Source organism: Dendronephthya gigantea, unplaced genomic scaffold (genome assembly GCF_004324835.1).
Source record: "Dendronephthya gigantea isolate DGI-Jeju-01 unplaced genomic scaffold, DenGig_1.0 000001F, whole genome shotgun sequence".
Taxonomy (NCBI): Eukaryota; Metazoa; Cnidaria; class Anthozoa; order Malacalcyonacea; family Nephtheidae; genus Dendronephthya; species Dendronephthya gigantea.
The window spans coordinates 261,296-313,789 of record NW_021163011.1 but is presented as its reverse complement, the minus strand read 5'-3'; the positions used below and the strand labels follow the sequence as shown (position 1 = coordinate 313,789).

General features: G+C 36.1%; 5 protein-coding genes across 5 annotated transcripts; 3 read left to right on the top strand and 2 right to left on the bottom strand.

Moving 5' to 3' along the window:
* The first annotated feature begins 5,521 nt into the window (after positions 1-5,521).
* Positions 5,522-7,876, top strand: LOC114527123. Its single transcript, XM_028548746.1, has 4 exons — positions 5,522-6,062; positions 6,594-6,686; positions 7,007-7,214; positions 7,529-7,876. The coding sequence occupies exons 2-4, from the start codon at positions 6,605-6,607 to the stop codon at positions 7,710-7,712; spliced, it is 474 nt and encodes a 157-aa protein (XP_028404547.1). The 5' UTR covers positions 5,522-6,062; positions 6,594-6,604; the 3' UTR covers positions 7,713-7,876.
* Positions 7,877-16,687: 8,811 nt separating this feature from the next.
* On the top strand, positions 16,688-19,158 carry LOC114527920. The gene is made up of 4 exons (XM_028549632.1): positions 16,688-17,328; positions 17,872-17,964; positions 18,284-18,491; positions 18,807-19,158. Exons 2-4 carry the CDS (start codon positions 17,883-17,885, stop codon positions 18,988-18,990), a joined length of 474 nt encoding a protein of 157 aa, XP_028405433.1. The 5' UTR covers positions 16,688-17,328; positions 17,872-17,882; the 3' UTR covers positions 18,991-19,158.
* Positions 19,159-19,673: 515 nt separating this feature from the next.
* On the bottom strand, positions 19,674-30,510 carry LOC114529353 (zinc finger protein 2-like). Its single transcript, XM_028551133.1, has 2 exons — positions 30,414-30,510; positions 19,674-22,896 (listed from the first exon to the last, which is right to left on the bottom strand). Exon 2 carries the CDS (start codon positions 22,826-22,828, stop codon positions 21,146-21,148), a length of 1,683 nt encoding a protein of 560 aa, XP_028406934.1. The 5' UTR covers positions 22,829-22,896; positions 30,414-30,510; the 3' UTR covers positions 19,674-21,145.
* Positions 30,511-33,484: 2,974 nt separating this feature from the next.
* Positions 33,485-34,966, top strand: LOC114527607 (histamine N-methyltransferase-like). The gene is made up of 2 exons (XM_028549308.1): positions 33,485-33,499; positions 33,836-34,966. The coding sequence occupies exon 2, from the start codon at positions 33,892-33,894 to the stop codon at positions 34,750-34,752; it is 861 nt and encodes a 286-aa protein (XP_028405109.1). The 5' UTR covers positions 33,485-33,499; positions 33,836-33,891; the 3' UTR covers positions 34,753-34,966.
* A 3,116-nt stretch (positions 34,967-38,082) lies between these two features.
* Positions 38,083-48,370, bottom strand: LOC114530400 (fibroblast growth factor receptor 1-like). The gene is made up of 14 exons (XM_028552025.1): positions 48,367-48,370; positions 47,593-47,904; positions 46,412-46,714; positions 44,894-45,205; positions 44,432-44,701; positions 43,999-44,199; positions 43,565-43,672; positions 42,474-42,670; positions 41,953-42,075; positions 41,159-41,229; positions 40,551-40,591; positions 40,298-40,394; positions 38,943-39,057; positions 38,083-38,298 (listed from the first exon to the last, which is right to left on the bottom strand). Exons 1-14 carry the CDS (start codon positions 48,368-48,370, stop codon positions 38,275-38,277), a joined length of 2,178 nt encoding a protein of 725 aa, XP_028407826.1. The 3' UTR covers positions 38,083-38,274.
* Positions 48,371-52,494: the final 4,124 nt, after the last annotated feature.

Genomic DNA, 52,494 nt, shown 5'->3' with positions numbered 1-52,494 from the left:
ATCCTCCCGTGTTGTTGAACTTAATCAACTTAATCAAATTATTAATTCAGTTATTGGACCTGTTTCAGGGACTATCATATCACATGCATAGTATATATCAAGGGAAGATACGATTAGTAGTTACTCGCAAGTGAAGTGGTGCAAATTAATGCAAATTAATGCAATCTTCTGCTTTCTTTATCCCAGCCTAAACAAAAATACTCCTTTAGCTCGAGGTACGCACTTAGCAAGCATCTTGTTATCAGTAGGGATATCAAGTATTTTACTGGAAGATGAGTCTCCGGAAATAAGCCCCTTTACAACTTTACCATGCATATACATGCCGCTTATTGCCTTATTACTATTTCTAATGTGTTGAGGATTCTTATTATAGCTAACATCCCCTGGCATGAAATTTCCTGTGCTAAACTCTCGTTTACCACCAAAATTTAACATATGGACCAGCAAGGGTCTTGGCATGGTTTTTTTTTCGTCTAAAGAACTGAATTGTAAATCATTATTATTACTAACAGGCACGCGCATGCATCGGAGATGGTATAACGCCTGTGTTACGCAAAGCTTTATTGTGTTTAGAGATATGCATATAAAAATAGCTGCAAAAATAGGAATATCAAGAGCATGACAGGGATTAGTGAATGATTTTTGCCACAAGACGCCTGAGTAAATATAATTTTCGGCCATTAGCAAACATTAATCGCTTTTCCCTTTCATGTATGACATATCGTGGGATTAAATGAGTAATAAGAGGAAAATATTTGTAATCCTCTCAGAACTGATACCTGGATAAACAGTCTTAAGTCGTCACTTATCTTAATGGTTGCATTCTTTAAAAAAGTGTGCGTGCTGTAGGCCATTCAAGTTCTTATGTCAATCAATTGTGTTAAAAATGTTGCTCGGTCAAGCATGTAATAGATTACGTCATCAAAAGTTCAGTTCGATAAAATAAGAGTGAAAATAGTTTAAGTTGAAAGATATTGTTCACAGACGTATTATTTGTAAATTTTACTAGTTGTTGATGATAAACATTTTAAGTTGTGAACATTTTTAAGTATTGATCGATTGAGCAGAAGACCAACTCGATTAGTGCGACAACGCCTTAAACAAACAAGATATGAGAGCTGGAACGAGCTTCTAAGACCAACCCACATTTCTAACTTACAACGCTGATTGGTTGGATAAGGATCAGCCCACTCTGGTTGATGACGTCTGCAAGTTTCCCTCAACCGTTACTATAAAAGGGCGTGCACAACACCCCAACCTTCAGTGGACTAGCGGAGTAAAGATTAAGTTATGAAACGCTAGAAAACTCAACGACAGAACTGACGAAGAAGACAAGAACAATTTAAACGACGATCAAGATCAAAATTTGAAGAAGAGAACATTAGCGAACTTTAGTTAAAACTATTGTAAAGATCTCGTACCTCGCGTATCAAATAAAGAATCTTATAACAACTTGGTGGAGGAACGGCTCTAAAAAAAACCTCGCCTATGTACTATAGTAACAACGGGTGAATACTAGCCTTGCTGAAACGACCTGATGACTGGTTCGAAGGAAACGCACGTTCTGTATTCATCAATACTTCTACTTATGGCAATGCTAGACTTTGTTTCATTTTTTGGTTATATGTTCAAGACAACTGTCCACAACCTATACACTTTCCTCGAACTACAATTGAAACTACAGTCGTTTTGCCCTCAGTCTGCAATCCAAGACGAGTTTGATGACATGTACTCCCTCTATCTGAACGTGTTGGCTATGCCAGAAATCCAGCTAAAGACGCATCAGTGGAAGCCTCCGTGGTCGTTGAAATATGATTATTGAGACGTACGAAAGTCTCAGAGTTTTCCGGATCCTTCCTGATGGTCAGATCGCTTGTATTATGGACATGAAACTGGACGCATTTTAAGATTTGTATAATATAAGTTTTTGTCATTCTCATGTTACACGTATATGTTTATCATTTGTTTGTTTATGTGCGATAATATTAAACACGAGAGTATTAGCTGTTCAACTAAAATTCCTTAGGTACACTCAGCATGCTGATTACATGTTGCCGTAGGATAGCGCATGCATGTTTTAATTGGGTCAGTATATAAATTTAATTCTGACGCTTTTTTGCGTCATTCGTTGATAATATATTTTCTCTTCCCCCGGGACAGTCAAGGGTCTCCCAAACTTGTTGTAATGGATTACAATTCTTTTTCAAGCCAAAAGCTTAAATATTAGGCACATTCTTGTTTTCTCTATGTAGACTCGGTATTTATTTTGTCGATGAAAACCTACATTTTGGAGTTTGGTTTGCCGTGCATGACGTTTAAAAAAAATGAGTTTCAGTTATATTAAGAAGTATACGTATAAAATTTGTTTGCATAAGTTGAAATATTTTGAAGAATTATTAAGACGTATATATAGGTTTAGGTTATTATTATGGAGAGATGTTTTGTCGGAAGAGCTTTATAATAATTTCCTGTTATGTGAGTTGATCAACCAAGAATCTGAATACAATTTTCGCTGTTGCAATGATAAGATATTTTATGAAATTTGAATAATTTTTGGTACACTTTCTGACTGCATCTACAAAATTTATAATTTCGCTTAAGTCCCTGGTACATACATTCAGGAAAACAGGAAATTTTTACCCCTTGTTTTCACACTAATTTTGGTTTAATATTGCTATATTCTGACGTGTTTAATATAATTATATGACATTATTATAGTTAGATTACCCCTGAGGTGCATGTAGGCATAAGTCAATTATATTTAGATCAGTTGTATCTCGTATAATCAATTATGTAGTGTTGCCGTAGAATAACAACACGTACTATATGTATGGTCTCAGTTATTAGGCATTTGGTAATATGCCCGTGATAGCCACGCCGAGCTCAAAAAATAGTGCGAATTTGTAGACATATATAAGTTCATTATAGCTCACTCGAAGCTGGGGACAGCTTATTCTAGGTGAGGAGGATTGTTACGCAAAGCTTTATTGTGTTTAGAGATATGCATATAAAAATAGCTGCAAAAATAGGAATATCAAGAGCATGACAGGGATTAGTGAATGATTTTTGCCACAAGACGCCTGAGTAAATATAATTTTCGGCCATTAGCAAACATTAATCGCTTTTCCCTTTCATGTATGACATATCGTGGGATTAAATGAGTAATAAGAGGAAAATATTTGTAATCCTCTCAGAACTGATACCTGGATAAACAGTCTTAAGTCGTCACTTATCTTAATGGTTGCATTCTTTAAAAAAGTGTGCGTGCTGTAGGCCATTCAAGTTCTTATGTCAATCAATTGTGTTAAAAATGTTGCTCGGTCAAGCATGTAATAGATTACGTCATCAAAAGTTCAGTTCGATAAAATAAAGGAAAATAGTTTAAGTTGAAAGATATTGTTCACAGACGTATTATTTGTAAATTTTACTAGTTGTTGATGATAAACATTTTAAGTTGTGAACATTTTTAAGTATTGATCGATTGAGCAGAAGACCAACTCGATTAGTGCGACAACGCCTTAAACAAACAAGATATGAGAGCTGGAACGAGCTTCTAAGACCAACCCACATTTCTAACTTACAACGCTGATTGGTTGGATAAGGATCAGCCCACTCTGGTTGATGACGTCTGCAAGTTTCCCTCAACCGTTACTATAAAAGGGCGTGCACAACACCCCAACCTTCAGTGGACTAGCGGAGTAAAGATTAAGTTATGAAACGCTAGAAAACTCAACGACAGAACTGACGAAGAGAAAAAGAATTTAAACGACGATCAAGATCAAAATTTGAAGAAGAGAACATTAGCGAACTTTAGTTAAAACTATTGTAAAGATCTCGTACCTCGCATATCAAATAAAGAATCTTATAACACCTGTATTCTAGAAGCGTCCACTGGGTCTCTCACTCAAACTTATAAGTGGAGAGTTAGTTATTTCCACTCTACTATAAGTCTATATATAGAAGCGTGATTTTCACAGTGTTTTACATTAAATATTTTAATTGATTAAACAATAACTTTCACATTAATCAATAATAATAGAATTTCTAAGCAACATGCTCATTCTCTAAGAGTATATGAATGCGAGTAAGCTTTTAAAATTTGAACACAGCGTAATTCGCCGGATATCGATAATTTACAACCCTGGTGACAGTTGGGTGACGTTTCGCTCTGTAATCTATTTCAGATTACTAACATATATTCGTGCAATTGAGCACACCTTGTGGTGGTGTCAAACACACCTTGGTGTGTAATTCTACACACCTGTTTTTTGTGTGTGGGTGGCAAAAAAAAGTCAATCTGTTTGATTGAGTATAACTTCAAAACTAAGACGTCTGTTACACTGAAATAACTTTCTTTAGATTCGTGAATGTCTAACTTAAAAATTGGCATGCACCATGTGTATTTGCATACAGTATTCCCCGAGATACCGGCGTTTTTTGAAGTATGTATTTTTGAAGAGTATATACAAAAATTAGTCAAAAATGGTACAACAAATAAGAAAAAATATTAATGAGCGTTTTCAACGTTTTTCATCATATGATTTCTTGAGCATTGTTAACCTTAGCTGGCATATTCTGTGCAAACCCGAACGCGCTGTGGTATCGTTAAGCGAGACATATTAAGAAAAGAACAAGCAGAATTCATGCGAAATTGTTTGTTACATTTGCGCGCTTCCGAACCAATTTTATCACCAATGGGACATGAAATATTTGGAACAAAGTCAAAACCAAAATAGCCAATTTTTCTTTTATTAACGCTTTTCAACATGTCATAACACAGACATTATCCATCTGTCAAATGTCTCTATTTAAACTTCATTGAAACAGACGAGTACGTGCGATAAAATACTAGGATTTGTCAACTCACAAGTTTAATATGCCATTTTTAGCTAACTTTTTACACTTTTGAATTTTGGAAAATGCATACTTAAATTGAACCGTGATATCTCAGTCAAAACTGCATGAAAAACCTCACGCTATATATCAAAATTTAATTTAAACATCAGAGAATATAAAAAACATAATATAATGTAATAACTCTTTTAAGTTATATACTCAATCAAACAGGTTAATGTTTTTAAACTTTCCCTCATATGACTCATTATATTCATATTAAATTAAAATTTGGGAAAAACATGCATGTTTGTGAGAGATTATAAAGCACAAAAGAATATTGTTAGTTAAGGCCTTGTTTTACATCGTATACTATTTAATATCTATTTCTATTGCATCATTTGCATGTTAGAGTCTCTTTAAATGATAATCGAATCGATCGCCCCGGAACAAACACAATATTTCGCACATAATATATATAATTAAGCTAAAAGCACAAGCAAAGACACTCCTTTAGCTCGAATAAACGCTTAGCAAGCGTCTTGTTTATGATGGCATTCGTTTACGCAATTCATACCCATCGACTCGTGGGATGCTGTTGGGATCCACAAGAACAGTTCCTCCTTGGCAAAACTGTTCCTGTTTGGGTTTTTTATTTCATTTGCGTTGATTTGTGGGACATGCGTATAGAATTAAGCTCGTACTTGCTCGTTATTTCCCCTGTTTACAAGAGCTATGTTTAATGATACTTGTAATGGTAGCGGATTATACATGCGGTTACGCATTTATTATATCCCACTTGCGATTTATTATATCCGGTTGGGATTTATAGCGTAGCCATTATGTCGGAAATGTTAGCTATAAATAACAATTTTCTTTCGGAACCATACAAGACTTATATATAGGTCTAAATAACGCCAGAACAAACACAATCAATGGTAAGTAACAATATATTTTACAAACGGCGCCCCGAAGACCATAACATAGATTCACTTGAAGAAACCGGACGCACTTGGAAATTATACTCTGGCTTACTTATGCCTGGATTTGTTTCTATAACTACGAATAAATACGAATATATTGCGAACTAACAAGAACATCCTCCCGTCTAAGATCCTCTTCTGGCTAATTTCCCCCCTTGGAATAAAAGCGCTGGTTCTTCAGCAATTCACTCAATTCACATTTGGTTTGTTCTAAGCTTGGAGGATCTCGCCTTTGAAAACTTGCAGGTACGTTTATGCGTTGTTTGTAGCATGCGCGCGCAGCTAAGAACTGTCTCTGGTTCAGAAGGGAACGAGTTAGGACTAAATTATTTTAAATCATTTTAAATTTATCCCCTAAATGATTGCCCAAAACTGCATGACTTACTATTTCTATGAAGTGCGTGTCATCACCTAAAGACCTATTTAGAATACACGATAAGTTGTATGCAATTATATATCATTCTGACGAATGCAAAAGAGGGCCTATGCCACATCTTCATTCAATTTGGCTCAGGGATTAAAGTGTCGTTTGTACGTTTGTACGTGTGTTCACACGTTCACATACGCCAGGGTACGAATCGCGTACTACAAATCGCATTGTGTAAACGGGCCTTAACTTTATACTAAAATAGGCCCATATTGTCACTGTTTGCTTCCACCAGGAACAAATTGTACAGCTCTTTGCTGTAAATATATATGTGAAAGTTTGTGTCAAAACCAAAAACAGTATAGTGCTCACTCTTCCGTGCATCAAATCCTGTTATTATAATTGTTAAGTGACCAGAACCATGAAAGGATACCTGACCATTTTTACCGTTTTGCTTGCTGTGGCCTCGTTATTGTTGGTCGATGCCGCACCTCAAGCTGAAGGTTAGTAAAAATATGTTCATGGCCACATTGGCGTGCTCTAAACAGTTAATTTCTCTGTTCACTCCAGACAATGACAATAGAGCTTCCATTCCAAGCATTTGCTATTTGCGAACGAAATTGATGAAATGATGATGTATCTATATATCTTTACTATTATTTACGTAATTAAATCTTATTCCCTCAATGCTTACGATTTTGCCCTGCATGCGCATGAAATGTACTTCAGACCAGTTTTGTGCTGCAGTGCCAGTGGGTTTAGACTCAACCTAACAGGAGCTCCCTAATTAATACATGACTAAAATTTTTCTCATTTTTTTAAGTACACTCGAGAGCGAAACGCGGTTTCAAATCGTATTTTGAGAATTACCTGGATGAAATGGCGACAAGCGCTTGTGTTGCGATGGGAAACTCTGGAAGTCTGTACTTCGCAGTTCGTCGAACTTGTAGTTCATCTAACACACAAAATTGTCATAGTCTGTGTACTTCGCATCAAGTCAGAAAGGAAGCCCAAATCTGGAATCCTAACAAGTAAGAAACGCCGAGAACCAATTAATACAAACAAAGGGCAGGGGCTAGTGGCCTTGCTCGGTCTTCCAGTTCCGGCGTCGCTGTATGAAAAATAGAAATGACCACGAAAATGAATCATTTAACATCATCAGCTTTTTGCTTTCGAGTATACATCATTATTTTATCTGAAGTTCTAAATAATTTAGTCACCCTAGAGAAATAATTTGATATTTAGCAATAAAAATCGATCGACAGTTGTACTCCTCCCGACCAATCAGCACCAAGAAATTTTATCATGCTACTAATTATTGTATATTTTTTCGCTAAATTTCTAGGCTGCTTAATACAAAATGTGTGGAATCACTTCATGTCTACAAGGGCCGTCCATCGTTGGCTGACAATAAGAACGCTGACACAGATGTAAATAAAGTTGGCTTAGCAATTTACCGTTACCATTCTTGCCATTCAAGCAGTTGTGGTCCCAATTACTGTTGCTGTTCAGGGCCGTACGAAGGCTAAAAAAATTTGAACAATTTCATTCCGTTTAAATCGCAGATGTTTAATTTGTAATGAGAATCATGAGAAAAAATCGTTTTGTCGAAAATTATATTTTGTGATTGTATAATTCCTATATTATGTACTTCCTATATATGTAAAACCTATGTACTTCCAAATATATAATCCCTCGGGCTCAAAAGATTGTGGATTTGTGGTCAACAAACGTTTGGATTCTCGTGGGTTTTCGTCGCTATGAATGAATCCAAAAGCTAATTCATTATGATACGTATATACAGGGGCAAACACCAAATAAAAAAAATAGACAACTACCATCTCAAGGATTATAAACTACGAGTCGTTCCTATTTTACTGACTGTTTTTGTGTTCTTCTGATAACCTTTTCCCAGTATTTGCATAATTTTATTTGATTCCATATCTTTCATTTTGATTAAAGTTTACGAAAGGGATTGATGCAACATTTCCCCTTATTAACTCACTTAATATATGAATAGATTAATTAAATTAATTAGATTAATTAAATTAGTGAGTCCTGTACTATTTTTTGTACATAACACAATTTCCCCTTGTGAAATAAGGGTAGAATTATGCTGAAGGGTATATGTGTTAATTAACGTGTGTGCATGTCATTTTAGGACAAAATTAAACACACAATAATGAATAAAGATTCGCGAGAAAAATCTTTTATTTCTTAGGTTACACAATTTCTTAGGTTACAACATTTAGCATGCTTTGCACTGTTCGAGAATTCAACATAATCAGTGAAGTAATATAGTTTGGGCACTCTTTGACCATTAAATATATAGTAATTTACGATGTGATTGTATTTAAACTTCGTAACTTGTAAATACAATTGATAAGTGAGTATATTTTATATATAGTGTAGAACCCTTAAGGTATCATCGATCTACCTGAATTGAACCGTTTTTAGTTTTCCTCCTGGATTTTTTAACCGTATGATAGTAAGTTCGAAATGTAATATGTTTGTAATATTACTCTTTTCAACTTGTAATTCAGCTTATGCTGCAAGAAGTTTTAAATAAATCTCAATAATAATAATAATTACAACTATAAGATGGAATATGAACCAAGCTTTATATAATAACGTTAAAATTCAAGCAATTTCATTGGTCGAGAGCCATGATCTATAAGAGGACAGGCGTATGGAATGACGTCACAGAATATTCGCCACTTTTTTAGTTCTTATCACAAATACGTCATACCGTGTATCTATAAATTAACAGGCAACGGTTCAATCATTATTTATTTGTTAAATAGTGCATGCATGATTGATGATTTGATTATTGTAATGATTATAAATTCTTTACTAGGTTCACCTTCAAGCGATTTCGAGTTAGCTGGTCTTGGAAAACACGACGACTTAAGACTTTTTTTGAAAGCTCGTCCTGGAAAATTTCTCGTTGACTGTCATTACACTGATTTTTTTGGGTATAGTTTATTTCAATTTGTAATATATAAAGAACTAATACTAATAAAATTATGCACGTCTCTTAAAAAATCGCACTATCCTTCATATCGCAAAATTAACCGAAAAGATATGTCCGCTATATATATAACAAGTGTATTGATAAACATATAATATATATATATACAGTCGTTATTATTAAGGTTGTCCATGGCAATATATATATAGTATTATACACAAATATATAAATATCAATTGCGCGACCATTAAACATCGGTTATTTCGTTCACTTTTTTCTTTTTCTTTATTAATATAAATATTTAATATATATGCATTTAAGTATTTATACTGATATATTTCCAGGTGACAACCTGAATGAAAACGACTGTATATATATGTTCTCATTTGCAACTTTTGATTTAAGCGACAAAAATTTCTGACAAAAATTTCTGAAAAGAGCATACTAAATTAACTTTTAGTAAAATTGCCAGGTTTGGCTGCAAAACTTGTAAAGTGTATGGAATACATATATATATATATAGCCATTCAAAGTAAGCAAATATTGTATACTTTTGTGTATTACGGCAGACGTGTATATAACTAAATTAATTACACACTTTTCAAGGTAATGCAAATTTGCAATTCAATTTTCCGGTCAGATTCAAAAATTTGTTCAGTTATTCCATCAAATTTGTACTTGCTATTTTTTAAGCTACCCCATGATTTTCTCTCAATTCAGCCCTAACCCAGAGATATTCAATGGTCGGTCTCTTAGCTACATGTCGCTTTGTATCGTTCACATAGTTATTATTTCTTGCATATTTCGAAAACGATGCACACATGCAGTTTTATCTATCCTTTTTTCTTGTAGATATAATGGATCCCCGATGATGAACAGTTATTTAAAGCGGGTCTAATTTGGTGTCGTTGAAGGGCAAATTGGACATCCAAATGATCCAATTATTGAACATGAAGTGAATTATTGAATAAAATATGCTGAGCATACCAGACTCTTTGAAGTTCTGTTTACTCACTGAGCTATATAATAATTGCTGGAGGACCGGCTCCTCCCATTTCAGTAACTTTGAAGCAAAAAACATGGCGGACTTCGCCCTTCTGCGCAACCGCAGAAGCTCTGCTGACGCCACTTGGTTCCTTTTGACCATGGTATTAACCACTGACCAGGCTCAATTATGAGCCCGCTACAGCAGTATTCCCCACTGGTTTTTGGGAATAACAATTCCCCCCCCCTGGTTTTTATATATTATTTTGCCGTGAAATCTTTTTTGTTTTTGAAATGTTTTTTGGTTGTTTTTTTTTTATATTTTTCGCACTGACACACAATAAAGTTTTATTTTAAGATGAATACAAGTCATACACGCTGTTTTTGCCAGTGCGGGAACAAATATATATTAAAATATGGAAAAATGTGGACAAACTAAAGATTTTAATACTGACAAGAACTGACAGGTTTATTATTTTATTTTCGTAATATATTTTTGTTATTTATACATTCCAATATGAAAGTTTACAAATGTTTGAATGTTTTGGCACTATCCTCGCATATTTTGAAGACAACTAGGAATATATGGGCAACAATTTGACTTTTCTAAACCCTGCATAAACTGATAAATTGCACAGGAAGTATGTAATCAGTATTCAGTATGTGATGTTGTCTTCAAGACTTTATATCTATGCACAATCCAAAATCCAAAGAAACAGTGGCCAAAGCTCAGGCAAATGCTAGGCAGATGACTAATACTAAGTGCAGCAATATAGTTTCAACCAAGAATCATATTTGCATGATATACTTTTCATTCAAGTCATCAACTTGTACCTTAATAAACCTTAATAGGCTTTAAAAGTTTTCAGCAATCTCTAATTTCATCCCTGGACCCCTGGTCATAGTAAAGAAATAGAGATTACTTCATGGTTGGCGAGTGCGTACGATTTTTATGCACGAGTTGTGAAGGATCGCAATACGAACGAGTGAGCGCAGCGAACGAGTGAGTTTGCGATCCTTCGCAACGAGTGCATAATAAAAATCGTACAAACGAGCCAACCATGAAGTAATTTATTTATTAAATGTGTATAGAGATCAATTTGACAGCGACATGCTTTTAATATACAAAAACACAGCGAGCAACAAAATCGAAACTTTATCCATCAAAACATATTTATTACCGTTCAGTTTCTTTGTAATTTTGTTCAATAGTCAATAGAAGTTAGATATTCTTTCCGAAAGATTTGAGAATGTGCTGAATCTAAAAATATCTTGAATATGAGAATTATGTTTTGAATTTCACTCCTATATTTCGACGCCATCTTGAAAGAAAATGTAAACAAATTGCCGCCAAAATAACATACAACAATTTTTCACGTGTGAAGAATATCGTACGTCCAATCAAAAGCCGTGTATGGCATTTTTTCACACGTGAAAAACATCGTACGTCCAATCAAATTGCATGGAATTTATTTACACAGTGAAATACGATTTTTATTTCATCATTCTGCTGTGCATAAATCTCTATACACATATAATAATAACATTTATCCCTCCATAGGCTCCACTGATTAGCCTAATGAATACAACCCCTTTGGAGGTTGATACCATAAACAGAAAATTACAAAAGTTGTTGCAGATTTGACACACTGCTCAGTCAATGCATGTTTATATTTATTTCATTAATTAATAAATATGACAAATGGTATAAAAACACCAGCCAACAACAAAATCAGATAACATGGAAATGAAAAATAACAATGCACAGTCATAAAATGCATGAGCAAACTTCATCCTAAAAAATAAAAATAGAGATATGATAAAGATTTATTCACAAAGTGCAAGAAGCTAAAAAATAAATAAAAAGCCGTGATAATTGATCATTTCACTTTGGATTTGACAAGGTGAACAAGATAATATATTAACTAGGCTTTAACAGTGCTCACTATCAGAGGTTGGAATTAATTTACACTGTTTACAGCATCTTATTATTTTGTATCAGCACCCTCAGATCATGTTAATTGATGTTGGGTGGGATCAATAGAAGAGTGACTATAGTAGACTCACTGGGCCTGGGGGAATGGTTTACCTATTAACATTGATGTTTGCTACAGGTTTGCTATCATGAAAACAACATAGACCAAACTCAAAAGATTGACACTGCCAGGAATTTAATTTTTTCCCCACACAATTGCATTGACAGCACTGTAATGTTCCAAAAGGCGAAAATACGGTATCTTTGCTGTTTGTACCACACGTTTTGATGGATTTATTGTCTCAGAGGCTTTGGTAATCAGTTTATACTATAGTCCAACTCGAAAGGCCAAAAACGAAATTGTTTACAGTAAAAAAGTTGAAAAACGGCTTATACCGCAGTTACCTGGATGTTATAAAATAAGAGCACTGACTGAGATAATTCACCCTACCGATAAGTGAATTAAGCCATTCACAACGTCAGACGCGGAGCACGAAGCTACGTGTCCTTTCCATTTGTTGAACAGGTAAAAAGAGAAACACTTTTATCCATTTTATATGAAAAACAAAAAATATATAAGGAAAGCTGAAAATATTTTCATAAAAATTGGGAGGGTGATGGACCCAGTTTTTCACCTTGTATCGCGGTATGTCAGTGGTAACTACCATGAGCAAAAGGAATCAAGTGGCGTCAGCAAACGCCGAAATCCGCCATGTTTTTTGCTTCACTTTCTGGCAAAGAACCGGTCCTCCAGGAATTATTATATAGCTCAGTGTGTTTACTGCTGTGAAAGAGAATTAAAATACGTATAACAGATCGCTAGGCGAAGTTAGCCTGTCAATTGTCACCAATTGATCGCTCTAGAACAAACACAATAATTATTTTGCACATATTATATAATTAGACGGTTACATCCAATCAGTGGCGTAACTATAGAACGATAATTGGGGGGGGGGGTGAATATTCATATATCCAGTTCTGCCCTACGGATTTTTTTTGTAATTGCAATAGCTTACAATAGAAATCCGTCGGGCAGAACTGAATATATAAATATTCTTCCCCCCCAATTATCTTTCTAGTTACGCCCCTAAAATCCAATGCTGCCAAAACACTTACAGGATTTCAAGAGAGTCCTTTTGAAATTGAAACAAGACGCCTGTTCTGGCTTTAACTCCGGCGCACGTGCCAGTCTTTAATATAAAGCTTCTGAACATAAACAATACAGTTCATATTCGCATTTAGATGCCTTGCGAGTTGCGAACCTATAAATGTTCGATTGCGAAATTTAGAAGCACATCGTACTTTAATTAAAAAGTATAGAAGTTCAATTGTTCAAAAATGTAAATAAACCGCATGATACATTCGCTTTGTCTTACACTTTGCTTTTGGAATAGGCGCTTATGTATAGTTATATTAAATCTTCAATCCTGTGCAAACTACGACGTGTCAACGCGCCCATACACGACCACTTCATCTTGTTAAACGGCGAAATAGCAGCGATATTATTAAAATAGGACCAGAATCTACATGTATTAAATGTCTTAAATATATTCTTACCCCAATTCAATCTAAACTTAATCGAACAGCATGAAAACAACGGTTTATTTGTTCCTCTTGGAGGAATTGCCGTATCATGCGAGCGAAATCGAATCGCGCATCGGAAAATTAGCCAAAGCTGTACACTACAACTCTTGGGAGATAAGACTGGGACGTAGATAAATACGGTTACATACACATTTCAAATACTAGAATGGTTCGCGCCATTTCAGACTTGCGACGACGAAAAATAATAAAAAAAAAACCAAAAACAAAACAAAACCGAGGCGAATTTTCAACTCCGTCGCTGACGCCGGAGTAATTACGCGTAATCACCTGTAAATATAGAAGATCGCAACTTTAAAGTGACCTTGATAATCTTTTACCGTCGCGCATTACGCGCTGCGAAACAGGAAATGTCTATATTTTATCATTTCTATGTTAACATTATGTCAAACGAACTTGTACTAAGTCATTTACACAAGAAAAGCACCAAAAGTCTGCAATTATACGCGGGAAGGCCTTGGTATCCGAGGTATAATAGTATAATTGCATCCTATGTTTAGTGCGTGTTATTGACGATCACGTCCAGTCACTTGAAGTCATCGGATGCACTTTGAAATTATTGGTTTATGTCTTGCTTTTTTTCTCTTTTAATTCTTTGAAATAAGCTAACAACAACATCCTCCCGTGTTGTTGAACTTAATCAACTTAATCAAATTATTAATTCAGTTATTGGACCTGTTTCAGGGACTATCATATCACATGCATATTATATATCAAGGGAAGATACGATTAGTAGTTACTAAATTAGGAACTAATTTAATAGTTAGGATCCTCGCTTGAAGCTAACTTGTGCTGTGCAGTGGCTATACCATGCGATCTTCTGCTTTCACTTATAAACTTTCTCCGGCAAAATCACAAGCAAAAATTCTCCTTTAGCTCGAGGTACGCGCTTAGCAAGCATCTTGTTATCAGTATGGATATCAAGTATTTTACTGGAAGATGAGTCTCCGGAAATGAGCCCCTTTACAGCTTTACCATATATGCCACTTATTGCCTAATTACTATTTCTCATTTGTTGAGGGTTCTTAGTAGCTAACATCCCCTGGCATGAAATTTCCTCTGCTAAACTCTTGTTTACCACTAAAATTTGACATATGGACCAGCAAGGGTCTTTGCATGGGTTTTTGTCGTAGAACTGAGTTGTAAATCATTATCATTACTCATAGACATCAGAGGTGGTATAACGCCTGTATTCTAGAAGCGTCCACTGAATCTCTCATTCAAACTTAGACAGTTAGTTATTTCCACTCTACTATAAGTCTATATAGGAGCATAATTTTCACAGTGTTTTACATTAAATCTTTTAATTGATTAAACAATAACTTTCACGTCAATCAATAACAACAGAATTTCTAAGCAACATGCTCATTCTCAAAGAGTATATGAATGCGAGTAAGCTTAATTTATGAACACAGCGTAATTCACCGGATATCGATAATTTACAACCCTGGGGCCGGTTGTATCAAGCCCGTTTAGCTTAAACGGTGGTTAAGTTCAAAATAGAAAGCAAGTCTATCGCTTCAGTTATTCTACAAGCAAACTAAATGTTTTTAACCCTAATACAAAGATACTGTTTACAACTACATATTCAGTGCATAATATTCAAGTTGACTCATTCAAGAGAGATCTAAGAGTGTTATTTAATTTTGACTTATCCACCGTTTAAGCTAAACGGGCTTGATACAACCGGCCCCTGGTGACCGTGGTGACAGTTGGGTGACGTTTCGCTCTGTAATCTATTTCAGATTCCTAACATATATTTGTGCAATTGAGCACACCTTGCGGTGCAGTCAAACACACGTTGGTGTGTAATTCTACACACCTGTTTTTTGTGTGTGGGTGGCGAAAAAAAGCCAATCTGTATGATTGAGTATAACTTAAAAACTAGAAGGCCTGTTACACTGAAATAACTTCCTTTAGATTCGTGAATGTCGAGCTTAAAAATTGGTATGTACCATGTGAATTTGCATACAGTATTCCCCGAGATATCGGCGTTTTTTGAAGTACGTATCTTTGAAGAGTATACAAAAATTAGTCAAAAATGGTATAACAAATAAGAAAAGATATTAATGAGCGTTTTCAACTTTTTCATCATATGATTTCTTGAGCATTGTTAACCTTAGCTGGCATATTCTGTGCAAACCCGAACTCGCTGTGGTATCGTTAAGCGAGGCATATTAATAAAAGAACAAGCAGAATTCATGCGAAATTGTTTGTTAAATTTGCGCGCTTCCGAACCAATTTTATCTCCCATGGGACATGAAATATTTGGAACAAAGTCAAAACCAAAATAGTCAATTTTTGTTTTAACGCTTTTCAACAAATCATAACACAGACTTATCCATCTGTCAAATGTCTCTATTTAAACTTCATTGAAACAGACGAGTACGTGCGATAAAATACTAGGATTTGTCAACTCACAACTTTAATATGCCATTTTTAGCTAACTTTTTACACTTTTGAGTTTTGGAAATGCATACTTAAATTGAACCGTGATATCTCAGTCAAAACTGCATGAAAAACCTCACGCTATATATCAAAATTTAATTTAAACATCAGAGAATATAAAAAACATAATATAATGTAATAACTCTTTTAAGTTATATACTCAATCAAACAGGTTAATGTTTTTAAACTTTCCCTCATATGACTCATTATATTCATATTAAATTAAAATTTGGGGAAAAACATGCATGTTGTGAGAGTTATAAAGCACAAAAGAATATTGTTAGTTAAGGCCTTGTTTTACATCGTATACTATTTAATATCTATTTCTATTGCATCATTTGCATGTTAGAGTCTCTTTAAATGATAATCGAATCGATCGCCCCGGAACAAACACAATATTTCGCACATAATATATATAATTAAGCTAAAAGCACAAGCAAAACACTCCTTTAGCTCGAATAAACGCTTAGCAAGCGTCTTGTTTATGATGGCATTCGTTTACGCAATTCATACCCATCGACTCGTGGGATGTTGTTGGGATCCACAAGAACAGTTCCTCCTTGGCAAAACTGTTCCTGTTTGGGTTTTTTATTTCATTTGCGTTGATTTGTGGGACATGCGTATAGAATTAAGCTCGTACTTGCTCGTTATTTCCCCTGTTTACAAGAGCTATGTTTAATGATACTTGTAATGGTAGCGGATTATACATGCGGTTACGCATTTATTATATCCCACTTGCGATTTATTATATCCGGTTGGGATTTATAGCGTAGCCATTATGTCGGAAATGTTAGCTATAAATAACAATTTTCTTTCGGAACCATACAAGACTTATATATAGGTCTAAATAACGCCAGAACAAACACAATCAATGGTAAGTAACAATATATTTTACAAACGGCGCCCCGAAGACCATAACATAGATTCACTTGAAGAAACCGGACGCACTTGGAAATTATACTCTGGCTTACTTATGCCTGGATTTGTTTCTATAACTACGAATAAATACGAATATATTGCGAACTAACAAGAACATCCTCCCGTCTAAGATCCTCTTCTGGCTAATTTCCCCCCTTGGAATAAAAGCGCTGGTTCTTCAGCAATTCACTCAATTCACATTTGGTTTGTTCTAAGCTTGGAGGATCTCGCCTTTGAAAACTTGCAGGTACGTTTATGCGTTGTTTGTAGCATGCGCGCGCAGCTAGAACTGTCTCTGGTTCAGAAGGGAACGAGTTAGGACTAAATTATTTTAAATCATTTTAAATTTATCCCCTAAATGATTGCCCAAAACTGCATGACTTACTATTTCTATGAAGTGCGTGTCATCACCTAAAGACCTATTTAGAATACACGATAAGTTGTATGCAATTATATATCATTCTGACGAATGCAAAAGAGGGCCTATGCCACATCTTCATTCAATTTGGCTCAGGGATTAAAAGTGTCGTTTGTACGTTTGTACGTTTGTACCTGTGTTCACACGTTCACATACGCCAGGGTACGAATCGCGTACTACAAATCGCATTGTGTAAACGGGCCTTAACTTTATACTAAAATAGGCCCATATTGTCACTGCATGTTTGCTTCCACAAGGAACAAATTGTACAGCTCTTTGCTGTAAATATATATGTGAAAATTTGTGTCAAAACCAAAAACAGTATAGTGCTCACTCTTCCATGCATCAAATCCTGTTATTATAATTGTTAAGTGACCAGAACCATGAAAGGATACCTGGCCATTTTTGCCGTTTCGCTTGCTGTGGCCTCGTTATTGTTGGTGGATGCCGCACCTCAAGCTGAAGGTTAGTAAAAATATATTCATGGCCACATTGGCGTGCTCTAAACAGTTAATTTCTCTGTTCACTCCAGACAATGACAATAGAGCTTCCATTCCAAGCATTTGCTATTTGGGAACGAAATTAATGAAATGATGATGTATCTATCTTTACTATTATTTATACATAATTAAATCTTATCCCTCAATGCTTATACGACTTTGCCCTGCATGCGCATGAAATGTACTTCAGACCAGTTTTGTACTGCAGTGCCAGTGGGTTTAGACTCAACCTAACTGGGACTCCCTAATTAATACATAACTAAAATTTTTCTCATTTTTTTAAGTACACTCGAGAGCGAAACGCGGTTTCAAATCGTATTTTGAGAATTACCTGGATGAAATGGCGACAAGCGCTTGTGTTGCGATGGGAAGCACTGGAAGTCTGTACTTCGCAGTTCGTCGAACTTGTACTTCATCTAACACACAAAATTGTCATAGTCTGTGTACTTCGCATCAAGTCAGAAAGGAAGCCCAAATCTGGAATCCTAACAAGTAAGAAACGCCGAGAACCAATGAATACAAACAAAGGGCAGGGGCTAGTGGCCTTGCTCGGTCTTCCAGTTCCGGCGTCGCTGTATGAAAAATAGAAATGACCGACGAAAATGAATCATTTAACATCATCAGCTTTTTGCTTTCGAGTATACATCATTATTTTATCTGAAGTTCTAAATAATTTAGTCACCCTAGAGAAATAATTTGATATTTAGCAATAAAAATCGATCGACAGCTGTACTCCTCTCGACCAATCAGCACCAGGAAATTTTATCATGCTACTAATTATTATATATTTTTTCGCTAAATTTCTAGGCTGCTTAATTCAAAATGTGTGGAATCACTTCATGTCTACAAAGGCCGTCCATCGTTGGCAGACAATAAGAACGCTGACACAGATGTGAATAAAGTTGGCTTAGCAATTTACCGTTACCATTCTTGCCATTCAAGCAGTTGTGGTCCCAATTACTGTTGCTGTTCAGGGCCGTACGAAGGCTAAAAAAATTTGAACAATTTCATTCCGTTTAAATCGCAGATGTTTAATTTGTAATGAGAATCATGAGAAAAAATCGTTTTGTCGAAAATTATATTTTGTGATTGTGTAATTCCTATATTATGTACTTCCTATATATGTAAAACCTATGTACTTCCAAATATATAATCCCTCGGGCTCAAAAGATTGTAGATTTGTGGTCAACAAACGTTTGAATTCTCGTGGGTTGTCGTCGCTATGAATGAATCCAAAAGCTAATTCATTATGATACGTATATACAGGGGCAAACACGAAATAAAAAAAATAGACAACTACCATCTCAAGGATTATAAACTACGAGTCGTTCCTATTTCACCGACTGTTTTTGTTTTCTTCTGATAATCTTTTCCCAGTGTTTGCATAATTTTATTTGATTCCATATCTTTCATTTTTATTAAAGTTTACGAAAGGGATTGATGCAACATTTCCCCTTTTTAACTCACTTAATATATGAATAGATTAATTAAATTAGTGCGTCCTGTACTATTTTTTGTACATATATAACACAATTTCCCCTTGTGAAATAAGGGTAGAATTATGCTGAAGGGTATATGTGTTAATTAACGTGTGTGCATGTCATTTTAGGACAAAATTAAACACACAATAATGAATAAAGATTCGCGAGAAAAATCTTTTATTTCTTAGGTTACGCAATTTCTTAGGTTACAACATTTAGCATGCTTTGCACTGTTCGAGAATTCAACATAATCAGTGAAGTAATATAGTTTAGGCACTCTTTGACCATTAAATATATAGTAATTTACGATGTGATTAACTATTTAATCTTTTAAAAAAAATCTTTCAGAAATACAAACTTTTCTCCTTAGCGAATTAGGACGTTGCTTCAGTCTTCACTCGTTTAAATTTCGCGCATGCGCAAAACTAACAAACCTGTCCAACGTCGACCGTCCATTACATAGAATTTGGACGACTTTGGACTCGGCCATGTTCTGTTTAAATAGCAGGGTGTAATGAATCACCCAGCGGAGTCAGTACACTCGACGCTTCGCGCCGGATCGGGCACTAAATTTTACAAACGATGAAACAAACTAAATTGGCTATGAAAACGCTTGGTTTAGCTTAATCGGGTGATTTCGAATCGGTTCTAAAAAAGTTCGTAATGATCTTTGACATTTTGCGATAATTTGTCCCCAACCTTGAGGCGATACGATTAAAATGTAAGATAAGAACACCTCTATCATATGGAGAAAAAGTATAAAAACCTTACTATCGAAAGAAAAAAGGCAGAATAACTAAAGAAGGAAGTTTGTAGAATATATTTGTGATCAGTCAAGCAGATTATTGAGGATTTTGAAACAGGACAGTTGGTGAACGGGAGATGGAATTTGGGCAAAGAAAAATTAAAATGCTTATGGCAGTTATCATTTGAATGATTTGATGCTCTCATTGAAAATTCTTACACGAAGCAACTTAGAGGATCCTAATACTTTTTACATAATATTATGCTGTCACCACAAAGACTCGTTGGAACTTATGTTCGAACAGCCTGGTAGCTCCGATGTTGATCCAATTTGAGTTGAGTTGTTCTGCAAATTTCGACCTCTATCACACCCAATACCAGATATGCAATCATTCCTTTGCCAAAAATTTCTGATGTTACCCTCCATCAAACTTCGTTTTCTAAGGTTTAGAGGTTGGGCTGTAAACATATTCCTTTCATTGTGGAATTGCAAAGACATATCTGACGTTTCATCAAACAAGCAAAAGTTTTGCTGATTACTGCCAGGGCTTTCTTGAAATAAGGAAACATTGTCAGACGTTGTCACTCTGGAGCAATTTGAAGAAATATGATCATCAGATTCGTCCTCATTATTAACTGTTTTCAAACAATCTTTCACGATCCCGTCTGCTAAGTTTTGACTCTGTTGAGAAGGAATCGTCCTACTGCTGATGGTTTTAGAAGGCCCCATTCCAATAATTTTGTGATAATTGTTTTCCTTATAGCAAGGCTTAATCGGTTGCATGGATACTTCGTACATCAACTGTTTGGGGGGTTCATCACATTTGACATTGACATCGAACGGTGAGGTGTCTGGGGAAATTCCGCTGTCATAACTATCATAATCTTCCTTCGAGACGGGAATATCTATATTTTCTACTTCTATACAAACAGAATTAGAAGGACTTGTAAACCGATTTTCGTAATCATCTTGCCGAGAAAATTCGTCTTCTTGGTAGATAAAGTTAGGTGATTTTGCACAATTCTTTTTGTTATCATCATTGGTAACAATACAAGAGCTTTCGCTGACACTTGATGATTATTTTCTGGAATTGAATCGCCATTTTTATTGGACGAAGATAACGGAGAACAAACTGCATCATCTCCCGTTTTTTCTTCATCGTCTTCAAATGTTACATCAAAATCAGTGTTTTCATACATGTACGTCCGTTTTGCCATTGTGCAGGGAGCATCGGACAGGGTATGATTGTGGGATAACAAGTCCCGATGTTTCTCAAATTTCTCATTGCAAACGTCACACTCGTAAATTTGGTCTGTATTGTGTATCCGTCTACAGTGCTGTAGCAGAGCACCCCTTTGCGTAAAGTCCTGTGGGCAGAAAATACATTTGTAAGGCCTTTTCCCGTTGTGAGTCCTTTGGTGAACAGTCAATGAGCCTGGTGTTCGAAACGACTTGTTGCAGTCCGTACAATTAAGAGGATTCTTTTCAGTATGAGTTATGGCATGATTCTGCAGCACGTTTGCTTCGGGAAACTCTTCGCCGCAGACATCACATTTATGAGTCTGCTCATTCAAACTGTTTTTTTCATTCTGATGTATCGCTGGCGTGTGACTATTGGGAAAAGACAAATCTCTGTAATTAATCGTTTTTAATTTTTCGGAAACCATTGTCGATAGTTTCTCTTTAACCAGGACACAACTGTTTTCTCCTTCTGTATAGCTTCGGATTACGGCCTCTCCAACTGATTTATTTAAACGAATCTTGCGACGAGGAGAAGACTTGGCCTGAACCTTTCTTTTCCTTTTTTTGCTGTTAATTTCGCTACTAGGTTCGGGTGCATCTCTTTTACTGCTTGTGGGAGTTTTGACTGCATCTGGATCGGAATCTTGGTCTATTTTCTTCAATTTATCTAAATTTTGGCAAGAAACGTTTGTTACATGAATCGAAGCGTTCACACACTCAGTATTAGATATACCAACATCTCCACATTGAGAGTCAGTACAAGTTTCCAAATGTGTTTTCTTGTGTGAGGATAATTCCAGAAATTTCTCGAATTTTTCCTTGCAAACATCACATTCATAAATCCTGTCTGACTGATGTTCTTTTCTACAATGCGCCCTCAGTGGTCCCAACTGAGTAAACGACTTCGTACAGAAAATGCAAGTGTGAGGCTTTTGTCCAGTATGTGTTCTTTCATGGTACTTTAAGGTAACTGCTCCCCGAAACGTTTTGCCACATGTCGTACATGGATAAGGATTTTCGCCAGTGTGCGTTCTCATATGATAACTTAACAAATGTTTTTGCGAGAAGCGTTTGTTGCAGATATCACACTCGTGCCTTTTTTCAACACTACTTTTTTCCTTCCCACCTTGTTCATCAGTTTCGGCGCGACGTTCGCTAGAAGAGTTTCGTTTCAAGCAACTCTGGTGCTTCTTGTGGATCCACAGCCCAGCGGGCTGACTAAAGGCTTTGCCGCAAATGTCACATTTGTAGGATTTTTCACCATGAATCTTTTCGTGCAATACGAGATACGTTCGACGGCTAAATGTTTTACAACAGACCCGACATTTATGTAATTCTTCACTGCTAATATTATTTGACATAACTCGACACCTATCGATCTTGTATCAACCGAGGAAAACGCGGATGAGAGGGGGGTACATTCAAGGACCTGAAATAAAAATAATACAAGTTAAGTGTGTTTCATTCACGTCCTATACTTAGAATTGTTTTCGCTTTGAAACTTTGCCATCCTTTCCCCGAATTATGTCTCATTAGCGGTATTTTCACTATGAGCTTATTCATGGTTGGCCACGAGTGAAATTGGCCTTGATTTTCCTACAGCATGCAAGCTGACTTCGACTTGGGAACTCAGGACTTACGGAAATATAAACACTTCAACCTTAGCGCTTTCTCGTTTCCATTTGCAGCTATCTCAGCAGCAAGAGCCTATGCACAAAAATAGCAAAAACGCGCTTACGAAGTTGTACACAAATTCCGATTTTATTTCATTTAAAAGCAATGTCTGCTAAAACTCTGAGTACAAGTCAACTTTTATATAACGCACATTAATTGGTTTGTGAGGAATTAAAAATTCCCATTTTACTTTCCATCGCATGGTCTATAGCCGTGCAAATAGTTTTTTTCCGTTGCACGCGGTGGCTTTCACTAAATCCAATCACTCACAGTATTAATCGTGCTCATAATCACGCATTTAATCACAAAACGAATAATATAGCAGGTGGGGAGATCATATGTAAACTGTTGTATATTTAAAAAATAGCTCAACAGCATAGGACCTATTTTGGTGTTATATAGCTATAAACAAATTATGAATGCTTTCATTCGTGCAATGGAAAGATTACTTTATTTGCTAAAAGATGCAATGTCCTTATAAACATTCCATCTTTCATCCGAATCAAAGTGTATTCTTATCATTGAGCTCATAAATATTTATTGCAATATAAGATCAGGGATGAAAAAATTTTTTGCCCGGCTATGGTATTCTTCCATGTAACCGAGTTAAAGAACTCTACCACCAATTTTCATCATTTTATTACAGATAACGTCACAAGAAGCGTTAAAAAAATTCGCCTCGAAAAATTAGAACCGCTTCTTTATTAGTTCGCGCGAATAAAAACGTCTATATATAGTGAGGAACTGGGTTTAAAGAGTTTGCATAGAGTTTTAAAGACATTTTCGCTGATGTCCGTAACTACTTTTAACTTTTCTTTGCTTCAATCTTTACTGTAATAAGATAATAAGATCTTAAAAGGATTGAATTAACATCCTATACACAAGGGCCAGATTTAACGAACACACACGCGCTATAGGTAAATCGGTGTATTTTGTCTATTTAGAAAGGAGTGAGTAGAAATTACGTGCAAATTAATGTTTTTCACGTACGTATAAATGAGGAACATCGAGACTACATTTCCATGCGATAACACAATAATGAGAGTCGTTCATAGACTTCCGGGCAATTCTCGTGGATGTTCCTTTTTGGCGCGAAGACCCTTGCCATGATGACAGGGAAACAGGGAAACAGGGAAACAGAAGCCGCTGCAGGTTCCGGCATTTTAAAGCAGATTTTTATGGTGTAAACTACGAACAGACAGCCAAATTGACAAAAAAACAGCGTTAAAAATTGATCTCGCATTCATAGGACATCACATGAGAGGCGAGTTATTTAATCTATTTCTGTGGAATATCGTGCTGCTGATATGAATGACCTCGCTCTAACTAAATCCATGATAATCTGAAAAGGTGTTTTGTACAACTTTGCATAAAAGACCAACAACTTACAGGGTGAGGAGTGTTGCCAACAATATAGAGACCTTTATTTCAGGGTCATGCACTTTTTAAAATAGTCTTTTGGCACTTGTGGGACACAATATGTCTCAGTGATTAGTGATTACTTTCATAATGGTTGAACATAATCTACTGTTATTCCGGCTTCCAAAACGCAGTGGGAAAGATTGGCGAATGGACATTGACCTACTAGAAAATATGAAAATCAAACGACGTCTTAAACCACCAACAACTCCTGTTAACTCGAGCCCCCGGTATAACTCGAACAATTTTTCTTTCCCCTTGGGAGTTCGAGTTAGCGAGGACTACTGTATGTATGTACGTAACCTTTATTTAAAATCTGATCGATGTTATATAGCCTCATCAATATTTGCTGGTCTCCATAAGGGGCGTCGATGAACATGCAAAAAGAAAGTAAAAAATAACTATTTACAGACAATAACATGAAAAGATAAAGTGAAAATAGAAAGTTAGTGGAAAATATGTACATTTAAATTTTTACTTATTATATTGGTGTGACCCTATTTAATTATTAATTCGTTTAAAAAGCTATGCTGATTCTGCTTATTTTGCTTCCGGAGAAAGGCTATTCCAAAGTTTCGTGCCACTATATTGGAAATTTTTTTAAGGAAATCCCTTCTCGGAATAGGAAGAGCTAGATCAGTTAATGTATTTCTTAGATTATGATGACCTTGCAATGTGCTAATCCTGGTGAATGAATATTTCAGGTTTGGCGCGCTCAAATTATTTAAAATTCTAGACATTAATATAGATTGATTACGTATTCGTCTATCCTCTTAAGTTAACCACCCAAAAGATACAAGAACGACGGCCGAATTGACTTCATAGTTTGCCCCGGCAATTATGCTAGCCGCACGATTTTGACACTTTTGAATTAGCTTGTCTTTTAAAGCTCCACAGCAGTTTCCCCATGGAGGGAGAACATGCAGTGATGAAATTATGGCTGTATCAGAGCATTATAAATCATTTGCATAGTATGAAAGGGAATAAAGGCCTTGATTCTTTTTATAACAGCTATCCCAGCCCCTACCAATTAGATGACAAGGCCTGTGGCAAGGCTATAGCCTCAACTATTTCTTTTTCATTATTGTTTGGTAAGTGAAACCGTTTAATTAATGGGGCGAGCAAACAAATCACGACGAACGTGGTATTTAAGTGACGTGTTCAGCGCCTTTGGCGGATGCGGAAGAGAGACCCAACATTTTCTCTCCTTCATTGGTGCGAAGCTTGCTGACAAGAAGAATCATTCTCCATCTATATGGTGGTTAGCTGGTAATGACCCTAACCATATTGCATTTTGCTCTAATAGTCACAAAATCTAGTAATTGCTAAAGCATCACATTAATGCTTTAACCAATGGGACTAAAATGCAAAATTAAATTTGTAGCTTTATAGTCAAAAATAAAGACATAAAGTATCAATACAACCACACGATCAAGATCGCCTTTGCTTTGCTTTGTTTTGCTTAGAGCTCGCGTGGTGTGCGTTCGTGGAAGTCGAAGTTGAAGGACTGCGTCCATCACATCAACTAATGACATTACTTTGTCTGAATGGAACTCAAACATTAGCGAGTAGTCTAGTTAAGTTGTTCTTGTAAACTGTTATACTTAGAACTATTATACTTAGTTTTAATGCATGATCGATTATTGTAATTTTCCCTAACGACAGAGCTATATAGATATAATGTACGATTTTATTACAGTTCACTGAGGTCAACTTTAAGTGACGTGTAGATGTTGCACGTCAATAATTGCACCAGTAAATTGCACTGATGAAGGCCCGGGCTAACGGACCAAAAACCTCGCAGTATTAAATACTTACTTAGAGTAACATTGTTGGTGCGAACATGCACTGTATTGGTGTTTCAAGCAAATGCACAATAGATAAAATCAAATTTTGGGCACGATGGAATTTGTTCATGGATTGGCATAAATCAAGAGAAATCAAAATCGCTTTTGAAGTAAAAAAAACCCTAACCCTAACCCTAACCATATTGCATTTTGCTCTAATGGTCAACTTTATTTGGTGGTACATAGAAAAGTCCAGCCTGTAGTTGGTATTCACTCTCTATTAATAAAATTTAAAAAGGCGTTAAGTTTTTTTTAATTTACAGTTACGACGTCACATTTTATAACAAATTTTTACACCTTTGCCCTTCGCGTTGTACAGTCACTAGTTTTTCATCAAATTATACACAAGCAGGTGAACAATTTTGGAGGATGAATCATCCTAGATTTTAATACTAAACTAGGGATCCAAGGATAGTGCAAAGTTTTAGCTATAATGCAAATGCTGTTATACTTGTGGTTTACTCAATTCGAAAACTCATCACTCATAAATGCAAGATTCAGATTTTCTGGCTCTCAATTAAAATATGAGTAATTAAATCTTCAGTGCATGAAATATTTTGTTCAGTATTAATTTTATAGATATTTTTGCTCAACAAACAGTAATAAAGTCTATAACACCTGTATTCAAAGATCTCCCTCACACTCTGACACTCATACTCAATGAGTGTGGCATGGAAATTGTGTCGATGCAAAGATTTAAGCTAAAACATTAAGAATAAAGCTTTATTGAAGTGGAAATACCTCTAGAGAATAGGGACCACATATATAAGTCTATATAAATGCAAACCAATTTCCGTAACGTTTGTGACCCAGCTGAAATCAGAAACTCGCGAAAACCACTGACAGCGTAGTAATTTAAAAGCAATATTTCCTCCACCCATCAAAATCAAACATGCATTTAAAAGTTATAATGATGCATGTTGTCGAATTTCAAATACTTAATAAATTTTAAAAAATGGCAAGCGTATAGAAATTTTCAGGCGTCACTCGGACTCACTCCGGCCGTATATGTTAAAGTCGACCCATATAAGAGTGGCCTATAAACGGGTTATATATATATATTTCATGCATACACACAATAGAAAAAATGCTTCAAGCCCACAAATGTTGCTATGCTGCAAGAAGGAAGGGGATTACTTAGAAACTCACAGACTGAGAGTGAAACTCAATAAGTCTAATAGACCCGAAAATATCACTTAACCGACTATATAAACAAATATATATATATATAATTATATATATATATATATATATATATATATATATATATATATATATATTAGCCGTTTTAAGTATAATAAAACGCTTTTTCGTGAGTCTAGGTAATTGTCGAGAGTCGAGAGTATAAAGTCGAGAGTCGAAAGTATCAGGTCGAGAGTCCTAAAAATCCCAATTTTCGCGCACAAGGGGTATTTCTACTTATATATTACGTTTATTTTTACTAATATTACACTGCAGTTTACTTGTGAATTGACGCTTCATGTTTCAACTTCCGAGGTAAAATATTATTGTGATGCGTATTATATTATCAATATATTTCATCTATTATCGAGAAAACAAAAGCTACGGCAAGGTGTGCGTCTAGCTCAATTTTTACGTACATCATTATTTTGCGAGTTGTGCTTTTGAGGAATATAGCTCAAACAAACAACCCGTTCTCGCCTGAACAGAAGTATTAAATAAATGATGTAAACATTTTATAATAAAATATTTCTGAGAAGAATCCCACAAGATACTTTCAAATTGCACTATACTGTATAAACCTTAAAGTAAATAAACCTTGCATGATTTACATAATCGATGCGTGAATCGATCACTTGTCCTGACAGCACGAAAATATAACCAAACATACTCAAATTACATTACTATAGTCGCGATATTATATATGGATATCAACCATAACAATATAATTACCCTTGAATGCCTACTGTGTCTACTATACTGTGTGGATCCACAGTTTTCATTTTGAAGCATTTTTTATGACAGTAAAATTGGTTTGTGCATAGGCGTACGGGACTTTTAAAATGTGGTCGCGCAGATGAAACATGGTCTAACGTAATTAATGTAATAGTTACTTTGCCCTTCTTTTGGACTGATTGGACGCCTGTATATATTCAAAACCGATCCGTCTATTTACATAACCATATGCGCGCAATCGCACTATAGCTCTATTTATGGAATAAACCTTCAAAATTATATTTGTGTCAAATTTAACGCTCGTAATTCATAACATAAGTTCATAAATTGCGTAGATTCTCAAAGAATTGCACGATTTTTACGCCCGGAATGTTTTGAAGCAATGCTCGTCGCTCCTCGTTTCTTTACATCGTGAATAATGTTGAAGGCTCGACGGCACATGCGCAGTTGCGACGTATAGGAAAAAATCGGGTGTTCCGGGGGCAAATCTGCGCAAATCCCTTTGAAACAAAACCCAAACAGCGGAAAAGCAATGCTTCAAAATTTACAGTAACGGTCAAAATTCCTCAATATTTTGGTGAACTTAGCAAAAGGGATGTAGACAATTAATAAATAAAGCAAGTTAAACTGATTTAAAAACTTTAAATTACTGATCATATACAAAAAGGTACTATACGCATAAAAACACTCCGCCCCGACTGTCTGACTGTCTGATGTGAATTTTCGCCACTCACCACAATACTGCAAAGTTTCACAGAAACTTTGCACTAAAAATGGCAAATAATTATAGGAGAGGTAAGCTGATGAAGGATAGGCTGATGGCATTTGATTAATATACCTCACTTTCTATATATCTTGATGCATAAATATAGTTCTATATATATAAACTGTATAGTTTTATATGTGGAAAGTTGGTTGACCACTTGATTATTTTGTTAACTCTAAATTTGGCATTTCAATGCGGGATGACTGTTGGGGGTGTATATATTCCCAGTCAGTGGAGGTGTGCAGTGACTATGCACCTCTTGCACACCTTTCTTAAAATGCAGGCATGAGAATGACAGCTTCCGCTTTGAACACATGATTTTCTTATATTTAATCACTATACACCAGATTGTGATGGAAAATTTCATATTTCATGCATAAGAGTTATACAAGGTAAAAAAACTAAATACAATATGTGATATGTGGCCATTAAATACTATACTAAAATTCGCAACCCCACTGTATCCAATTGATGTAGCTAGATTATTACACTAGTAAATCCATCCCTGGATTTAATCAAGATTATTATGCTTTTATAATAACATAATAGTTCATCTGGGGATGGTTGTATAAAAATTTAGTTAACTTTTAACTATTGTTAGTGGCAGAATTGGCCAATGAGAATGTATTTTCTAGTTAGCTATGATTTAACTACACAAAATTTGGTCAAGAGTTTATTCAACCAGCCCCTGAATGTGAAATGTTGCTTAAAAAGAAACAGAATAATAATAAGAAGAATCAATCTTTATAGCATTTTCCTGGCACTACCAGACCAATTCACCTCATGTAAGCACTGGTGGCTCTAAATATGTTCAAATTAATTATCTGGCAATAAAGTATGGACAAATTATGGTAAAATTGCGATAAACATTTATGAAGGCAGTTAAGATTCGTATTATTTCTGGTTGTGAACCATCTGATAAGCAGGCTAGGGCTGATCTAATAACACAAAAATTTACCAGAGAGCTCTATCAAGCCAAGTTGTATGATTGAAATAAAGATTTTGCTCAATATGTGTTGTAATGCAACATAGAACTTCTTGATATTGTCAACATGAATTCACAATCTTGACTAACATATATATGACAATGAAGATTTACTTTTCGCAATCAGAAACCATCATTGAATTTCACAAAATCTAGTAATTGCTAAAGCATCACATTAATGCTTTAACCGATGGGACTAAAATGCAACATTAAATTTGTAGCTTTATAGTCAAAAATAAAGACATAAAGTATCAATACAACCACACTGTATTAACACAGACATTTTAACAAACTTCCTATTCCTATTCTTTTTATTCCTTAGTTTTTACCTCACTTACCTATCGTGTTTCCAAAAGATTACACTTTTACACATCGGCTTTCAACGCTATTTTATGGCGAAATGTATCTTCGGCTTGACAATAGAAATTCACAACAACTATAATAGCACAGAATATGCCCGTTCGCGGGCTAGCCTTTCTCGATATTCAATCACAGAGAAATTATGCATAAAGAGGTGGAACTAGTGTCCCACTTTTTAGTGCGCATGCTCGGCAAGTGCTTGTAATTTATCTTAAGTGCGTAAAATGCTATATAAATGACGATATTGTAAAGCTTCAATTAATCGAAAATGTTTGAGCAAGAAATCCAAGCAATTTAAAAATTTCAGTCACTTGCCGAGCATGCCCACTTTTAGCTCACGCGCAAAAAAAGGGATAAAAAAACGCCATATTCAGTTTACTATACGCCACCTAGTTCCAGCTGTGCATCTATCAGCCATTTCCCGATCAAGCAGGGTACTGGGTCTAGTCGCGAACCGCAAAGCGTCTATGGGTTGTTTGGAGAGGCAAATCACAAATGATTTCAGACTTCTATTTCCTGTCCTTCCAAACATTCCATAGGTGCTTTGCAGTTCGCGACCAGACCCAGTACCCTGTTCGATTGGCTAATTGTTTACTATATGATTCCATGATGTGATTCAATACTTCGCCAATTCATATTAGACCTTTTGCATTAAAGACTACTTCCTGATCTATGCAAGGAAATGCAATCAAATCTGAAAAGAGCGTACTGAAATTGATAGAAATGCAAAGTTTGGCTGTGAAATGTTGTAAATTTTGGAAAATATAGCCTTGCAGAGTTTGCAAATCGAGTATACTTTTTAGGATAAACAGAAATTGTTACCATTTTTGGCCTAAATGTGCTAACAATTTGCGTTTGTGGTAAAAAGTAAACAAATTTGCAAATTTTGCGAGGCTATATTTTCCAACCTTATTGTATTTTACAATATTTCGCTACCAAACTTTGCCGCATTTCTTCTAATTTCAATACGCTCTTTTCAGCTGTGGCGATTTGATTGCATTTCCTTGCATGCCATTAAAATTAGTCTATAATGCAAAAGGTCTATTTGTACACACAGTAGCTCGCTAACAGGCGCGCACGTGTGTGCATTAAATTTTTCTTAAATAAATTTCAATTCCCAACTTGTTCTTATCGACTTATCATACATTGTTTCCCACGATATAAGCTGCAATACCATACGCCACAGAACTCTAAAACAATTGGAACGATGAAATGAAATGCATTACGTCTCTAAAATCCTATGATTGGATGAAACAAAATTTAATCTGATTTTAGTACTAACTGAGAAAATCAGAAAAACACTCTCAAAAAGACTAGGGAAAGTGTCTAGAAGCAAAAAAGGGGGGATAGCAAAGAGATGTTTTCCGTCCGATACCATTAATTTCCAAGCTTTCAAAGATTTTAGCTCATTAACATCAGGTTCAACGTCAGAGACGGGCCTAACGTAAGCATTTGATTTGTGCCCCAAGGATCCTGTCTGAGCCAACCTTTGTTCGTTGTCCTATATGAGTCTAGCTTGTTGCAGATTATGGAAACCGTATGTTTCCTTTAAACCAGATTGCATTACTGACAAATTATCTGCGATTACTACCATCACGGAAAATTGTATTGATGACATTAAAGCTGATAGTTGTTGAATAATAAACTCAAACTTTTTTATCACAAATGACAAAACTGCGACCACTAACATGGTCAATATGGAACAGAGATTATTTTTGCTTCAGAACCGAAGACAAATATTTACTGTCAAAACGTATGCCTCATTTATATCATTGGTAATTGCATTTTAATCCCATTTATTACTGTCTTGCCTTTTAAACAAGCAAAGATCAATGCAAATAACATGCTTTTAATTGCTTTCATCTGTGACATATGCCAATAATAATTATTTGGTGCAATGGTGCACGAACAAAGTGCTAAAAATCCCGACTTCTGCATGGTCGAATATAATGAAATATGGACCCCATAGAGGTGTTGACGTATGGTTCAAAAGAGTGCATCGGTTAGCTAAAATGCTGGATCTGCCCCTGCATTCAATGTAAAACTGATTACAACAGTGACAATTTATTGTCAATGAAACCTGTACATTCCTGCTGGATCTGTGAAATCATACTAATATCTCCAGCTAATGGTGACAACGTATTCTCATGAACTTTGCAAAGCCAAGTGTATAATCCTGCTGAAACAACAGCCTCCCACCATTATTTTCCACGTATTAACATATATTACCATCTGTTAACGGATATTTCAAGCTGTTTCAAACGAGCTGACAATTCTTAGAGAATCTATGATGTTTGGATGTCGGACTTTTCTCTGTGACTAATTAACAATGATGCACTGAAACTAAGTGAATTTAGTCAACATGCATGAAAATGTCTGAAACTCTCCTATTAAACTATATAAGGAGTGCCACCATCCTGCAACCTTACTCCTTTCTTTTTTGTTCTGTCCAACTTTTGTATACTCTCTCTCTAAACGTGTTGTATGTATAATCTCTATTCCGTCGTTTAAACCTGAAACAATGAAAAATATTGTTAAATTGTTTTGTTTAATAAAACCTACTTTATTATAACTACTGTATCCAACTAGCTAACTAGCCCATTTTTGTCTTTGCGTATGGCATTAGAACGTAAAACTAAGCATCACTTGATATTTCCTCGCCATTTTACCAACCTGTCGTTTGGGAATGAACACAACTTGAAAATCTTTGCCAACGGATAACTTTATCGCAGCCAATGCTTTAGAGGCTACCCACATGTACCGATGTACGCATGACGTACCTATTTTTATGAAGCGTAGAGAAAATTCATACAAAATAAATGGAATGCGCATGACCTATTGACACAAGGCATCACATTCCTCAACTTCCACAATATCAATATTTCATTTATCTGGTTCCGTGTTTGCACGTGAAGGCACGGGCTTCAGTCGCCGTTTTCCTGTATTGAACGACAGAAAGACTAACTAGAAAGGAATAGGCACTTAATTTTGTAATAAAAACAACCGCATATCGATAAGGACGAAACATGCAAACATGATCACTTGCTGTCTCGCATATTCGCCGGTAATTGTTTGACATCAAACCATCATATTTGTTCAAGAGTATTAAAACAACTGCAAAAGATGATTGGGTAAATCACTTGAAAATAATCCAAAGGGAACAGCTCTAGGGCTGTGAAATAATACAGAAATTAGAGTGAATGTCTCACAGGGTTGATACAATTATTCGCGTATGCCCCCTGGAAATATGAAATTGATACAATATTGAGCTTTAGTTGCTTGCCTAATTATGTATTGCTAAGGACCTTCAGAACGAAAGGTCAAAAGGTCAAGGAATGTTTGATAAAGTCCTAAGAATGGATAAACACGGCTAACGCTTTATCTGTTTGTTTTTCAACAGTCTGCTCGAATTCCTGCAGTACCAGTTAAGTCTGAACCAAGCTAAGCCGTATCAAGATGAGCGACCTAAATCACGACCCCGCGTACCCGAGTTACGTTGAGGAATACTTTGATAAATCCACCGAACGAGAAGTGTTCACGGAATGGGTGTTTGCAAATGCTAGCAAAATTGTTGTATCTGATTTCTCGAGTGGAAAATATGCAATTCTCGACGTAGGCACGCCAGACGGGGACACCGATTTGCAGATTCTGTCGCTAATATGGCGGAATTTGGAACCGGGCACGGAGACCTCTTTCAGAATTGTGAATGCTCAGGCAGCCGTGTTGGAGAAATACAAAGCTGCCTTGAGTTCCAGCAAGAAGCGGGAATACAAGAAAATTGCGTTTGACTGGCGCGCAGCGAGCTTGCCTGATTACCTCGGAGGAAAATCAGGGGAGTCTGGTGGATGCAAGATGAATTTGGTTTTCTTCATGCAAAGTTTATATTACGAAGAACCCGAACAAGTACTGGTCGATGTCTACGACAAGGAGTTGGAACACAACGGTGTGATCGTTTGCGTTGTACAAGATGAAGGCAATTTTGCAGTCAGAATGCAGAACGAACTTCGGGGCAAGGATTTTCCGAAGTCGAAGAGGAATGTCAGCGGTAAGGATATCGTAGCAGTGGCGGAGAAACACGAGTGGAAATGTGAGGTAGACACACTGGAGTATATCGTAGATGTTGGCGAATGCCTCAAACAAGGCTCGAGCAAAGGCGATATGCTGTTGGATATGATGTTCAATGTCAAAGATCTTCGGAAGCAAGCCCCAGCCGATGTTAGCGAGCACATCACGAAGTCCTTAGAAAAGGAAGCCGCCTCTAGCGGTGGCTCGAGGATTCTCCGCGAAAAGGTTGCAATAGTTATGATCTACAAATGACTGAGGACATTGGCGTGTTTGCTATATATGGCTACTAGACACGGATTTGTTGGTTTTAATAGATAGGTAAGAACTTAACATAACATGCTCAAATGAACATAGCGAATTATAGAAGTGATTGAATTTGAATATCGAAATTGTTAATGCAGTAACTTCTCAATTGAAACTTTGCGAGTAACTTCTCCACGTCTTTTGTATTTCTTTTATATTCCATAGCCAGAATTAAAAAAATCTTATTTGAGCAAGTTTACCTAAATATTTCTATACTACATGCAAGTCGAACTTACATGAAATATGAAACAAGACGCCGTTCTGGCGTTAACTCCGGCGCACGTACCAGTCTTCAATATAGAGCTTCTGAACATAAACAATACAGTTCGCGTATTGTTTCGCATACAAATTCGCATTTAGATGCCTTGCGAACCTAAATGTTCGATCGCGAAATTCAGAAGCACATCGCAGTATAGAAGTTCATTTGTTCAAAAATGTAAATAAACCGCATGATACATTCGCTTCGTCTTACACTTTGCCTTTGGAATTCGTGCTTATATAGTTATATTAAATCTTCGATCCTGTGCAAACTACGCGACGTGTCAACGCGCCCATACACGACCACACATCTTGTTAAACGGCGAAATAGCAACGATATTAATAAAATAGGACCGGAATCTGCATGTATTAAATATATTCTTACCCCAGTTCAATTTAATCGAACAGCATGAAAAGAACGGTTTATTTGTTCCTCTTGGAGGAATTGCTGTATCATGCGAGCGAAATCGAATCGCGCATTGGAAAAGAACCAAAGCTGTGCACCACAACTCTTGGGAGATAAGACTGGGACGTAGATAAATCCGGTCACATACACATTTCAGATACTGGAGTGTTTCGCGCCATTTCTGACTTGCGACGACGAAAAATAAAAAAAAACAAAAACAAAGCAAAACCTGGGCGAATTTTCAACTCCGTCGCTGACGCCGGAGTAATTAATAAATATATGGTCTCGAAATGGTGGCACTCGCTACTCGATACGTGTAGAAGTTGAAATATATGCGCAGAACGGACTTTACCTCATCTTTAATGATGATTATTGCAAACACGCGGAATTTGTCGTCTGGCTACTTTCCATTTTGAATTGTCCGCTGTGCCGAAATGAACGTAAAAACAAGAGATGTCGTCAACGCACTTGTAGACAAAATGTAGTGTCTAATCCGGTATAATAATCAATACTTGCAAATCTTACTACTCTGGTCATCCGGTGAAAGAAGATTGAACAAAATATCCTTAACGAGCCTATTTCGGTGTGAGATTCTGTTGAAAGAATTCTACAGCCTAGTCTTATGATCACATTGAAGTATATTTTAAGTTTTTCCAACTGCACTGATGATCGAATACTTACTAATTTTAACCGTTCAGCTTGATAGAGAGGAATGGGAATGGTCAAATACTCTTCGAGAATTACGCAATCGGGGTATTTTTGGTCGTTGTGTCATGGTATGACATAGACTCGCAGGTTTCTCCTATGGCCAGCTCTGGCTATGTCTCGGAAGATCCCCCTCCCTATGCTTTGTTATTTGCGTACATGCATCAAAGGTGAAACAAAGGTCTGAGGAAAAGTGGTCAAAAGCTCAAAAGCGTATGCAGCGGGGGCGGCGGAACAGGGGGAGCTAGCCCCCCAGAAGTAAAAGTGGGGGGGAGGCTTAGCCGTTTTCAGTTCATTGGCGTAGCCAGCCTGACGATTTTGTCCCGCTATGTAAATTTCGAGTTATTATAATTATTCATGTCTTTACAAATCTATTGTTTTCACAGTCAGTGAATACAAAAATATTAGCATAGCGGGACAAATCGACAGGCTGGCTACGCTACTGTTTCAGTTTGTGTTTGCCCACGAAAAACTACGATGAAAGCGGCAAGTAACACTCTGAAATGGCTATTTCCGAAGATCTAGAGCATTTTAATTCCAAGAAAATTTCGCTCGGCGCCAAACATGGTGGCGCCTTGTGAAATTAGCCCCCCAAAATAGATTATGTTCCGCTGCCGCCCCTGGTATGCAGGCATTAAAATAGCGTGTCGTTGTACACACTTTGTGTCCTTGTAAAATGCGAATGTGTTTTTCTAAGTTAAAAGTGTGTACTTGAAACTAATGGACATTGTGATTGTTTATAATAACAGGACAGAGTAAGACTCAGTGAGAGAGTACGCCTATGAGAGGAAGACTATATAAGAAATAGCTATTTTCAAGAAACAATATAAGAAACAATTTTTTTGGACGTGCGTCCCTCCTCATTGAGAATCATGCAGGCCTTGTTCTAAATAAAACCAGGCATAGCGACAGTGCGCAAATCTGCCTCCACATATTCATTCTCCAAGCGATAATTTCCTCTGAAATGTGTCCTTGTGAAAAATCTTTATTTTAATGACTGAGCGTATGCAAAGCTGATTGCTTAATACACGGACAGAACGATGGGTTTTGATTGGCTAACGTACATAACAAAGGATATTTTGAAAGGTCGTTGGCAATCTTCAGCGATTAGGTGGAATCAACCGTGGTGCTTGCAAAGTAGAAAAATTAAAACGTCCCGCAATTCGGGCTGTGTCCTTCGAATTCGTTTCATACAAAAGCAGAATCCGCACCATCAATGAAACTGTATATACATCCAACCCTTTTAATACAGCGACACTTATTATTATTAGTGAACACTTCTGTGTAAACTAACTAAAAATTACCGAGAAAAAGCACACTCGCTCGACATACTCTGTCAAGAAACAATAGTTACGAAGGTCTGTGTTCAGGCTAGACAGCCAGTGACCACTGAGCTATATAGCTCAGTACCAGAGGCCCAGAGCTTTTCTAAAATGACGTTACAGTTACATAAATTGTATAATTGCGCTTTTTTGTGGTGACAAAATTTCCTTAAAATAATCCCTGCTATGATCCCGGATCATATTCGGTACTCTAGTCTAAACTATACTTGATGCTTATATATATATATATATATATATATATATATATATATATATATATATATATATATATATATATATATATATATATATATATATATATATATGTATGTATATATATATATATAGATATATATATAGATATATATACAGTCGTTATCATTAAGGTTGTCCATGTCAATATATATACAAATATATAAATATCAATCACGTGACCATTAAACATGGCTTATTTAGTTCACTTACGTCTTTTTCTTTATTATTATTAATCTTGTTTAACTTAACTATGACATAGATTTCCAACGATTTCCCATAAAATTAACGTATGCAGTACAATCACGTGATCGATATTTAGGTATTTATATATATTTCCAGGTGACAACCTTAATGATAACGACTGTATATATATTTTACTTTCAACTAGTATCTTCAAATGACTCTACAAGAAAAAGCGAGATTTATACCCTGCATAACAACCCAAAGTTACACAATGCTCTTCACTACAACACTAGCTCGCCTACTGCGATTCGCCTTCCATCTCTCGGGGGACTTCAATTTTTCTCATGGAGCATTCTGATAATGAACCTGCACAAGAAATGCGCAAACTTCAAGTGAACACGTCATCAAAGTTATCATGATTGTTCGAATTTATTTACTTACATACATGCACAGACTTTATTAAAAAACACGCTAAAACCATTACAAAGATGCGCTACCAATTATGTTATACAATAGACCTTTTTCATAAGGACGTCAAACGCGAAAAGTCTGATGTTACACAAAGTTTGATTGGCTCGGTAGTTTTGTCGAGTCCATCAAATTTCGTGTAACAACAGGCTTTCCTCGTTTGACGTCATTATAAGAAAGGTCTATTATATTAACTTTGGCGGGCATTGCGGTGTATTTTACAGGTTAAAATGATAAATTTGCCAGGCTGAAATATCAGTTTAGCCCGCAAATTTAAGCCAATCAGAAGAATGACTAAACTTGTTTACCATTGCATAATATTATATTTTATACAAAAATTGCCCTTTAAAGTTAATATAAAAGTAATATAGTTGATGTTCTTGGGCATAAATGTGTATGCAAAGGACAATTAAGAGACACTGAAGTACTGTTCTATCAGTTTGCTGCGTGGGAGTCAAACCAAAACCTAAATAGGGCTGGTTTCTTAAGATCGACAATTTTTACGAACCACATTAAAATGTTGCGAATGCTAATATACCAACCTCTAATTGGCCTGATTTTGGAACTCCACACAACTTTTGTAGTTGACAAACTAACTCTGAAAATGTTGGTCGTTTCAAAGGACTTTTGTACCAGCAGCTTGACATAATATTTGTTCTGCATATATGCACATATATATGAAAAGAATAAAATAATCTGTAAATTTGGCATTGAAACGATCCACTATAGTGTGCAGGGAGAATTAACTTCGTCATTTCGACACACACCCTTCGCCTCGAAGAAAATTTCTAAGCTATAAGTTGAGACGTTTGGACCAGGAGGAATTATGGAAAGGTTGCGACCATTTGGGTATAATTCTAAATTTTTTATTTTTTATTACTCATCTGCCAGTAGGCGCATGAGGCCGTAATATATTAATCAGGACATTATTGGATAAATCCAAATAAATAAATTTCGGAGAGCGGTTCCTAATGGCCCACTTAGGTTTCAGAAGCATATGAATTAAATTCTGGAAGCAAAATTTGGAATCTTTGGACGCTAAGGCCCGTATTCAAAAAGCTCACTCACACTCACACTCATTGAGTGTGACATATAAATTTTGTTAATGCTGATCAATGAGAAAGTTTTCTCCCAATAGATGAAAAGATATAAGGTAAGTCACTGAAAATCAAGCCCCTGTTCGGCTGAAAATACCGCCATTGAAACGTCATGAGAAGATTAAGATCTCCCACTCAATGAGTTTGAGTGTGAGTGAGCTTTTTGAATACAGGCGTAAATGTAGTCAAAATGTATTATCATTCATTACGTAATCTACAAGAATATTATCATTGATAGGTTTACTTAATATTTATATTATAATAATATAAAGATAATTATCATAAATGGTTCGGGATATCATGCCCTCCGCGTTCTGAATTTGATTTATGTGCCTACAGTGTTTTATCCTGATTAAATACTGCATGGAAATGCATGCAAATCTACTGCCTACAGACCCTGGGGTCGGTTGTTATAGAAAGGCGTTTACAGTACTGTCCAGGTAAAACCTCGGTCTGACAGACTGTTGTTCAAAACATTTGGTTCAGCTGTTTATAACATTTCGTTCGGAATTTTTTTTTCCTTGTGGTGGTCTGCGGTTTCTATCTGTCGACCCCAACCGAACCGCAACCGCAGTGTTAGGTTATTTCTGGAAGTTCAAAATGGAAAACAAAATTATCTGTTTATTGAACAATTGAGCTGAAATTTTTCGATGTAAATAGTGTACTTTTCAATGGAAGTACATATTCAATGCATAAGATGCAGGTTAATCGCCTTTCGAACAACCGGTCCCTTGTGCATAAAAATTCGCAGAAAGGTTGTTTAACTGAACTTAATTCACGTCAAGTTTGTTTATGCTTACATTTCTTGAGGACAGTGCATTGGAGGTTCCATTCTTTTTTCGTCTAACAAAGTTTGAAGAACTGACGCAGGATCAAGGTTTGGATACGGTGTTCCACCTGAAGTGAGAAATTGTTAAGGACAACCTAGAAATCTCAATTACCTATTTACAGAAGATGAGAAGAAGTAAACGTTTTGAGCGTTCCCCAAATCATTTTGCACACACTACGATTGTAGAGTTAGAGCATAGTGCATACATACAGGTGTAAACTTACCTAGAGTGAACATTTCCCACAAGACAATGCCATAAGACCACCTAAATCAATCATTCAACTGATTTATGATAATGATAATTATGACTTATCATTCATTGAGTTATATTACTCTTCAATCACGGCAACTAGAACTAGGGAATAAAGTAGCCTCGAACTAAAATAACGTAAAGATTCGAGGCTAGAGCAGCGAGAACCTACACCAACAACACAAATATGACGAACATTATAGTAGTTAAAACCGTTGTATGTAAAGGCCGGTCCTATATACACTACCACACGTGTGAATAAAAATAAAACACCCGATAACGCTTGTCATAGAAAACTTATACTTGTCCGTAACCGGCGTAAACCAAAAAACAGAAGAGCACATGCTTTTTAATTTGTAAAGGGAATAACTGTTAAACTTTAACATGTTATGAAAATAGAAAAAACTTCTTCTAGACTTCTAGTCAAGACAATCCTGGCGAAATCCCTGATTATTTCCGGTCGAATGTAAGTTTCAACAGGTTTTCGGCACACACAAAACATGCAGGTTCAGTGGCGAATTGGCAAATCAAAGTTTGACTTTCCGCTTTCCGTATAAAAGATTAGCTACAACAATGACTTACACGTCAGTTTTCTCGTTAAATACACGATCTTGTATCGCTTCAATAGCCATCCATTTGATAGGAAGTAACCCCTGAAAATTTATATGCGGTGAATAAAGTTAATCTGCATGTGAAGTTAAAAATGCTTCCCGCGGTTGAAGATATAAAATTTTCTTTCTGCTAAGAAATATATTTTGCTATAACTTATATAGAATTGATTTTATTGAACCGCAACATTAAAGTAGCAACCTACATGGCATCTAGAGATCCCACTCATCTGTTGGACTGATGTTCCTAAACGCGGTGAGGTCCTCAAGAGTTCTTGTTGGCAAAATTTAGCAACGATTTTAAATAGGACCTCTTGCATAATAGACCAACTTTTGATTTAGGCGACAAAAAGGGAATTTCCGAAAAATGCATCATAACTAAACTAAAACTTAGTAAAATTTCCAAGTTTGGCTGCAAAATATTTTTTGTAAAGTACCGAACCCAAGAAGCCAAGCGAAGTTGCCAAATTTTGTGGTCTTTTGTATTAAGCTATAATAAAACCTGGAACGCTAACTCCTCATTTTGGCTGCAAAATGTCTCCGTACCACTTGACATTTTGCAGCCAAAATGAGCAATTAGCGTTCCAGTTTTTATTATAGCTCACGGTCGGTTTTGACTTGGACAAAAGCCCTACAGGGGCGGACATCTTGGTGCCATTTAGGAAGTTTATTTTTTATTTGGCATAAATCTTTTTTACAACACTCATTGCATGTGTGCATGGAGATCTATATATAGTGCGCGTGTTATATCGTATATATTATACCAACCGAAGTTTTCTTCACATATTCCAGGTCATAGTACACATCGCGTGCCAAACCGAAATCTGAAATCTTGGCAATATACTCCTGGCTTATCAACACATTGCGGGCTGCTAAGTCGCGGTGAATGCACTGAAAGGAAGAGTAAATTTAATATTAGCACAATTTAAAACTTTGTTATGATTTTATCTATAAAATTAATGACCTTATTTAACCGACTACAAAAACTTGGAGTCAAAATGATCGAACCTTAGTTACAGGCAAATACCAACAATAGCTAATATAGCTAGAGCTAGTTAAAAAGATTCGATTTTAATTTCACTTTTCAAAGCAAGAAGAGCTTTTTAGTAAAATTCCGACATATTTGGCTATTTATACTTTTTGGTAAACGATATCACAACCCTTCAGCGTTGTTTACATTATAGTTCATTGACCGACGTGCTTTTCTTGCACGCATTTTCAGGCTTTTAAGGTAGCTGCACTAGATGTGACACCATTCGTGCCCGTTAGCTTTTATATATAGTATTTACCTTTCTAGAAAGTAAATATTCCATTCCTTTGGCGATATGTAGAGCAAAATTTGCAATATTTATGACAGTAAGTTGGCCATTGTCAATCGAGTCCTTCCATTCTGGTTCGTAAATATCCCGTCTTGTTCTGAGAAATTCCTTGAGATTCCCATGAGGACAATATTCCAGGATAATGAGAGGTGCAAGATCTGTATCAACTAAAAAATATAATATCCATTCCTTCAGTAACTGTCTTGTTGCCCTAATTTACCAGGATGGCTAAAAAAAATTAAAAAGGTGGGAATGGAACTGAATTCGAAAGTTCATTGTTTATCATCATAGATTCAACATACATAACGAAGCTCAGTTATCAAAATGGATAGTATAGATCTATCAGTACCATGCATCTAGATAAAACTGGCCATGGTTTCATACAGTACTATACCTCAAAATTTTATTTCTCTATTTTGTAATTATAGAATATTTTGCTGTAACTATATTATATCTTTCCACGAATTCTAGTCTGAGTTTGGGGTTTTTTTTGTTCACAGTATACTAAGAGAAAAATCGTGCCTAATATATTGCCATGTTCTTCTCGCAAAAAATGTGAAAATCTAAAATATCATTATAGCCACAAATGGATCATGTCCGGTACGTTAGAGCGATAAAAACTCCGTTTATCTCAGTATCAATTTACTTCTACCTTTGGTAGATGCACCAAGTATCCGAGGTAGCTGCATTTTCATGTTCACCAACGTGAATTAGACTGAATTTTTATTTCAGATATAAGATCAGAAAGTTCCATTTGTGTCGTAATTGCCTATACATAGTACTGTATACTATACCTCAAAATTTTATTTCCCTATTTTATGATTATAGAATATTTTGCTATAACTATATTATATTTTCCCACAAATTCTAGTCCGGGTTTGGTTTATTTTTTGTTCACAGTATATTAAAAAAAAATCGTGCCTAATATATTGACATTTTTTCCTCGCAAAAAATGTGAAAATCCAATCAAATTTAAAATATCATTATAGCCACAAATGGATCATGTCTGGTACGTTAGAGCGATAAAAACTCCGTTTATCTCAGTATCAATTTACTTCTACCTTTGGTAGATGCACCAAGTATCCGAAGTACATTTTCATGTTCACCAACGTGAATTAGAATTTTTATTTCAGATATAAGATCAGAAAGTTCCGTTTGTGTGTAATTGCCTATACAATTTGAAAAACATTACAATAATTAATGTGCCTTAATGTTTCTAAGTAGGCAGATAGGTAGGCAGGTAGGTTTACAAGTGGGTGGGTAGGTATAGGTAGGTAGATAGGTAGGCAGGTAGGTATATAAGTGGGTGGGTAGGTATAGGTAGGTAGATAGGTACGTATATAGGCGTGTAGGTAGGTGGATGGGTAGGTATAGGTAGGTAGATAGGTAGGTGGGTAAGTATAGATAGATATAGAAAGTGAAGATTTAATCACGTTAACAAATAGTGCATGGCAAAGTCAAACCAACGTGAATGCAGTTTTTTTCCTTTTCCTACCTTTGAGTGTCTTGACTGCGGTGTCGACAACATCGCCATCGTTTATACTGACAGAAAAACTTGGTTTCTTAACACGTCTAAGTGAAAAGCGGTGTTTGCGTGGGGCATCTCTTAATGCATTTCTTTGCTTCTGAAATTGTGCCATCCCAACCGCACGAGCGAAGTACACAACACCGAAAGCGCCAGAACCTAATTCGTTTTCTAAAATTGCAAACAACGTATAGAACTGAGAATTTTGCATGTGACGCACGCAAGACAAATCTTGCCCGCACAATTTAACATATTTACACCCGGCGAGTCGTGGGTAAAGCTGATCGACAAGAGGAAGGGTTTCAAGATTGCCACCAGTTTTGAAGCTCGTTATACCATCGACAACTAACAACATTCAAGAAAACTAAACATCTTGACTCGATCTTGAGAACATATTTCTTACCTAAAAGGATATTCTCTCTTGGAAACTCCCACTCTGACAAGTATGGCAACTTGTTTGTTTGCTCGTGGATAAATTTACCTTGATCGAGTATCTGGATGTAATCTCTGTAATGCGGCATCGTGCAGAGGTAAAAGCCACCAAGCATTTTCTTTCTTCTGTAGAGAATGGCGCCGAAGCACAAGATGAGCAAAGCGACGATACAGGAAACGACGATAATAACAATCAAGTACGATTCTGACAACGATTTACCACCACTTGTTAGATAAAGTGCTAGATTAGAAAAAGGTATAAATTAATTATTTCTAAATTTGAAATGCATTCAGTGGGGTTGCAAGACTCAAAGAGAGTCAGCCCTTAATATACACTGCTTCGGTTCTTCATTTTTTTCGGTATTTTATAGTCAAGATCTGACTGTGGCATGAAGTTTTCTCGAAGACAAAAATGCAGGATTTCGTCTCCTACCTTCTCTGTTTGTTTCGTTCAAAACATCCCAAGTGAATGCATCAACTCCTAAACTGTTGTTTGCCACACATTTATACAGCATCTTGTAAACCATTTGCCCTTTCACGCGCAATGTGTTTTTGCGTACAATAATGGCAGTCCTGAGGCGTGCAGTAACGTCACTCCATCCATGCTTCTCGTTTCTGTATTTCCACCGAATGGTAGGTGATGGATTTCCTTCATCCACCTTGCACACCAGATTCAAAGGCGAGTTTTCTTTTACGCTTATCATCTTATTTCGGGATGGCTCATGAACGTTGATTTTTGGTTTCACTACATTGAATTAGAGTACGTATTAATGGATGGGCAGCGTGCTTGCACTGATGTCACGAATTTCTCAGTAGCAAAACCTTTTAGAAATGACAGGGACCGCGGGGCAGGGTGGCTCGCCGGGCTTTAGCCCCACCAATAATTTTTCCGTAATTTAGTCTTTGATTACGAATATTTTTTAGTTCGCTCAAATTTCAAGGAATATCTTTATAGCAATTCAGTGTATTTTTTCTTACAAGTATATGCAGTGTATCTTATCTTGAATGCTATCGAAACTTTTACTTCTTCAAAGTATATTTTAATAACCAAACAAATGAGTATTTCAACGATATCTGTCATGATAAATCCGCCATGTTTACAAATGGATTGAAATTAGTTATGTTCAGCACATAAATATGTTTGGCCAAAATAAAGAAAAAAACAGACACAAAAAGGACAAGCATTTGACCATTAAAACAGCGCGGCTATCCATTTCGAAATATTTGACATCATAACCAAACATGGTTATATTTTCCGGTATATTCGACCATGTTCGAATATACAATTTATACCCTTTTCGGTTTCGAATATACCTTTTCCGGTGTTTCGACCATGGTCGAATATACCGTTTTCCGGCCACATTCGACCATGGCGAGCATAGCGTTTTCCGGCGTATTCGACCATGGTCGAGTATAGCGTTTTCCGGCCATATTCGACCATGGTCGAGTATACCGTTTTTCGGCTATATTCGATGCTTGCAAGTTGCAACTTAAGTTGCAACTTAATATAAATTTATATCGATCTTTGTACATGAGCACCAAACACTTTACAAAGCATGGTTATATTTTTCAATGTTTGTATATGAGCACTATAAGCATGCATGCTTGCAACTTTACATAGGACAAGCATTTGACCATTAAAACAGCGTGGTTATCCATATCAAAATATTTGACATCATAACCAAAGCATGGTTATATTGTTTAATGTTTGTATATGAGCGTCAAACATGCCGGGGCGGGAACTTTACAAAGTATCTATTATTTCCCATTTAAATTGAGAGGCTTAGCGGCCATTTTAGAGGCCTATGTATATTTCAAAATTTTCCCGGACTCTCCTAGCAGGCGCGCAGTTCCGACCCCCAGTAATACGAAAAACGCTCCGCGGTCCCTGAATGAGATATTATTGTGATGACCTTTTTAAACAACCAATTAATATGGAAAACGTAATTACCCAAAATGTTAAGCGAAAAATTCGCAGTAGCTTTTCCGTTCATGTTCTCAGCCACGCAATGAATCCTTATACCATCGTGAAGTGAATATTTCACATTGGAGATATAAATATCTGGAAAATGATCTTTTGAATTATTTACAATGTCATTGACGTCTGCATCACTCTTAACACTGTGAAGTTCGCATTTAACACGAGGTTTAGGATATCCGATGGCCATAATTGTCATATTCCATGATTCTCCTTCTTCCAGTGTTACCACGTTTGATGTTACATTACTTATAACGAATGTTGGTTTGACATACTCTATTAAAATCATAAAGAATTAAATGATCGATTGAAGTTTGGAAAATTGGTGAAAAGGATAAGGATAATATTTTAGTTGACGGGCAGAATCCTAGCTATTGACGTTTATGCGTTATAAATGAAACTATATCGATGGACAGTAATGATCATTGTGTATCCGAGACCGGTTGTACGATCGTTCTAAAATTGCCCTTTGTTTGGTATAACTTTATTCAATTAACCTTATTATTATATGGCAAATGTCACTTCCGGTGAAATGGAGCTCATGCAGTGATTAGCTGAAAAAAATTTTCAACGCTCCATTACTCTCTCGTAATTAATGGACCGGCGTTACCGGCGATCCATTACGAGATGAAAAACAGAAAAATTCTGAATGAAAAAGGCACAAATAAATGCTCAAGAGAAAATCTAATTGATTTTGAAATTAATAAGACGTTTCCAGACAATTAGGTAAACTAAATAATTCAATATTTCGTGTTTTTTTTTCAAATGCGTACCAGGCTACTAATATACGAATTCATGCATTTCTTTCTTGTTTTAAGTGCAAATACACGCCTTATGCCATATAATAAACTTTTTATTAACCTTGCTTGCTCGGTCTTTACCGAGAAATATCGGACCTCGATCTTTTTGCACAAACCTCACTCTTTGACATCGGTCCGATATTTCTTGCTAAAGACCTCGCGCTCGGTTAATAAGAAGTTAGTAATCTTAAATTATGCATCCTTCTTAATTATTTTTAACTCAGATGAAGAGCTGTAATTTTATTGCTTAGTTTTATAGATTTCACTCTACAACACACCGTTTTAAATATATAAAAAGACTAGCTGGTGCCGCTTTTAGTGGGTGAAATCAGTTACAACAGTCCACGTAATTACCTTTGCTCGCGAGAAAAACACTGTCTTCAGCAGTCCATTTCACAAGAGACCTTTCAGCAACACATATGTACAGACCGCTTTCACTTTTGCCGAATTTATTTATGGTCAAAGATCGTGTCAATCTTCCTTTCTCACGAAAATTTAGGTTGTCACTGGCAATCTCTTTGGGTTTGCCACCTGTGGAACTTCCTTTAAACCAAGCAAGACTGTAGCCTTTATCTGATATTTCACATATTAGTTTCACTGTAGCATCAAATTCAATAGAGCTGTTTGGTTTGTTTTTGATAAACGGATACAGGAACGCTTTTCCATCTGCGAAGAAGAATATACAAAGTAAGAATGAACGTGATAAACGAAGGAAAAGTATAACAAATTAGGTAAGGAAAAATAACCATATATACTAATTTATTTCCATTTAATCGCAACTAGAAGCTATTTTTCATGCCGTGTGAAAGAGTTTGGATGTAAATTTTAATCAACCACTTTTACATCGTTACGACATGGAACTACGCGACTAAATTGAAACCATGCAGGCTTGACGAATGTTAAACGACTGAGGTGATGGAAAGTAGGTATTTGGTTGCGCGATAAATGTGAGCGTGAGGTGTAGTGGAGTTGATGGAAGAGGGTTTAGTTAATTGGGAGAGGGGTGAGGTTTAGTGGGGGTGGGCTGAGGGCGAAGGGAATGGAAACACTAGAGTGAAGGAATGGTTAATTTTCCTGAACATGTACAAGTTTAATCTAATCAATACAAGACACGCGAGAGTAACTTACTCATGTTAACCTCGAGTCCTCCAACCCGCTTTGTTTTTCCACAAACATCGCAAGAATACGATCCAGCATCAGTAACGTTTATGTTTGTCAAATTAAACATATTGTTTTTCATTCTTAATTTATTTCCATCAACGATTCGTTTTGTTTTCGAACCATCAAGAGTTGTTTGCCAAAGTGTCGTCACATTAACGTGAGGATTATTCACGCTACAATCGAACGTGTACCATTCTCCAGAGTATCGGTCATAACTTCGTTTAGTTTCTTTTTTTTTCCATTCTATGCTGTCTGAATAGAATATAAAATTATTTCTTACAAATAGTGGTTTGGTACCCATAGATTTCGATCAGTGTTCGATATATTAAAAATGACTGTTAATAAAGCCTCGTGCATGTGAAATGGCCACGGGTACCCATGCATTTTAGCCGTGTCGTGGTAATAAATCGATTGTAGTGTAACCGTATTAAACATATACTTAAAATATTTTAAACATATTTGTTTCCATTCTTAATCTATCTCCATCAACGACTTGTTTTGTTTTCGAACTATGAAGAGTTGTTTGAAGAGTTGTTTGAAGTGTCACATTAACATGAAGGTTATTCACCCTACAATCGAACGGGTACTATTCTCCAGAGTATCGTTTACTTGATTTAGTCCCTTATTGACTATTTATTAATTTTATGTTGTCTGAATAGGAGAAAATACGTTTTCTTGCTAATAGTGGGTTGTACCCCCCAGGTTTCAGCAAATTGTTCGATATATGAAGAATAAATGTTCAAAAAGCCTTAGTACAATTAGAAAGGGGTAAATATTTAAAATTCTGCGTGGCCAACGATGAGTCGAGCAACCTCAGATTATTGAACGATAAGCCGAAAACTGAAAATTATTCGATATAAAAATGACTAAAAAAATTGAGATACGAAGACAATTGCTAATACTAAAGATTTTGTTCTTGTGTAAATATTCTTCACAAAATAGGGTTCCTGGAAGCTTCAGTTTTATATACAGCCCAATGCTCCTCGGGTTCAAGTATTTTGGCTGAAAACTCTGAAAAATAATTGGGCTCCGAGGAAACGTTGTAATATCTATTAACACAAACATTATCATCACGGTAGTCAGCTGCTGTCGTTCACTGGTGCTCATGCAGTGAGTTCACTTAAATACAAAAAATCGCATGTTCCTGTTCCGTATTACTAAAGTACATTATTATCCATCATTTCATCAAATATATCATTTTTGACCCAATGAATAGAGTGATGCATAATACTAATACGCTGGAAACCCATTGACGCATCTAAGACAGAAATATAGTAACTTGCCTGTATCTCCTGTGCAAATGTTGTTTTGATTGGCATGCAGGCGAGAAAGAGCTGATAAATAAAGCAATACCAGTATAAGAATATGTAACCCAATTTCCATATTTCTTCTGCATTCGAATCTTTCTCTCTTTTTCTGAAAAGGTAATACCAAAAACAACGGTCAATCGTGCATCACGCGCGGCAGTCGCTAAAAGATTAATTCGATAACGTAATACATACGATCATTAGAAAATACTCAGAAACAATAATAGCGCTTCATAATCGATATTTTAGCCAAGCTGTTTCGCAGCTTGATTAAACTAAGGGGTTTAGTGATTAGAGCTCTACTATATATGTGCTTATAAGCGATAAAACCAATAGAGCGAGGATCTAAAAACACTGAAACTTATACGACCCCAGCTCGAGTATCTCAACAAATTTAAATCCATGCTTCGTTAGTTTGTGAAAAAATTTGCTTGGTACATGCTGAAACATAAAAACAGGCAGGAAATGCTAAATTCTTAATTGTTTTTAGTTGTTTTGAGTATCCAAGAGATAAAAAAAGAACCGTACTTTTGGCTCATTTAAAGAATTAGTCAAAACGGCGGTCGCATGTGTGTCCACTAATTTGAAATATCTATGCATATACTGGCCTTTGACTTGCATTGAGTTGAAACATAAAATTCGATCCAGACACATATTAGAAAAACCGCTTTACAACATCTCGGTCAACTGTTTTCTTTCACATTACATGCAAGCTATTTCAACAAGCCCGCCAAATATATAATTTTCCGCTACTTTTCTCTTGGTCAAAATTTCATTAAAAAAAATTTCATTAAAAATATTACTCTGAACAGCTTTTGTCGCGTAGAAAACCATGTAAATGTTCCTAGGCCTGGAAAAATAGGGAAAAACCTTAAAGAAAATTTCAACATTTATTTTTTGAATGAAATTATACTTTTTGCAAAGTTTTTCTCAAGTAATACATAACACAATTTACATAAAACAATTAAAATGCCTTGTCTGGCGTCGATATGGCGTGATAATGCGTTCAAAGGACGCTCAATTAAGAACATTTGATCACGAACGAGGGCCGCGGAGAGGGGTAGGACTAAAATGCGGATACGGATTGCGGATGGCGGATTGAAAAATGCGGATCAAGTGATAAAATGCGGATGAGAGGATAAAATGCGGATGAGGGGGTAAAATGCGGATGAGGGGATATATTTCGGATCGGGGGATAAATTGTGGATGAGGGTCAAAAATGCGAAAAAAAGGGAAACGATTTGTATATGTGAAAGCTGGAATTTTAAAGAAATAAATATATTGCCTTTCCGAAAATTTGTTTATCACCGCAATGACTGCCGCTGTGCCGCATGTGTTTTCGATTTCGTGCAAGAGAGAATCTGTGGATTTGGAAAGGCATTTCATTTCCATCGATGTCTGTTTCTTTGGATCATTTTGAGCGAGTTCGCTGCAAATGTTATGCTATGGTACTGAAATCTGGTCACCATCCAATATCTCCCTCAAGGTCAAAATATACAACGACGGGCGACAAGATTAATCCTAAATAAAAGTAGGTGAAATCTTACAAAGAGACACTTTATATTTTGGACATGCTGAGTTGTGTTATGACAGAGAAATTCGAGACTTGTTCTTCTTTTATAAGGCGCTATATGCCTATATGGTTATAAGTAATTATGTTAGTTTTATAAGTCATGATCGTTCTCGACTATAATGTTCAATCCTAGTCTATTACTTCAAGTTCTGTTATGCAGAACACTACATTCAAGAACTCTTATTTTAATCGGACAGTTCATTTATGGAACTCAGTGAGTAGAAATGCTTGACCTATAATGGCTTTTAGACTTTATCTAGTTTTAAGAACTTTCTTCGTCAGACTTATTTATTGTTACGTAGCTCTGTTTTTAACCCAGATATGCCATTTACACCTGGTCTCTTGATCGTGAGTGCCCATGCCTCAGAAATTAGAATGTAAATTTCTTTGATTGAAGTAAAGTTCGTTTTGTCTATGCCTAGGTCTTTCAAACCAAGTTACAATTTTTCTAATACCTGTCACAAATTATGTATTTGAATGATTTTGTGGTTATTGCGCAAATCAAGCTTTACCTCAACAATAGTTATATAACGTAATGTAAATTGTAATTGTAATGTTTATAAGAGGGGGGGAGGGTGTGTGCCCCGTGCGCGCACTTTTCCTTTTGGGTAACCCCTTTATTGTTATTGTTAATGTTTCCCAATAAAGTAATAATAATCGTAAATGGACGGATGACAGTCAAACAATAAAGGTGATAAAAAGTTCGTTGACAAGGCGACAAGTTGTGAACTAATTCATTGTGTGAGTTTCATTGAAAAAGGAGACGTCATAAAAACAATCATGATCTCTGTGCAAGTTAATATTTTCCGGGAGATTACAGATGAAATCCTCCTGGGTTGATTAATGAATTCAGTATTTTATTCATTTGTCGGGCGTGACATGTCGGGTTTTTCCTTGCTGTTTTGCATTTCTGCAACGAGATGACTGTTCGATGGCTGTAATCTGGTTGACTGTTAAAAGAAGGCAACTAACGCAATTATTCTCATTTGTGCGAAGCAAACCAACCAGTTTTGATTAGCGTACTTAGTACCATGCTGAAGCAGTTGACGCTTTCCCATTATGTCTCTCAGTCTATCTTCAGGATTCACTGACACTAGAGTGCCTTAATACTGCTCGATACGGACTTCCTCCGTCATATGGTATGCGAAACGAGGCATAGGGACCAAATATGTGCACGCTTGAGATCATTCTGGAAAGCAACGTTTAGTTGATATA

Coding starts and splice junctions, on each gene's coding strand:
- LOC114530400 (XM_028552025.1), bottom strand. Junction 42,671..43,564: donor ACTTGGTGCATCTACCAAAG/GTAGAAGTAAAT, acceptor TATATTTTTTAG/TTGATACAGATCTTGCACCT. Junction 38,299..38,942: donor CAAAATCAGGCCAATTAGAG/GTTGGTATATTA, acceptor TTTCTTGTGCAG/GTTCATTATCAGAATGCTCC.
- LOC114529353 (XM_028551133.1), bottom strand. CDS start 22,828: ATGTCAAATAATATTAGCAGTGAAGAATTACATAAATGTCGGGTCTGT.
- LOC114527920 (XM_028549632.1), top strand. CDS start 17,883: ATGAAAGGATACCTGGCCATTTTTGCCGTTTCGCTTGCTGTGGCCTCG. Junction 17,965..18,283: donor TGCCGCACCTCAAGCTGAAG/GTTAGTAAAAAT, acceptor CATTTTTTTAAG/TACACTCGAGAGCGAAACGC. Junction 18,492..18,806: donor CAAATCTGGAATCCTAACAA/GTAAGAAACGCC, acceptor CTAAATTTCTAG/GCTGCTTAATTCAAAATGTG.
- LOC114527123 (XM_028548746.1), top strand. CDS start 6,605: ATGAAAGGATACCTGACCATTTTTACCGTTTTGCTTGCTGTGGCCTCG. Junction 6,687..7,006: donor TGCCGCACCTCAAGCTGAAG/GTTAGTAAAAAT, acceptor CATTTTTTTAAG/TACACTCGAGAGCGAAACGC. Junction 7,215..7,528: donor CAAATCTGGAATCCTAACAA/GTAAGAAACGCC, acceptor CTAAATTTCTAG/GCTGCTTAATACAAAATGTG.
- LOC114527607 (XM_028549308.1), top strand. CDS start 33,892: ATGAGCGACCTAAATCACGACCCCGCGTACCCGAGTTACGTTGAGGAA.